Consider the following 71784-nt stretch of genomic DNA (forward strand, 5'->3'; position numbering starts at 1 on the left):
AAAGCATGCACAGGGCTGGGGCAGTAGCTTAGTGGCAGAGAATTTGCCATGCATGTGTGAGGCAATGGGTCTGATCCTTAACACCACAAAAATTAAAACAAACAAAATAAAGGCATTCTGTCTCTCTACTACAAAAAAATATTTAAAAAACGGATGTACAGGGGCTGGGGTTGCAGCTCTGCAGTAGGGTGCTCACGGAGCACATGCAAAGCACTGGGTTCGATCCTCCACAGCACATAAAAATAAATAAATAAAATTTATTTTTTGTGTGTCCAACTACAACAAAAATATTTATAAACTCATGTACATATAAAAGGAAAATAAGCAAAGTTGTCAGTGTGATTATCTTCATGTAAAACTCAAGAGGACCTACATAAGATTAAAATTAAAATAGAGATCAAGCTTGTTGGATATAAGACTAGTATACACAAAAACTTTACAACAAATAGAAAATGCCTCTTTGGTTATGAATAAATGATTTACGTAGCAGACACTGTCATGTTTTGCAAAATGCACAATACATTTGTCCCACATGGTGGCTCTTTGGACACTCAAGCCATTCTTAGAAGCTTTGAAGCCATATGGAGACTTAAGAGTGAAAAGAAGCACACATGAACACACATGAGCATGCAGGCATGCCAGAGAACTCTCCCCCCTCTCATTCTCTCACTCAGTTACCAGAGCCCCTTGCAATCAGTGTCTCCAAAGAGACCACAGTTCTATCAAATATATGCATCAACATAAAACTCGGAGGGAGCACTGAAGAATGTGGGAACCACATGCAGGGTCCCCACCTTCTTCAGTCATGGGTGATGGTACAAGTCACTCAGTCTCTGTTGTATGTGTGGGAAAGCAGGCAGCAGTGGTGTATGGGGATATGGCCAGCATCTCATCATGGCATTGTTCTTCCTACTGAGGAAGGTGTAAGCCAGCTGAGAAATTAAAGTCTAGAGTAATTAATAAAGGCCAAAAGACAAAGAGTCAGAAATTTATTTTCAAAAGCAGAGCTCCAGGGGCTGGGGTTGTGGCTCAGTGGTAGAGCGCTCGCCTAGCACACATGAGGCACTGGGTTCGATCTTCAGCACCACATAAAAATAAAATAAAGGAATTGTGCCCACCTGCAACTAAAAAATATATTTTTTAAAAAAGCAGAGCTCCTGATAGATCCAGTCCACAAAGGACCTGGAGCCAGGCAAAAGAAAATGTCTCCAGTGGTTTATTTAAGGGCAGGGATCAGGTTTGAACTGTGGAGTCTTGCTTTGTGATGTCTTGCAGTCAGCAGGATGATTGGCATCTTGGCAGGTCACACCCATCTCAGCTGCTGTGTGGGACATGGCAGAGAAGAAGATGAATTCACAAGGTCTCTGGGCAGTGTTACACAGAAGAAATAGCCACCTGAAGTTCCCAGACAACAGATGTTCCTATTCACTTGGCTGGGATACTGACAAAGCCCACACACAGCCCACGAACGGCTTGCGACAGTGGTCTTTCACCTGAAGCAGTCCTATAGATGAGTGGGCCTTGCTTGGCTCTGCATGATCCAGGCCTGCTTTTCTGGTCCTCACAGAGCTTCTGTAAGCTAGGTAATTTATTTTTTATAGTATTTTTAAAAGTGAAAAATAGGCAAAGGTGAGTTAGGACCTTGGATAATACAGGAGTTGACATGAAAATTGATTGCAAGCAAAAGACCCTGCAAGAAATGGGGATTTGGAAAGATGATTTCCCCCCAGTCAGTGCAAAGACGATGAGAGTCCAATTCACATTAGAGGAAGAAATAGTGGAGTTCTGTGACATGCCATGGTGACACAGGTGCAGAAGCTGTCAGCTGTGATCACTTGAAAGAAAGTATTGATGATGCCAGTGCATTGGTGAGCATGACAGATGCTTTTTAGTGATTATGAAGGCACTCCTGCCCCTGTGCCATTTAAAAAGGCTTAGGTGAGGAGAGCGTTGTCATCTTTGAAGTGCTTTGGAGCAGCTGATATCTATAAGCCACAGATGCCATTCTAGATCCTGCCATTGTCACGTTCATCTGATGGGACCCTGAGCCAGAGGTCAAATAGAAGTGTGCAACATTCCAGGTGAAGTGACGGGTAGCAAGGCTAGAAGGGTAGTCATAATGGTTTGACCTACAATGATCTTTGAAGGTGGTTGATTGATCTGAAGATTTCCTGGCTCTTGAAGCATCTGAACATGATCTACATTCTGTTTGATTCATATACAGATAAATGCAAGATAAGGAGGATTTCTTTAGGATACAAGCCCACTTACAAATCTGTGAAATTATTAAAAATGAAACTCTACTTCTCTTACTGCCCTTGTCCTAGGGTCTGCCATGCAAGACCCAAAAGTGAAGTCACAGGGTACTCCAGCACATCTGTGTTGGCTTAGCCAAAGGGACACATGGACATTTACCAGAGTTCCTGTGAGCTTGCTCTAAAGATGCTTCTCTAAGCCAGAGATCCAGAAACTTGTCCTGCAAAGGGCTGGATTGTGAATATTGGGGCTTTACAGGCCATTTTGTCCCTGCTGCAATAATTCAACTCCGCCATGCGAAAAGGAAAAGTAGCTGTAGGAACAACACAAATGTGGCTTGAATGTAGTCCACCTTTTTGAATATGAAGGTGAATTCAAATCACTTTCACATGTCTGGAAATAATAATCATCTTGTTATTTTTTAACCAACCACTCAAATATGTAAAAGTCATCCACAGCTTGCAGCCACAGAAAAAGAGGTTGTGGGCCAGATGTTGCCTTAGGCCATTCTTTGCTGACCCCTACTCTAAACTACTGGACTCATTAGGCCACTGAAACAGCATCGAGTTGGAAGTCAGAAAAACAAGGCTGTGGCCATTCCCAGGATCTCCAGGCAAATGTAAGTAAAAATGTGGAGGCTTCCACATGGTCTTTTGCAATGCTGGCTGCACAACACAGTGGCTAATGTGAAGAGTTTAAAAACTGTGCTTGCCTGGACTGATCCCATTCTACTCTAAGGATTCTGGGTGTAGCCTTTCTCTGATTTCTTTCAACTTCCCCAAGTGTCCCTAACATATAATCAAGGTTACATCTACCTGAACAGTTTAAATGGGGAGACTCCAATCTAGTATGGCATTTAATGTAGCATTTTTATAATTGTGTTTTGGAATAATAATGTTCCAATCCTAATAAATGTGCAATAGGCTGGAACACGTGAAGTGTGAATTCTCATGTAGGAGGTATGGACGAATGTCTTTTTAAAGGAGACAGAAAATAGAAAATCACTGTGGTAAGGCATGGACCACTACAGGTGGAGCTCAACCACTGGCAAGGCCAGGGGAAGGACTGGATTAAAACCAAGCATCCAGGGACCCAACACTTACCCAGCAGTGAGGCCACCACCATAGGAGATAGACACAAACCAGGGTCAGTAAGGAAGAGATGGCAAAAACTCATCCTATCCAATGATTGGCCCTGAGGAATAGGAAAAATGACAAAGGCTGAAATTGGCCTTGAGATAACATCTCCCCAGCACAATAGAGGAGTGCAAAAGGATGAAGGTTTATCTATTATAAAAGAGTACAGAATGTCCCAAGAAGGATGGCTTGCTGAACCTAAGGATCTACTTTCTCTCCTTCAACTTCAGAAAAACATCATCAAAGGTAAACAAGGGCCAGGGTTGTGTTTCAGTGGTATAGTGCTTGCCTAGCTCATGTGAGGCATTGGGTTCCATCTGCACCACCACATCAGGATGAACAAATAAAATAACAGTATTGTGTCCATCTACAACTAAAACAAGGTAAACAAATTCTGGTCTCTCCATATGATGGACTATATTTCAGCAGTAACAAGTCAAGGGCACAAAAGGATCCTAAGCTGAGTTAAGGAAGCCAGACACGAACAGGAGATTGTGTGTGATTCTGTTTATACAGAACTCTATAATAGGTAAATGAATATACAGGAATCTAAAGCAGGTCTAGGTCTGCATGGAGCCAGGGGACAAAGAGGTGACTAGCTAGAATCTTGTGGGTTGTGGTGTATGTTTTTACCACGATTGAGGTGGTTGCTATCCCTATCCCCTGAGTTTCACATTAGGCACCAAGGATCAGAAGAAGTTGGGTGAATTATCTAAAGTGATGCAGCGTATTTCTCAGAAGGTACTCATGCCTGATTGCCAACTCTTATGCAGTATGTTGCTTGATAGGAATAGTATTGCTCCCCAAACACCTGAAAAAACCCTGACATGGCCATGAACAAGCTTTGATACAAATAATGCATAGACCTGAAAGCATAACTAGTCTGCATTATAGCCATGACTTCATACACACAGTTGACAATCCACACATTCCTTTTGCTGATTTGAGGTTCACGTTCACACAAATGCCAAAAGGCTATTTTATCAATGTTTTCTTGTGAGGAATCATACCATCTCATACGGTGGCATAATCCAACATTTGTCTCTGCACTTAGCATCATGTGGCTTGATGAACATTCCTTCCTACTTCTTGGAGTCTACTACTTACACCTGAGAGCTTCCTTGAATTACAATACTTTTTTTTTTGCCCAAAGATTGGAAATCGGAAAGTAAGACCTCACCGAGTCCTTCCACATACCTGTTTCAGATTCCAAGCATTTCATTTTCACGCCTGTTAGCACAAAATGATCAGGACAGTTGCCAACTTCACAGATCAGCACAGCCTTTATTGAAACGTGGAGTCATGCCTCTGGTGGATCCACTTTCTGGATGGAAAATGAGCCATTGGCCAAAGCGGGAGTCTGTGATTATATAAGTTGCATTCAGAGGTGATTTAATTATTGAGAGAGCATTTCAGTTTGTGCACTCAGGAAACGAGTTTTATGAGAATTTGATATTTGTTTTTTTACTGGGAAATACTTTTACTTGGAGAAGAATGGAGGGTCTTGGTTCAGTGTTCAATATTTCTCTCTTTCCTTCCAGGGTCCCATTGAACTGTTACTGGGAAAGGATTTATTTTGGGAAGGATCAATGCTATGGCTTCCTCCCAGAGACTGCCATTCTAGGCTTGATGGACCTTTCCTTCCCAGGGATTGTCTTGACACTGGATGTTTGCTTTCTTTCTAGCGATTACCTGTCAATGGGAAAGAATGATTTGGGAAAGGATCATTGTTATCAATGTGTTGCCTTCCTCACTCCTTCTTCCAGGCCACATTATTTTTGGAGTTTGTCATTTTCTATGTCTTAAATGCCCTTAATTGAAATGTCAGAATCTTTCCCACAGGGGCCAATGTAGTCTAGAACTCTCAGTTTGTAAAGTACATTAATGGCCGACATGGCAACCTGCACCATTCCCTATCTGCTTTCCTTCTCATTGCCAGGAGGACTAAATACAAATGCAGGGAGCACATATGCATCTCCCACTTAACACCAGATGTTATACCAAGTACTAGATCTAGTAATAGCCGACTGAACTAGAGTGCTTATTAGATTAAAGGCATTTCTCCATTTTTAGAATAAGCCATGAGGATGATGACAAAAAAATCCTCAAACCAACCAAACAAAACCAATCAACCAAACAAAAAACAACCTTGAGAGGTAGAGAGGTATTAAATCCAAAGTTATCTGCCCAAGACCATAGAATTCAGCACCAGGGTTCAAATCCTGATCCATGGGACCTCAGACCCTAAGCCTGTAACCAATAATATGTTATTCTGTATTGAGACTGAAATGAATGCTGGGATATAGAGAGAACTCTGAGTCCTGAGGCCAGAGATGGGTTGGTGGCTGGAATCTATGTCTGAGGCCCTCAGACTTCTGTCTTCTGAATGTTGTTTCCTTGTAGTGACTCTCCTTTCTCAGACTGTGTGGGAACTCCTTTCTCTGGGGTTCAGCCTCAAGTCACAGAGCCAGACATGATATGCATGGAAACAGAGGAATGTTTTCAGAGGGTGCATATCTCCAGGAGGAATTTGCTTCCTCAGAGACTGTTTCATTGTGTGTTCCATACTCTTGCCAACTCACCCTCATCTTCCTGACACATATCATCCCTTGGCCTTTTCACACCCTATGTCAGGTATTTTTTTTTTAGAGAGAGTGAGAGAGGAGAGAGAGAGATAGAATTTTTTTTAATATTTATTTTTTAGTTATCGGCGGACACAACATCTTTGTATGTGGTGCTGAGAATCGAACCCGGGCCGCACGCATGCCAGGCGAGCGTGCTACCACTTAAGCCACATCCCCAGCCCTATGTCAGGTATTTATATCCCTTCTTCCCTAACTATTCTTGAGTCCAAGGGCAGTTGTTCTCTACCCCTCTCAACAATACCTGACACTCTGAGGACCCATCACCCTTCCATGCCAAAGAGCCTGAAGAGGGGGGCCAAAATTTGGGCATATTTAGGCAGATAATATTTTACATGTTAAATTGAAAAACTGAAATATGCAGGTCAAAGGATAAAAAATGACTACTGGATGGCAAAGCTTATTGTAGAAAATTAGAGTCACACAAGAGGAGAAGGAATGTGTAGGAATGTAAGTTTCATATAAAAATCTTAGGGAAACATCTCTTATGCTTAAAAATATCCACATGCTTCTCCTAGGAAACTGTAGAGCAGGGTCCCAAATCGTGGACCTACTGTGAAGCCCATGCTGTTCTCCAGTGCATCCTATGTCCTCCTTCATTGGGGATGTGCTCTAACCCTGGACAAGTCATGGACTTGTATTTGAAAGAATTCTTTCTACTTTAATTAGAAGCCATCCAGTCAAGTATTAAAACACCAATATCAAAGATAAAAGCACTGACAAGAACAATGGGAAAAAGGAACAAAATTTGGCCATATATAATACATAACACGTGGAAAGAAAATACGAGTGAGTTCCAGCTCTGCGTGACAGTGCAGATACCACCATGATTTGGAACATATGTATCCAAAACCTTGTATAGAAGGACATCATATGATCATGTGGACCCGTGTGCCCACATGCCCACACATTCACACCCGTACCATGACACACACATGTGCATTTCTTCCTCTGTAACAAGGGCAGTCTTTTGAGTCAGTCACAAAAATGAGTGACCACAGACATGCCTACAACTCCAGGACATTCTTCCTGCATACACCATGTGTCCAGAAAGCTGTGTGCTGAACTCAGTAGGTAAGCCTTTCTTCCTTTCTATCAGCACTATTAGCCAAAGCCGCCATCTCTGACGTCAAATCAGTTTTAGCATAGTCTACAGGGAGCTACATGACACACATGGATAAAATAAATATTAGTTGGGTCCTACGTATGCCAGACACTCCCAGCCAAAAGTGACTCCTAATTTGCAAACCCCAAGGCCAAACAGATTCCTCCCATCTGGTCCAAGACCACTGTCTCCAAGTGGCCCAAGAAACTTGGTTCCCATCCCAACAGGAGCAACTAGCGTAACACCTAATCCCTAGCCAGCACCTAGAATTTTTTCCTTGAGACTTGGAAGTTCACCATTAAGGGAGAAACAATGCAGCTGTTGGAGGAGCTGTCAGGCTGTGGAAGCACACCAATTGATCCTGAGGACACAATACGAGTTCTGCCTCTTGTTGGGCTCAGAAATCCTGGGAAATGTTCCCTATGTTTGTGAGCTTAACATTCATGATCCAAAAGGGACTGTGTATATAATTCTCATGGGATGTCTGTGAGGAGGTCAAGGAAAGGCAATGAGTCTGCCCAACACTGAGAAAATGTTGGTTGGCACTGGGCAAGTGCTATTTTCCTTCTTGCACCAGTTTTCCCTACCACAGCAGGATGAAGTTCCTGTGTTCCTGGGAGTGGGGGTGGGGGTGATGGGGGAGGGCTAGGGGGTATTGGCAGGGAGGAGGAAGTATGGGAACAATTCAAGCAGAATTCCAAAATGACACAGGACGTAGCATAAGATTATACATGATGTTATAAAGGAGACTCACTAGTGCTTTCTCTGTTGGAGGCTCTGGTATTATGAGGTGGAGCCTGAGGAGGATCTGGTCAGAGAGGCTGTACCTCATTTCTCATACTCTCATATGGCAGGGCCATGAGCCAGGGACTGGGCTGAGATATGGGGGTTCAGTAATTGAATGTGAACATATGTGTGTTTGTCTTCAATATCTCTGACTGTCAGGGGCCCATGGTGGCTTTTTATCCCATGCTCTCTGTCCACTGTGATTCACAGCACAGAGCCTTGCCTGAGATTGTAGCTGTAAGCATGTTCAAGCTCACTTTTATACATTCCCCTCGGTGCTGTTATTGATGAAGTCAATCAAAGTGACTCAGACACTGCCTGAATTCTATATCTGGACGACGTTCCCCATTAACCTTCAGTTTAATATGTAATGTTTACTTTTTCATTATGAACTTTCATGAAAATGAGCTGGACCCCTGGCATTCTCCAAATGCCACCCGTCAGGTTGCTTTTTGTCATTATTTCGAGTATCATCATGGACTTGTGGTTCTTTATCATATTAATGGTCTCCAAACCCCTATTGCAGGATTTGAGCAGAAGAATGCCATGATTTGAGATGTGCTTAAAAAAAAAAAAACTCACTCTGTCTGCTGTGTAGGTAACATATGATAATTGAGCAGGCATGAAATCAGAGGTACCAGATGGAATGGAAGGCAGTCTAATTTAGGAGATAGATGGTGACCAATGGAGGGAGTGAGAAGTAACTAGATGCTAGGGGGTGTGTTTGTATGTTATATGTATATATTTTTAAAATACACACACACACACACACACACACACACACACACACTTACATACATACAAACACACAGAGGCTGGGATTGTGGCTCAGCAGTAGTGCACTTGCCTGGTATGTGTGAGACACTGGGTTCGATTCTCAGTACCACATATAAATAAATAAATAAAGGTTGATCAACAACTAAAACCAAAAAAATTTAAAAATAAAATATATATACATGTGGTATGATGTTTTCTTTGCTTTATTTTTGTGTTTTCTTTTTTTCAATATTGGGGATTGAACCCAGGGCTGCTCTACCATGGGGCAGCATTCACAGCCCTTTTTTAAATTTTGAGACAGGATCTCCCTAAGATACTGAGGTTGCTCTGGAATTTGTAGTCCTCCTGCCTCATCCTCCCAAGTCACTGGGATTATAGGCATCCAGCAACATACCTGACTCTGGGTTATTTTAAACATAAAGCCAAGGGAATTTCTTGATCTGTTTGCTGTCCAGTGGGAGAGAAAAAGAATATTCCATGATACATGCAAATTTCTGCAGCTGGGCAAGTGGAACATCTGTGTCAAATGGTCTACTAACATGGAATTTCACCTCCAGTGCCTTACCCCCAACAGGGAGAGTCTGAAAAGTTGAACAGGACTGTGGTGAGAGTAGGTCACTCAGTGGATTTCACTGTGTGAAAGCAATGATCGCCCCTCCCTCCTGCCCCTAGGAGGTGTTCACCGAGGCCTGGCCCTCATCAGGATGTCGCAGAGTGCTAGGAATGGACCAGTTTCTATCCATAACTGTGTCCTGAGGCAATGGGAATCATTAAATCATGAAATGTATAACTCACACACCTAGGGAATCTTCATGGTTAGAGCCTAAGAGGAAGTTGTTTTCTGACGTTCTGGCTACCTTAATCCCCATCTCCACCAAAACACTAATATTGCCTTCTGCTGGTACATGTTTTCAGTCAACTCTGGCATCAGTAAAATAAGCCCAGTGAGTCTACCTGTGGGAGAGGGAATTGAGAGTATCTTATTTCTTTTCGGTTTTTTTTATGTTTATATATATATATATATATATATATATATATATATATATATATATATATATATATATATATATTATTGGTTGTTCAAAACATTACAAAGCTCATGACATATCATCTTTCATACATTTGACTCAAGTGGGTTATGAACTCCCATTTTTACCCCAAATACAAATTGCACAATCACATCGGTTACACATTCACATTTTTACATAATGGCCTATTAGTGACTGTTGCATTCTGCTGCCTTTCCTATCCCCTAGTATCCCCCCTCCCCTCCCCTCCCATCTTCCCTCTCTACCTCATCTGCTATTGTTCAATTCTCTCCCTTGTTTCCGCCCCCCCTTTCCCCTCACAACCTCTTATATGTAATTTTGTGTACCATTGAGGGAGGCATCAACAAGTACATGAAAAAATGCTCACCATCTCTAGCAGTCAGAGAAATGCAAATCAAAACCACCCTAAGATACCATCTCACTCCAGTAAGATTGGCAGCCATTAGGAAGTCAAACAACAATAAGTGCTGGCCGAGGATGTGGGGAAAAGGGTACTCTTGTACATTGCTGGTGGGACTGCAAATTGGTGAGGCCAATTTGGAAAGCAGTATGGAGATTCCTGGGAAAGCTGGGAATGGATCCACCATTTGACCCAGCTATCGCCCTTCTCGAACTATTCCCTGAGGATCTTAAAAGAGCGTACTATAGGGATACTGCCACATCAATGATCATAGCAGCAGAATTGACAATAGCTAGACTGTGGAACCAACCTAGATGCCCTTCAATAGATGAACGGATTAAAAAAAAATATGTGGCATTTATACACAATGGAGTATTACGCAGCACTAAAAATGACAAAATCATGGAATTTGCAGGGAAATGGATGGCATTAGAGCAGATTATGCTAAGCGAAGCTAGCCAATCCTTAAAAAACAAATGCCAAATGTCTTCTTTGATATAAAGAGAGCAACTAAGAACAGAACAGGGAGGAAGAGCATGAGGAAAAGATTAACATTAAACAGAGACGAGTGGGGGGAGAGAAAGGGAGAGAGAAGGGAAATCGTATGGAAATGGTAGGAGACCCTCAATGTTACACAAAATGACATATAAGAGTATCTTATTTCTGTAGATGTCATCCCTGCCCCCAAACAAAGAAGAAAAGAACGTTTCAAGTCTTGCCACCTGATGAATTCATTATCTGGGTGGGGAATGTGGGTATTGAAAAGTAACAACAATTCCTAGGAGAAAATCCAGGGTCAGATACAATCCAAATGATATGAGTGTATACACACACACACACACACACACACACACACACCTTGAGGCTCAGGCTGCATTGTCCAACACACTCAAAATCAGATCAAAGACAAGTAAGAAGAGACAGAGAGGGGTATTACATAGTGATAAAAGGGCCAATCTACCGGGAAGAGGTAATGATGCTAGGTATGTAGGTACCGAGACACAGAGCCTCAAAGTACCTGAAACAGCAAAAGCAACAACAACAAAAACAACACTGATGGACTTGAATGGAGAAATAGCTACATCTACAGCGAGAGTTGGGGCCTTCAGTACTCCATACTCTGGCATTCCTGGGCAGCAAAGCAGGTATGAGATACAAGACCTGCGTGATATGATACAGTAACAGGATCTAAGTAATCAACATCAGGAGAGTACCCTTTTGAAATATCTTCATTGATGCATTGGTGCAAATATCACCCGATGCCAGGATTCAGAATGCCATATTTGGACATGCACATAATTTGATCTGTCTCATTCCCCAGTACCTTCCTTTTCCCTTTCCTCCTCCCTCCCTCTGATCTGCTCGCTCTGCTCTACTGATCTCCTTTCTGCCATGATTACAATTTTAATTGGCAAATTGGGATCTTTTTCAAGTGCCTGAACCATCTGCACAGATAGAGCATCTTCTCTGCCACCAAACACACCTCAACAAATCTACATCAACTGAAGTCATACAGAGGACATTCCCTGCCCATTTGGAATCAAACTGGGAATCAATAACAGAGGGAGAACAGGAAAGTCCCCACACATTTGGGAATTGTATTTGAAGCCGCTCATTCCAGTTTGTCATTCAGACCCTTGTTACAGAAGCATAGAGTTTAGGAAGAGTCCTGTCCTGGGCTGAAAGCATTGCAGGCTGTGCAGAAGGAAAGCTTGCTCTGAATATTTCAAGCAGAGTATTGTTGAGGGCGAGGGTGGATTCCTCCCAACTCTCATTAAAGCTTTTATTACACCAGCAAAGGAAGCTCACTCAGCTAGCTGATTGTTCACAGTTAGTTCTGGGGGCTGATTGGATCTGGGCATGTGACAGAAGTTGCCTCCCAGCCATTGGTGGCAATCAGAGAAGCCTCAGAGAAGGCAGGGGTAGGACTGCTGCCTGATGTGTGTGAAGCCTAACCCAAGGGCAGATGTGCCCCTGATCCTTTTCAGTCCTGCTCCATGTAGTAAAAGGTCCAACAGAGTTGCTTCCTCTTCCACAGTGTCTCCTCTAATTGCATCACCTGTGAGATAAAGCGCTCTTATCTGGACAGACAGAGGAGTTTGCTTTGGGGGGTGTGTGTGATTGTTTCTTGGGGCAGGCTGACACTTTGCTTGTCCTTCCTCTGTGTTAGCCCAAGATGCGGTACATCGTAAGTGGACCATTGATGTGTCTTTATACCTGTGTTTTTGTTCCCAGTTTCAGAATACAGGGACAAATGCAGTGCCCTTCAAGGAAGGAAGAGATGTGGGAGTGTGTCCTGGAGCAACTCTGGCAGGAGGAAGCTTCATTATGAGCATACTGGGTATGAGCTTCCACCTTCATCCCTCCAGGAGGATAATGGGAACATGGGGATGAGGGATGTCCATGGTGAATCCCAAGTCAGGTAGTAAGTGACCAGGCAGCCTGGGTTGTGGGCAGCAGCCCCTGGACCACTCTGTGTGGCCTTCCTTTTCTTCTCTCACTGGAAAACTGAAGAACAGTGGATGAGGCATATCCTGGTAGAGCAGTCCTCATTCTCACCCTGGCATCAGGGAGGAGGGGCGGGGGTGTAGAAGCCTTCCTAAGCATTGATGGAAACCTTCTTCTCCCCCTTCACCAGCACACCTTATTCAGCCCACCATGACCACAGGAGAGGGAAATGGCATGATGAAGAGCCTACCCATGTGACTCTGTGGAGAGAGAAAAAGACTCGAGGGAGAGAAATGGGGAAGGAGATACGAGATGGAGTGAAGAGGAGATGGTTCAAAGTGACAGTGAGTGTCTTGGAAAGGTCTGCATTAAGTAGGCTCTTCTGGAACCTGCAAGAAGGAAAATGACATTAAACAGCATCCGTTAAACGCACACCTCCACTTGCAGGAGAGCTTCTGAATGGAAAGAAAGGGGATTCTGGAAATCAGTATTGAGTGCAGAAACATGGACTCATGCTTTAGAAGTCTTTTAATGCTAGGCAAGAAAATAGCACTTGGCTGGGTCTGTCCTCCATCCTAATTCCTTGCTGTCTCCTCCGCTCTGACTCTTTCTTTTTATCCTTAGATTCCATATGGGAGAAAGTATGACAAGGCATGGCTAATGAATTCAATCCAGGGCCATTGCAGTGTCCCCTTCACCCCGGTCGATGTAAGAGAGGATGGTGAAGCCAGCTGAGTGGGCACAGGGGAGGGGGAGAGGCCTGGCTCAGCAGAGGCCATTGTCATGTGATACCATTGCTTCTGCCCTCACTGCCTGTGTAGTTCCACTACATCAGAAATCGGGCCCGGTTCTTTGTCCAGGATGCAGGCACGGCCTCTGCATTGAAGGATGTCAGCTACAAGATTTGCGATGACAATGATGTAAAGGTGTGTGCTAGGGGCTGTCCCTGTACCGTGTCTTGGAGAGGGAGGATGGACTAGGGGCTGGTTGTCATCTTTGGGATTACTGGGCCTGTTGTTGACCTTAGCTCTCCTTCCCACAGATATTGGTCTTAGTCAGCCCTTCTGCTGTACCCTACTCTGTGCAGAATAAGTTCTCAGCAGAACAAGTGGAGCAGCTAAAGGTAGTGCAGATTCAAGGCATGCTGTGTGCCCACTCCCCGGATCCTACCTGCTCTCACCTCCTGACACGATGGCTCTTGTCACCACGCCCCAACACAGCCTCAGAGCCACTTTCTCCATCTCTGCCTCTGCAGTTGACCATGAGAAAACGATATGATGTCTCCCAGCAAGCTCTCGACCTCCAGAAGCTCCGATTTGATCCAGGTATTACTGACCACGGTAATTCTAGGGCAGGTGAGGGCAGAGGGGTTTTCCTGGGACGAGGAGGTAGGGATTCAGCTTGGGGAGGGTTTTTCTTATTTGCTCTTTTAAATTATACATATGAGAGTAGAACGCATTTTAGCAGATTATACGTACATAGAGTATAACTTATTCTACTTAGGATGCCACTCTTGTGGTCATACAGGATGTGGAGTTATCTTGGTTATGTATACGAATACAAGGCTAGGGAAGTTATGTCCTATTAATTCTACTGTCTTTCCTTTTCCGCTCCCCACTCCCTTCCCTTTGTTTCCCTTGGTCTAATCCAGGGGATTTCTATTGTTCCCCTTCCAACCTCCCTTATTTGCGGTTAGCATCCAGAAATCAAAGATGACATTCGGCCTTTGTTTTTGGAGGGGGATTGGCTTACTTCACTTAGCATCATATTCTTCAGTTCCATCCATTCACGGGCAAATGCCATAATTTCATTCTGTATGGCTGAGTAATATTCCATTGTGTATATATACCATGTTTAATTCTTTATCCGTTCATCCGTTGAAGGACACCTAGGTTCCTTCCATAGCTTAGCTGTTGTGAGTTGAGCTGCTATAAACATGGATGTGGCTTTGTCGCTGTAGTATGCTATTAACAATTTTAAGAACTTCAGGTATAAATCAAGGAGTGTGATAACTGAGTCACATGGTGGTTCCATTCCAAGGTTTCTAAGGACTCTCCGTACCACTTTCCATAGTGGTTGCGCGAATCTGCGGTCCCACCAGCAATGTATGAGAGTACATTTCTCCCCACATCCTCGCTAACATTTATAGTTACTTGCATTCTTGATAATTGCCATTCTGACTGGAGGGAGATAGAATCTCGGTGCAGTTTTGATTTGCATTTCTCTAATTGCTATAGATGTTGGACGCGTTTTCATATACCTTTTGAGCATTCATATTTCTTCTTCTGTAAAGTGTTTGTTCAGTTCCTTTGCCCATTTATGCATTGGTTTATTTATTTTTCGTGTGGTAATGTTGTAGGGACAAACGAGGCAAGGCACCGAAGATAGCAGGAAACAGTTTTATTTGGCTGCAGCCAGGTTCAGAGGGCACAGCTTTTGCTGTAATCAATCAATCCCCTGAACCCTGAGTTCAGGGAGTTTCAGAGTTTTATACCCAGTGTGTAAGGGGAGGAGCTCAGAAGTTCACAGTCTGCAGAAGTTCACATAATAGCAGCTTTTTTCTTTCACTGTTCTGGGCAAGTTAACTCTTCAAGGACAACACTTGAGAAGAGGAGAGCTTCATCTCCCCTTTCTTTCCTCCCTCTGCCAGCTGTTACCATGGAGCCCAATTGTAACTTACCTTAAAAATGTAGTCATCTCTGTGAAGCCCAGCTCAAGGCCAGAGGCCTTGTTTGCACATTTCTTCAAAGTACTATACTGGATACGTTTGTGAAAACTAGTAAGGGGGTGCCCAGCACCTGGAGTGCTGGTATCTTCTCGGCCAGTGGCCAAGTAAACAGGGCGACACGAAAATAGGAAGTTTATCTACACTGGACTCTTTCTCAGAGACTCTTTTGCTGACAGTCCTAAAATCAGCCATGGTGAAGAGGGCTTTTCTGTGGAGAAAGGGGGTGCCACTTCAGTAAGTTTTCTGAGTTGTTTGTATACTGTGGAAATTAACGCCTTACCTGAGGTACTGGTGGTGAAGATTTTCTCCCCGTCTGTAGGATCTCTGTACAACACGTTCTTGATTGTTTCCTGTGCTGTGAAAAAGCTTTTCCACTCGATACTATCCCATTTGTTGATTCTTGATTTTACTCCTTGCGCTTTTGGAGTCTTCTTGAGGACTGACATGTTGAAATGTTGGAGACTTGGGCTTACTTTTTCCATTTGTAAGTGCAGGGTCTCTGGTCTAACGCCTATGTCCTCGATCCACTTAGAGTTGAGTCTTTTGCACGGTGAGAGAGAGGGGTTCAATTTCGTTCTATTACATATGGATTTCTCATTTTCTCAGCACCACTCCTTAAAGAGGCTATCCTTTCTCCAATGTAAGTTAATGGTGCCTTTGTCTAGGATGAGATAACTATATTATGTGGGTGTGTCTCTGTGTCTTCTATTCTGTTCCATTGGTCTTCATGTCTGTTTTGATGACAATACCATACTGTTTTTATTACTATAACTCCTTGGTATTATTTAATGTCTGCTACTGTGATGCCTCCTGTGTCACTTTTCATGCTAAGGATTGCTTTGGCTATTCTGGGCCTCTTGTTTTTCCAAATGAATTTCATGATTGTTTTTCTATTTCTGTGAAGAACGTCATTGAGATCTTTATAGGAATTGCATTAAAACTGGATAATGCTTTTGGCCGTTTTGATAATATTGATTCTGCCTATCCAGGAACATGGGAGATCTTCCCATTTTCTGAGGTCTAATTCAATTTCTTTCATTAGCAAATTCTGTAGTTTTCGTTATAGGGATCTTTCGCCGCTTTTATTAGGTTGATTCCCACACATTTTATTTATTTATTTTTTCTGAGGCTGTTGTAACGGGGATAGTATGCATGATTTCTCTTTCAGCCAATATCCTTGGTGTATAGAATATGATTGATTTATTGGTGTTGATTTTAAACACTGCTACTTTGCTGAATTTGTTTATGAGTTCCAGGAGCCTACCAGTAGAGTTTTGGGGGTCTTCTAAATATAGAATCATGTCGTCAACAAATTGGGATAGTTTGAGCTCTTCTTCTTCTTCTTCTTCTTCTTCTTTCTTTCTTCTTCATTCGTATGTGGGGAGGGTTTGTGCTGGCACTGATCCAGCTGGACCCCTCTTACCCTTCTGATTCCCTTGTCTTGGCTTCCCAAAGACCTGGTGGGCCGTGACATTGACATGATCCTGAATCGAAGAAACTGCATGTTTGCTACCCTGCAGATCATTGAAAGGAATTTCCCAGAGGTGAGACCTTAGGCCCAGGGCCGGTATTTAGATAGAGGGGTGGAAGGGATGGCATTTAGGGCAGATGTGCCCACCAGGTGCTAGAAAGTCCCCATCACTCTTATGCTTCCTCCCCCAAGATGCTGTCCCTGAACTTACGAAACAACAAACTGTACCGGCTGGATGGCCTGTCTGACATTGTAGAGAAAGCCCCCCATGTCAGGATCCTGAACCTCTCCAAAAATGAGGTGAGAAGAGAGAGCCAGATGAAAAAAAAAAATTGCATTGAGGGTGGCTGGTAGTGCACAGCAGGGTGCTGGCAGGAGGCAGACAAAGGCAACTGGAGTGAGGGTCCCAGAGTCTGGGTGCAGGTTCCCAGGTGTCCCTCTCTCCCTGGGTCTCCTTAACCGGTTCCCCCCCCCATCTTTCTCAGCTGAGGACCTCCAAGGAGTTGGAGAAGCTGAAAGGGATGGAGCTGGAAGAGCTGTGGCTAGAAGGGAACCCTCTGTGCAGTGACTTCCCAGACCAGTCTGCTTATGTAAGGTAGATAATGCCTGGTAACACCTGTCACCCTTCCTGGGGACCTTTGCCTCCTGGGAGCCTGAGCTCCCCCTGAAGTCCACCTCTGCAGGAGGATGCAACCTTGGCCCTCTGGAAGGATCACAGGCCACGCCCTCTCCTCTGTCTGTGTCCCTCAGCTGTGCCCACAGGTCTGCTTTCCTTCTTGCGACCTGCTCCCCTTTTTCAGCTGGACTGGGGTGTGTTTCCCGCCCCTCTGCACTGGCCTCCTCCAGCAAGCCCTCCGAAGATGGGGCTGGGCTTCCCTCCCTGTCCTATGAGTGGCCCTTCTTCTCATGTTCCAAAAAGGCCCCCCTTCCTATCCCAGGCTGACAAGGAGAGATTTCACGCCCCGTGCTGAGGGCCCGGGCCCTGGGTGGCTACCATCTCAACATCTGTTCCTCTAGGCCATTGGTGGAAACTGTTTCCTCCTTGGGGAGAAACTTGGGTTCCCTGAGTCAAGGAGCCAGAGGTGGGCCACTGCCAGCGAGCAGAGGCCTTCCCAAGACAGGAGGGGAAGGCAGAGAGCAAAGGAGGGGCAGGAGGAGGAGGAGGCGGCGGGAGCACAGGCCGCTCAGGGGCACTGCTGCTCCCTCCCCCACTCCACATCCCACATCCAACCTGGTCCCTCAGAGCAGCCCTGGGTAGCCCAAGTCAAGATGCTTCCTTGGGCAAGACACTGGTTCAGACAGGCACAGGTACTCAGGGACCACCATGAGGGAACCTGGTGCTCATTAGAGGGGACCACAGACCCTCTGTCACATGCTGAGCTGGTGCCTGATTCCTCACTACTGGTGCTGGGAATGACACCTCCCCTGGGGGCAGCTCCTTTTCCCATACCTGGCCCCCTCTGGGCCCACAGAGGAGACAGAGGCTGAACCTGCATCCTGTGGGCCCCAGCCCAGCAGGTACATGTTTGCATTCCTGCCTGGGGCCGCAGGGTCAGCCAGGGGCAGGTGAAGGAATGGGCTGCAGTAGGGCAGCTGGTTTCTTCTCACTTCCACCTTGACCTCCAGCACCAGGGGGCAGCATCTTCCCCTTCCCTTTGCTTTGCTTCCTCTTTCCCCATCTCTCCCTCCCCTACCTTCACTCCCTTTCTGTGGCCATACCCCTGCCTTCCCCTGCCTGCCTCACTCACCAAACCCCCACCCCACCCAGCATCCTATCCTGGGAGGCGAGAGTATGATCTGGTCTTGGTGTGGCCAGGCCATGCCCCACGGAAGGCTGGACACCCGGCACAGTAGCAGAGCCCTGGTCTCCCACCCCATTCCCTGCTCCCTTCAGAGCCTTCCATGGGGGGACCTGGAAGAAGGTAAGGGAGGCAGGGTGGGCCCTGGAGGAGGGGGTCAGGCCAGTGTAGATGGGAGGTACCTAGGGGGAAGGAGAGGGAGGAGAGCAAGAGGGAGAGAGTGTGCACAACCCTCCACTGTCACCTCACTTCATTAGATTTTTCATTTGCACAGTGCTGTCCAGGATTGTTTCCCCAATTTGTTACGCCTGGTAAGTACGCACTTCCGGTCTTGTCTCCTTACTCACATACCTGACCTCCCCGCTGGCCCCAGGCCTTGTGGGCCTTGCCTAGATTACATGTGCACCAGACCCTCATCTTTCTTAAAGGGCATGGATTCTCCATGGCATGGACATTTTCCCTAGGGAGAACACACGTGCACACACCCATACACACCCACTCACAGGGTGCGTATACTGGTAGAGATTTCCAAGAGCTCATGATGCAGACACCAAGTGTGATCTCACCCATGGATTTTCCAGGGCCTATTTATTTTATACGTGGCCTCTGGCCCCTTGGGCCTGTTCAACTCCTTGCTCTTGCAGTGCCACCACCCTGAGCTGCACTGCTGACTTCCTCTTCCCTTCTCAAGGATGGCCAGGAGTTACCCACACCAATTGTCGTCGACCTTGATGCCCCCAAGTTAATAAAACCCTGCACGGTGAGAAAGAAGCACCAAAAGAGATGGGGGTGTTGCAGGGTAGGCTTTAGCCACCACAGAGACTAAAATGACCTTTTAATTCCAGGAAGACTCTAAAGGAACTGAGACCCTAAAGAATCTAGTTCTGCAATTCCTGCAAGAGTAAGTTCCCCTGAGACCTTGAGGAAGGGGAGGCCTGGGACAGTGTGGACTACCGTAGCACAGGTCTGCACATAGGAGTTTTCTGGTCTCCTCTGGGCCCTCAGCCACAGAGTTAGCCTGTCCTCTTTGCTCCCTCACAGGTATTACTTGATCTATGACCACGGAGATCGAGAGGGTCTCCTCAGTGCTTACCACAGCAAGGCATGCTTCTCTCTGACCATTCCCTTCCATCCTAAGGACTCAGCCCAGTGAGTATCTGTGATCAGCTCTGACCCTGGTCTGGGGCACTGTGACTTCCCCCACATCCCCGCAGACACAGGCCAGCTCCTTGCCACACCGGCACTGACTGGACCACGATCCTTTGCTCCTCTTTTTCTCCTAGGAACAGCTTGTGCAAATTCGTCAAGGATAGCAAGAATATGAGGAAGCTCAGGAATTCCTGTAAGTGTGCGATGGGGAAGACTGGGCAGCGGCAGCATAAGGGGGTGTCAAAGGGTGAGTCACGGGGGTCAAGGGCAAGGGTGTGGCAGCCCCCCCCCCCATCTTTGCTTCTCCTGTCCTCTACAGACCAGTGGAAGCAACAGAAGCACACAAAACGCGACATCTTGGATACCCTCTGCGTACTGCCCAAGACTCGGCATGACCTCAGCTCCTTTGTGGTGGACATGTGGTTCCAGACGGTGAGCACCTGCTTCCTCCCTGGGGTGGGACCAGAAAGCTGGAGGTGGGGAGGAGGTTAAGCAGATCCTGAGTTCCTGCATTGCCCCCTTTCAGGAAACAATGCTCTGCTTCTCTGTGAATGGTTTGTTCAAGGAAGGTGAGTGTCTATACAACCCCCTCAGATCGCCTGCTGCTCCCTCCCCTGGGTAGGCACCCTCTCAGAACTCCCCCAGCTTCCCTGATTCTGGGCCTTTCCTTCCTGTTCTTCCCTGGGGGCTCTTCCCTCGGTGCTCCCACTCTGCCCACAAAGCATCCTGGTCTGAACGTGGTCCGTGCCTGTCTGCCCCACAGCTCCGGTGTGTGTTAGGGACATAGGCTGTGGGGTTCCATGGCTCTCCTCCCAGGTCCTTACTCTGTGGCCTTGGACCAACTACTTGACCTCTCTTTTTTGCCATTTTTAAAATGGGGCTAGTAGAACCCATCTCTTGGGCAGATGTGAGATGAACATCAAGTGAACTTTTGAAGTGGTTTTCACAGGGCCCAACATGTGGTAGGGGCCCTATCGCTGGGAGTGGATTGTTCCAGTTGTCTTCCCCATTCCTGGCATGCCCTCCTGACTCCAAGTGAACAATTGTCTGGGTCTGGCCTCCTCCAGTGGAAGAGCCCGACTGGGGGATGCTGTTTGATCATGTGTAAAGCATGTGCAACTCCAAGGGAGTGTTGTTTGTTGTCCTTGAAGTGGAAGGAAAGTCTCAGGGATGTGTTCATGCCTTTACCCGGACCTTCGTTGCTACTCCTGGCAGCAATTCCAGGTGAGTGCTATGGGGTGGGTGAGAGCACCATTCTCAGCCTGGGACCAGTGGTATAGGAATGTGGTGGCAGAGTCGTCAGGATATTCTCCACATAGTGGAAGACCAACAGGTAGATCCAATGAGCAGCCCAGCCTAGTGGTTAAGACTAAGGGCTTTTAACTGGGAATGACAGTTCTCTTCCTGATCCCAACACTCACTATGTCCTTGGTCCAAGTTACTTGACCTTTCGGTAAGTCTGTCTTCCTCTGAAAATGGGGACAAGAGTACCCAGGCTCTGGGGCTGCTGTGTAGGAGAAAATGCATTGGGGTTAAATCTACAAGTCCACTGGGCGTGGCGGCACATGCCTGTAATCCCAGCAGCTTGGGAGGCTGAGGCAAGAAGATCACGAGTTCAAAGCCAACCTCAGCAAAAGCGAGGTGCTAAGTAACTCAGTGAGACCCTGTGTCTAACAAAAACAATACAAAATAGGGCTGGGGATGTGGCTCAGTGGTTGAGTACCCCTGAGTTCAATTCCCAGTACCACCCCCCCACCCCGCAAAAAAATCTACAAAACCAGTGAAGCTGGTACAGAATCTCTCCAAAGGTGGGCACTATGGGTAGGAGCCTAGGAATCTGGGAGGCAGCTATAGTAGGGATATTGGAGGAATCCAGATGCTGCGTGGCAGTGGTTAAGGAGGTAGGCAGTGTGGGGTTATCTGCCTGGCCAGTTGTTTCAGGGAGTGTTTGTTATTTTTTTCTCTCTCCAGCCTGTGCATCGTAAACGACCAGCTGCTTGTGAGGGATGCCAGCCCTGGTGAGATCCAAAGTGCCTTCTCCATCCCCATGCCCACACACGGCTCCAGCTTCATGTCCACCCTCTCCCAAGAGCAGCAAGAAACTGTGCAGGCTTTCTCCATCCAGTCTGGGATGAAACTTGAGTGGTCTCAGAAGTGAGTGTTGGGTATAAATGTGAGTGGGGCAGGGGAGTGAATAATGGAAACTCCCAGGATATTTTGGGGAAAAACCTGTGGGTATTTGTTGCACAGTAAAAGTGGGCCCATGAAAAAGGTAGCACACTTTTTTTACTGATGTATGTAAAGTATATCAAAAATAGTATAATGCTCAAATGTCATCACCTTCCATATGAAGAGTCCAAAAGAACCCATCATGACAAGCCACTAGAACAAATATACAAGTTCAGCAAGTATTCAACATCAATGCACAAATTTTATGGGTATTTCTATGTACTTGCAGTAAACAATCCAAAATGAAATTAAGAAAACAAGCCCATTTACAATAGCATCAAAAAGGGTAAAACAAGGCTGGGGCTGTAGCTCAGTGGTAGAGTGCTTGCCTAGCACGGGTGAGACACTGGGTTCAACCCTTGGCACCACATACAAGAAAGAAAGAAAGAGAGAGAGAGAGAGAGAGAGAGAGAGAGAGAGAGAGAGAGAAATTGTGATCATATACAACTAACTAAAAAATATTTTTAAAAGGGGTAAAACACTTAGGAGCAAATGTAATCAAAGAAAGTAAAATCACATGTGCTGAAATCTTTGGCAAGGCATGGCTGAAGACAAAAGTAAAGAAGATGTAAGTAAGGGGAAAGACACCTCATGTTCCCACGGTGGAAGACGTAATGTCAGTAAGGTGCCAGTGCTGTCCAGAGGAATCTTCAGATTCAACACAACCCCTACCAAAATCCCCGATGGCTCCTTTGTAGGAGTTGACAAGGTGATCCTAGTGTTTATATGGAAATGCAGCAGATGCAGGATAGCCAGAATAGTTTCAAAGGAAAAGAACAATGTTAGGAGACTCACACTTACCAACTTCAAAACCTGCTACAAAGCTGTAGCAATCAAGACCTTGTGGTACCAGCATACAGACAAACATGACTCTATGGAAAAGAACTGAGAGTCTACCTAATGCACCTTTACATTTATGGTCCAATTGTCTATCATCTGGGCTGTTGGAAAAAGTGCCATGGGGGTATAAAATCAAAAAGTCTTGAACAAGGGGCACCAGGATGACTGGATGTCCACTTGCAAAGCCATGAATTTTGACCCACACACCCAAGTCACACTGTAAGCAAACAGTGGCTGAAAGTGATGAAGGACTTAAAGAGCCACAGATATACAACCCAAAGAAGAAAACATGGGTATAAATCATCATGACCTTGAATTAGGAAACTATTTCTTAGGTACACAGCAGAAGCTCAAGGAACCAAAGAAGACTAGGTAAATTGGACTTCCTAGAGTTCATAGAATCTAAAAGCTTTTGTACATCATTGGATTCTTTCAAGAAAGTGCAAAGACAACTGACAGAATGAGAATGAGAGACAGTTTTGCAGTCCACACATCTGGCAACACATGAACGTTTCTTAAAACTCCACCATAAAAAGACAAACATCCCAGGGAAAATGGGGAGAGGACTTTACGAGGCATTTCTCCAAAGAAGATGCACACATGGCCACAGAGCCCTTGAAGAATCTCTCATCATCATTAGTCAGTAGGGAAATGCCAAGCAAAGCCATAATGAGTTGGCTCTTCACATCCACTAGGATGGCTTTAATTAATAAAATGAAAGTGAACAAGTGTGGCTGAAGATGTGGGGAAATTGGAAATCTCCCATTATACTGGTGGGAATATAAAATGGAACAGTCTCTGGGGGAAACATTTTGGCAGTTCCTCAGATAGTTAAACACGGAGTTACTGTATAGCCTGGTAATCCCACTCCTAAGTATATATACCATGAGCAATAAAAACGTGAACTCAAAAAAATTTTACTCAAATGTTTGTAGCAGAATTGTTTGTATTGGCCAGAAAGTAGAAACAGCTCAGATGCCTTCTTGCTGATGAACGCATAGGTAAATGAGGTACATTCATCTAGCGGAATATCATTCAATCGTTAAGAAGGACATAATGCTGATACATGCTATGTCAAAGATGAATCCTGACAACATCATGCTATGTGAAGAAAACAGTCACAAAAGGCCACATATTGTATAGTTCCGCTTATATGAAATGTCCAGGATAGGCAAAGCCATAGAGACAAAAAGCAGAATAGTGGTCGCCAGGGAAAATGGGGAGTGATATAAAGCTCTTGGAATCGGGTAGGTGGCATGGCTGCACAATCTTATGACTGTGCTACATGACCACTGAAATTGTGTACCTTAAAAAAGTAAGTGCTGCAGTGTATATCTGATATCTCAATTCAGACACAATTGGCCAGTCTTCCTCTTTGAATTTCAATTTGTTATTTTCTTGAGCATCTTTTCTTTATCAGTATGATCGAGCTCCTTTATGCTTTTGAACACCCCTATTTTTCTGCTTTGAATTTGGGTGAGCATGAATGTTCATGACAGACATTTTCATTTTCACAACATCTTTCTTCATCATTACAGTGGTCCTCATTCTGGCACGTGCATCCCAGAAAAAGAGCAGCGTAGGTTAAGAGGTGGCATTTTGTGGCCAGCGTTTCTGTCCTGTAGTAGTAATGGAGACCACCTGTTCTTGTCCCACTGCAGGTGCCTGGAGGACAACCAATGGAACTACATCAGAGCTGGTCAGGTCTTCACTATGCTCCAGGTGAGGCCTGGGGATCAAGTGGGTGAAAGATGATGTCTCTAGGCCATTGGGAAGGTAGAGACCATGTGGCCTAGGAATGGAACATGGGGCACCTGCCTCTTCTGACATCCTGACCCCTTCCCTCCAGAACCAGGGAAAGATACCAGGGGAGGCCTTCAAACAGATGTCCTGAAAGGAGCCCTTGGATGCCATCTTCCTCTTCATGTACATCGTAGTTTTCTGTCACCAACTTAAGTCCACGCTCATCGCTGGGGTTGCAGGTCTGGCTGACTAAGAGGTCAGAGTTAACTTGTAGGCCAGGTAACATAACCTCCCAAATGGCTAGTTGTTATGTGTGTTTTCCCCACCAAAAATGGCTGTTTATCTTTACAATAAAGCGTGATATTGCATGTTGTGTGCTGTGTGTCCTGGGTTTCTTCTCTCCTGATGCAGGCTTGAGCCAACAGGGCCAGGACTGAAAGGCCCTGTGCACCTCCGCTCCCATCCCGTAGACCCTGGCTGTTCTTAAGCAGATCCATCAGGCTTGCTCCAAGACAGTTTGTGACTAAATCCTCATGAGAAAAGACACATGCTACTTCTAGTGATTGGCATTTGGAGATTGTGAGACTGTGAGATGCTCTCCCCGGAGGCCTGCAGAAGCAGCCATGTGACCTGACACAATGGGGGCTTCTCAAGGGATGCTTTCTGGTATTGGGGGCTGTGGAAACAAGGAATGATTGAGGCATGGAACTGCCGCAGTCTGGCTGGGCACAATTCAGGAGCCACTTGTCAAAAGAAACTAACTTTATTTTTAGAACCACACAAGATAAACAAAACAGCTCCTCAGGAATAAAACCCTCAGAGCCCAACTGCCACCACCGGCTTCCCACAAGCCACACACCCCAACAACCTCTTCCTCCCACAATCCTCCTGCTCTTGAGGCCGATTGGCTGGGTCGCATGGGCGGAGCCAAAAAAGTCCCCCAATGAGCAGCTCCGTGGTCTGAAAGGGCAGGGAAACAGCCCAATGAGCATCACCGCAGAGGAGCCAATCAGCTAGATGTTGCTAGATGTTGCTGGGGCTGCTGTGAGCCAATCATCAGCTGGTAGTCTGAAAGGGCAGGGAAACAGCTCAATGAGCATCTCCACAGAGGAGCCAATCAGTTAGGTGTTGCTGGGGCTGCTGTGAGCCAATCATCAGCTGGTAGTCTGAAAGGGCAGGGAAACAGCTCAATGAGCATCTCCACAGAGGAGCCAATCAGCTAGGTGTTGCTGGGGCCGCTGTGAGCCTATCATCAGCTGGCAGTCTGAAAGTTTGCTGGAGCCCCTTCGGCTGTGGCTCTCAACATCTCCCCCTCTCTGTTTAAACAAGAAGCATGTGGCTTAGGGACCGTGTCTGCCTTAGGTTGTCCAATAGTACATATGGTCCTTACCCGTTATTGGATGAGCTGACCTCAAGGCATCAGCCTCCTGTCTTAGGTTGGTACCATAGTAATTGGATCTTACCCGTCATTGACTACCAGTCCAGTATACAGCCACACCTGTGTAGAGGTCTTCGTACCAGCGGGGGGGTGAGGTTCTTTGCCTCACCTCTGTTGGCCCCCAAATTTTAGCTGAACGATCATGACAAACAGAAGGGAGGAAGATACACCAAGCCAGCTGACTGCTCCTTTTGGAAAAATTGTACCACCGATGACACCATCAGCATAAATACCCCAACACTACCAGAAGTTGCTGCACCAACAGATAGTTCACAATGCATACAAGTGAGTTCACAATGCATATAAGTGATACATAGTCCAGGCAAGTTCTGCAAGCAGTTCAGTGATGGCTATTGCAGAAGCTGTAGATTGGTTTTATCTTTGTCTTCATGCACTGGGATGAAGATAGGAATTCTGACAATAATGGCTAAAGAAAAATTATATAACATTATATAACATTCCAGAAGGCACTAAAAGAAAACAATTTTCTTAACAATTTACATTGTCTTCACTGAAGATAGGAATTCTGGCAATAATGGCTAAAGAAAAAATTATGTAACATTCCAGAAGGCACTAAAAGAAAACAATTTTCTTAACAATTTACATTGTCTTCACCAGCACTGGGATGAAGATAGGAATTCTGGCAATAATGGCTAAAGAAAAAATTATGTAGCGTCACAGAAGGCATTAAAAGAAAACAATTTTCTTAACAATTTACATTATCTTTAAGAGAATTATTAAATATAATGAAAAGGAAAGGTGAAAGTAAACAAACAGATCTGTTAACCTCGTATTTTGTTCACATTTTAAAACAATCTTCAACAGCTGTTTACCCAATTTAAATTAAACCATTTAAATCACGTGAATAAAAAAAAGAAATTATTTGGATCCATTTTTTCATGAGCGCTCATCATATATGACATATGGACATACGTACATTCAAACACAAAACACAAGTGTGCACACATAATACATACGACACATAACATAATAGTAAAGGCCTTATAACTTTTTACAGGTGAAATCTCCATTGCAATGTTTAAAAACTCTATAGTCAAAAAATAGAACTGATCACCAAAACATTAACCTAGGTCTGTATGAGCTCAAAAAAAAAATATGGGAAAGGGCAATAATAAAATACATATTGAAAAAAGCATTCTGGTTCTGTCACAGATGTAAGAATAACCAAACTGGAGTTCTGGATATCACATCTTCTTTTTGGTCTGTAGAAATCGCTTTAGTTAATCTGTCTGGAATCCAAATCAGCTGCTGTTCTCCCTGTGGAAACACATAAACAGACCCCCGATTCCAGGCAATCACTGGGTCAGGACCTTAGTTAATCTCTCTGGAATCCAAATCGGCTGCTGTTCTCCCTGTGGAAACACACAAACAGACCCCCGACTCCAGACAATTACTGGGTCAGGACCTTTCCATTGTCCTGTTAGAATATCCTTCCAAAGTACCTTGGGCTTATATACATTTTTTGGACACATATGCCTTTCCGCAGCACTAAGCCCTGATGAATCCAAATTTAAAAAGTTTAGAGTAAAAAGGGTTATTTTAAGTTTATCTTTGGGGAATATATACCCCTTCCCAATTCCTTCTTTTTGCTTTAATAAGTATATTTTAATAGTTTGATGAGCTCTTTCAACTATGCCTTGTCCCTGTGGATTGTATGGGATTCCTGTTATATGAGTAATGCCAAATGATGAGCAAAATTGTTTAAAAGAGGTAGAAGTATAACCAGGGGCATTATCTGTTTTTAACTGTTTTGGAACTCCCACAGTGGCAAAATTTTGTAAGCAATGAGCTATAACATCTTTAGTTTTTTCTCCGGCATGAAGGGAGCCCATCAAAAATCCAGAAGAAGTATCAACTGTAACATGCAAATATTTTAATTTTCCAAATTCTGGCAAATGTGTGACGTCCATCTGCCAAATATGGTTAGGTATCAATCCTTTAGGATTGACTCCAAGATTAACTTGTGGTAAAAAGGTCACACAATTTTGACATTGTTTTATTATTTGTCTAGCTTGTTCCTTAGTTATCTTAAAACGCTTTTGTAAAGTATTAGCATTGACATGGAACTTTTTATGAAAATGTATAGCTTCTTCTAGTGTAGAGAAAATATGTATGTCATGTGTAGTTTTATCTGCTAAATCATTGCCCAAACTAAGGGCTCCAGGCAATCCTGTATGTGCCCTGATATGTCCTATAAAGAATGGATCTTTTCTGTCCCAGATTAGACTTTGTATAGTGGAAAGCAAAAAGAAAATAGTAGAGGAAGGGGAAATCCTACCAGCATCTTCAAGGGATACTATAGCATTAACTATATACTGACTATCGGAAAATAAATTAAATACAGAATTTTTAAACATCACAAAAGCCTGTAATACTGCCTTAAGCTCTACCTTTTGAGCTGATTGTTTGGGTACTAAAAATGTAAAAGTTCGATCAGGTGTAACTATTGCTGCTGTACCATTATTTGATCCATCAGTGAATATATTTGGAGCATTCCCGATAGGTGTTTTTCTTGTCATTTTTGGAAAAATTACAGGATGCGATGACCAAAAAGACAATAAAGGATTAGATGGTAAGTGGTTATCAAATGAAACATTAGATTTGCACATGATTATTGCCCAAGTATTTAACTCATTAGCTAACTCATCAATTTGATTCATAGTATATGGAGTAATAATTTTATTGGGAGAAATTCCAAACACTCCCTTTGCTGCTTTTATTCCTTTGAGTATTAATTGTCCTACAGCCTCAGGATACCTAGTAAGAATAGTGTTAGGAGAATAAGATAAATGTATCCATAATAATGGACCTTCTTGCCAAAATACTCCTGTAGGAATATTTTTTGTTGGTAGTACAATAAATAATAAAGGCAAACTTATATCAATTCTATCCAAATGCATATTTTCCATATATGTTTCAATGATTTTTAATGCCTTTCTTGCTTCAGGCGTTAACATACAGGGTGAATTTGGATCTGATGGACCTTTTAGGATATCAAATAAAGGTCCCAACTCTCCTGTTGGTATACCTAGATAAGGCCTTATCCAATTTATGTCTCCTAATAACTTTTGAAAGTCATTAAGTGATTTGAGTTGATCTACTCGTATTTGAATTTTTGGTGGACGGACCATGGTTGAGGATAATAGAACTCCTAAATAATTAATTGGAAAATTTAATTGTACTTTATCTATTGCTATCTCTAGATTATAATTTTTTAATAAGTTTGTAAGTGTGGCATAACAGTCTAGCAATGTGTTTTTAGCTTTGTGTGCTAATAATACATCATCCATATAGTGAAATATTTGTAGTTCAGGATTTTGATTTCTAAGTGGCTGGATTGCTTTGTTAACATAAATTTGACACATAGTTGGGCTGTTAGCCATCCCTTGAGGGAGTACTTTCCATTCATATCTCTGATCAGGACCTTCATGATTCAGTGCAGGGATAGTAAATGCAAAACGTGGACTATCCTCAGGATGAATTGGAATTGAAAAAAAAAATCTTTAATATCTATAACTAAAACATACCAAGTTTTTGGCAAAGCAGACAATTGAGGAATCCCCGATTGAGCAGGTCCCATAATAACCATCTCATTATTAATGGCTCTTAAATCTTGCAATAATCTCCATTTACCAGATTTCTTTTTGATGACAAAAATGGGAGTATTATGGGGAGATACAGAAGGTTGTATATGTCCTTCTGCTAATTGTTGTTTGACTAGATCATGGGCTGCTAGTATCTTTTCTTTAGTCAGGGGCCACTGAGGAACCCATACTGGTCTTTCTGATTTCCAAGTAATTTTTATTGTCTCAGTGGCCCTTTCTGAAAATCCAACCCATGTCTGTCTGTTCCTTGATCTATTTGTATTGGTGCTGCTATACCTTGTTCTTGTTTTCCTAATCTTTTTCCTTTCCTAAAACCTTGTCTAGTCATAATAGTGGGTGCATTTTGGTTGATGTTATTTGTTAATGTCAAACCTAATTGATCTAGGACATCTCGTCCCCATAAATTTATAGGAAGATGATCCAATACATATGGCTGTATAGTTCCTTCACATCCTTCAGGATCCTTCCAATCTAATACCATTGCACTTCTATGGGGATTAGTTGCCACTCCTAGGCCTCGAAGCGTTTGAGTGGCTTGTTGTAATGGCCAATGTTTTGGCCATTCTTGACGAGAGATGATGCTAAGTTCTGCACCTGTATCCAGTAGCCCATTAAATTCATGTCCTTGAATATTTAGTTTTAGCATGGGGCGAGAATCTAAATTTAAAGACAGCATAGCCCAATCTACACCTGTGGAGCCTAATCCCTTGGAACCTCTTTCTATAGCACGACTGGAAAATTTATCATGTAGGCTTGGTATTATTAGTAACTGTGCTATTCTATCTCCTGGTGAAATTACTGATATACCATTTAGAGAACTGGCTATAATTTTTATTTCACCTTCATAATCGGGATCAATTACCCCAGGACTTATCATAAGTCCTTTTAGAGTAGAAGAGCTGCGTCCCAATAATAAGCCTACTGTTCCTTTGGGAAGAGGTCCTTTCACCCCTGTGGGAATGATTTGAACTCCCATCTCTGGAGTTAGTACTGATCTGGCGGAGGCACAGATGTCCAACCCTGCGCTCCCTCTGGTTTGTCTGATGAGGGATCTGATGGACAATGTGTCCTGGGCACTACCCTGACCACGGAGCTGCTCTTGAGGCCGATTGGCTGGGTCGCATGGGCGGAGCCAAAAAAGTCCCCCAATGAGCAGCTCCGTGGTCTGAAAGGGCAGGGAAACAGCCCAATGAGCATCACCGCAGAGGAGCCAATCAGCTAGATGTTGCTAGATGTTGCTGGGGCTGCTGTGAGCCAATCATCAGCTGGTAGTCTGAAAGGGCAGGGAAACAGCTCAATGAGCATCTCCACAGAGGAGCCAATCAGTTAGGTGTTGCTGGGGCTGCTGTGAGCCAATCATCAGCTGGTAGTCTGAAAGGGCAGGGAAACAGCTCAATGAGCATCTCCACAGAGGAGCCAATCAGCTAGGTGTTGCTGGGGCCGCTGTGAGCCAATCATCAGCTGGCAGTCTGAAAGTTTGCTGGAGCCCCTTCGGCTGTGGCTCTCAACATGGAACAAAGCAAAATAGGGAGGTTAAGGTTTTTTTGTTGGGAGCTCACACCCAGGAAACAGATCTGCAGGTGGAATAACATGTCAGGCAAATTTACGCTAGCAGACATGTCTTATTTTATTTATTTATTCATTTTTAAAATTTTTTCATTTTCAGTTTTATTTATTTCAGCTCAAATTTTAATTATTTCTTGCCTCCTACTGCTTTTGGTGTTGATTTGTTCTCTTTTTTTCTAGGGATTTGAGATGTAGTATTAGGTCACTTATTTGTTGAATTTTTCTTCTTTTAAGGAGTGAACTCCATGCAATGAAGTACATTTTGCTATATTATATCAGTGTTCTCATTTACCTCTAAGAATTTTTAATCTTCTCCTTGATAACTTTTGCAATCCTTTATTCATTAAGTAGCATATTATTTAGTCTTCAGGTGTTGGAGTACTTTTTATTTTTTATTTTATCATTGATTTCTGATTTCATCCCATTGCGATCTGATAGAATGCAGGGTTGTATCTTTACTTTTTTTGTATTTGTTAAGAGTTGCTTTGTGGCATAATATATAGTCTATTTTAGAGAAGGATCCATGTACTGCTGAAAAGAAAGTATATTCACTTATTAAAAATGAATTATTCTGTATATGTCAGTTAAGTCTAAGGTATTGATTGTATTATTGTGTTCTATAGTTTGTTAACTTTTGTTTGGAAGATCTATCAAATGGTGAAAGAGGTGTGTTAAAGCCACCCAGAATTATTGTGTTGTGGTCTATTTGACTCTTAAACTTTGTTTGATGAAGATAAATGCTCCATTGTTTGGGGCATATATATTTATAATTGTAATATCTTGTTGGTGTATGGTTCCCTTGAGCCATATGAAATGTCCTTTTTGTCCCTTTTGATTAACTTTAGTTTAAAGTCTACTTTATTTGATATGAGGATGGAAACCCCTGCTTACTCTGCAGTCCATGTGAGTGGTATGATTTTTCCCAAACTTTCACCTTCAGTCTGTGTATGTCTTTTCTTATATGAAGAATCTCTTGGAGGTAACATGTTGTTGGGTCTTTTTTTTTTTTTTTTTTTTTTTTTATCAAATGAGCTAGCCTAACTCTTTTAATTGGTGAGTTTAGGCCATTAACATTCAGGGTTGTTATTGAGACAGGATTTGTATTCCCAGCCATTTTTGTTTATTTTTTTATTTAACTTGACTTGGTTTCTCCTTTGATTAGCTTTTCCTTTAGTGTAATACCTCCGTCTGCTTATTTTCATTGTTGTTTTTCATTTCCTCTTCATAGAATATTTTGCCAAGGATGTTCTGTGGTGCTGGTTTTTTAGCTGTAAATTCTTTTAACTTTTGATTATCATGGAAAGTTTTCATTTCATCATCAAATAATGCTTAATTTTGCTGGATACAAGATTTTTGGTTGGCATCCATTTTCTTTCAGAGCTTGATATATGTTGTTCCTGCTTCTTCTAGCTTTCAGGGTCTGTGTTGAAAAATCTGCACATAACCTAATTGGTTTCCCCATATATGTGATCTGATTCCTTTCTCTTGTAGCTTTTAATATTCCCTCCTTATTCTATTTGTTAGGCATTTTCATTATAATGTGGCTTGGTGTGGATCTGTTGTAATTTTGTACATTTTGTATCCTGTAAGCCTCTTGAATTTGGTTTTCCAATTTATTCTTCATGCTTGAAATTTTTTTCTGATATTATTTTGCTGAATAGATTGTTCATTCCTTTGGTTTGGAACTCTATGCCTTCCTCTATCCCAATAACTGTTTTTTTAAATTTTTTTTATTGGTTGTTCAAAACATTACAAAGCTCTTGACGTATCATATTTCATACATTTGATTCAAGTGAGTTGTGAACTCCCATTTTTACCCCAAATACAGATTGCAGAATCACATTGGTTACACATCCATGTTTTTACATAATGCCATATTAGTGTCTGTTGTATTCTGCTGCCCTTCCTATCCTCTACTATCCCCCCTCCCCTCCCCTCCCCTCCCATCTTCTCTTAGAGCAGATTATGCTTAGTGAAGCTAGCCAATCCCTAAAAAACAAATGTCAAATGTCTTCTTTGATATAAGGAGAGCAACTAAGAACAGAGCAGGGAGGAAGAGCAGGAGGAAAAGATTAACATTAAACAGAGACGAGAGGTGGGAGGGAAAGGGAGAGAGAAGGGAAATTGCATGGAAATGGAAGGAGACCCTCGTTGTTATACAAAATTACATATAAGAGGTTGTGAGGGGAAAGGGAAAAAAAAACAAGGGAGAGAATTGAATTATCCCAATAACTCTTAAATTTGGTCTTTTTATGCTTTTCCATATTTCTTGAATGTTCTGCTCATAGTTTCTTACCATTTTCATTGTGTGGTATACATTCTTTTCAAGATTATATATTTTTGTCTTCATTGTCTGAGGTCCTGTATTCCAAGTGGTCTACTCTGTTGGTGATGCTTTCAATTGATCTTTTAATTTGTTTCTTTCATTTCATAGATTTCTGTTTGGTTTTTCTTTAGAACCTCTATCTCCCTATTGAAGTACTCTTTTGCTTCCTGTATTTGTTTATGTAGCTCTTTTTAAAATGATCTTTTGATGCCTGTATTTGCTTTATTATATCATCCTTTAATTCACAAAACATATTAATCATGTACATCCTGAACTCCTTCTCTGTAATTTCATATGCTGTGCTGCCCATGGATTCTAATAATGTGGTATCTTGATTTGTTTGGGGCACATTCTTCCCTTGTCTTTTCATGTTGCTTGTGTGCCTTCCTTTCTTGCTCTGGGGATCCGAGGTGTTACCGCTTTTTGCCCTATGGGCTTATAGTGCCCCTGTAGGGTTCCAGTACCTCTCATTTGAAAGGAAAGACAATGTTAACAGATCCCAATATAAATAAAATACCACCTAAAAACAAATAGTTGTTATTAATACACAGTTTGGTCACAATGGACAGAAATGGTGAATTTAATTATTATTTTCAACAAAATCAGTAGGTTTATAAAAGGGTTCACAGTTTCTGATGATGGACAAAGAACAGGGAGTGAGGTGTAGGAAGATGTGCTGAGGAGGTATGAGATGATGATATAGAGTTACGATATCTTAGGAAGTATGAAAGAGAAATCTAAAGAAAGTTAGTAGCAGGAGAATAGAGGGGTAGTAATTTTGGATAGACAAGTAAGAGGAAAGACAGTAGAGTACATAAAACAAACACAGTTATATATTAAAAAATAATATAGTAAAAATTGGAGGGAAAAAAGAGTATACAATACAACTGCAATATACTATTCAGTCATCTCCATCCTCAATATCCTGATTCATGCAAAGTACTTGGTTTCACATCAGTTGGAGATGTGAGGGTGGGAAAATAAAGATGGAGAAAAAGAAAAAAAATCTTGAAGGAGGAAACAAGGATTGTTTTGGTTGGAGATCAGTATCTTTCCTTCTTCCCTTCTCATGCAATAGGTGAGATTGTCCTTAGTTGGTATCTCTGCCCTCAGGATGGTGTGGGTTACCAGGGTGTGAGGGTTGGTCTTGGGTTCAGGGCACCTGGAAGTGGGGTATGGCACCTGCTGGTCTCGTTGGGAGACTGCACTTCAGTGATCTCCTTGGGGTTCTGATCCTGTGACTGGGATTATCTCCTCATCTCGCCTATAGACCTCACAGTTTCTGCCCTCTAGATTAGTCTCTAAAGCCTGTTTCCCTCACCCTCTTCCTTTCTACTTCCTAGTCAGGAACCTTTCTCTCCAGGGGTCTTGTGTGTTGCACTCTGGTGGCTGCACACCTGTTGTGGAAGGCTGTTTTGTACTGGGCAGTCACTCTGATAAGTTAGTGGCTTCTGGGGATGGGGGTAATTAGAAAACTATGGGTACCTGGCTATGCAGTGTTCCACACTGGTAGTTGTCCCAACTAAAGATAGTGGTGGAGATGACCCAAAATGGAGGCAGCTGCTTTCAGTGATGGGGTGTCGTATCGGTTGGGGATAGCCGGGTGATGGCATTGTGCAATGTGTTCAGAGTTGAGATCTGTGGCGTGCAGTGTTATGGCTGTCAGCTTTCTTCAGAGCCTGTGATGTCCCCAGATGCAGGTAGGCTACAATGAGTAGGGGACTATGGCAGTAGCTGCCGAGTCCCAAGATGGAGGTGACCAGGGGAGCCCCTCGTTGGTAGATGGGGGTCCACACAGGAGTGATGGCTGGAGGTCCTGTGCATGGGTAGTGGCTGGGTGTCCTTCACGGGAACAACTTCTGGTAATACTGCACCGGTGCTGATGTTGGTAGTTCCACTGAGGCACCTGTGAGACCTGCACGGGGAAGTAGTTGGGAGTTGGGAGTCCTTTTCTAATGCTGAGGACCAGGGCCCCTCACAGAATGGGGACTGTGATTCCTGCATGGGACCAGCTGTGGAGCGGTTCTCTATCACTCTCAGCAAAGCAGTATTCCCACTAGTTGAGATCCAGGTCACGGAGCCACACAGAATGCTGCCTCCCTCTGGCCGGCCATCTTGGATCCCTCAGTTACTATCTTCTTGATGTGACTTTGCTAATATTTTATTAAGGATTTTTGCATTTATATTTCTTCATAAATCCTGAAAGAAATCTTTACTGGATGTAACAAATTTGATCAACAATTGTTTTCTTTTAGAGCTTGGAATATCTAAGTGCAAGTTCTTCTAGCTTTTAGAGTCTGGGTAGAGAAATCAGAAGTGAGCCTTATTGGTTTGTTTCTAAATATAAACTGACATTTTTCTCTTATAGCTTTTAATATTCTTTCCTTATGTTCTATTAGATATTTTGATTATAATGTGTCTTGGAGAGTTTCTTTTCTGATATTATCTATTGGTAGCCCTAGATGTGTGTCCTGTATATTGATGTCCATCTCCTTTCTAAGCTTGGGAATATTTCCTGCTATTATTTCACTAAAGAGGTTCTTAATTCTTTAGTCTGTGTCTCCATGTTCTCTTCTATCCCATTGTCTCTCAGGTTTATTTTTTAAATGTTGTCCCAGAGTTCTTATATATTCTGATCATGGTCTATTATTTCCTTATTCCATATTTCCTTATTCAAGTTCATATGCTATGTCTTCAAGGCTGGAAGTTCTAGTTTCCATGCAATCTAATGTTTTGGTAATACTTTCAAGTGAATTTTTAATCTGATTCTTTGTGTCTTTTCTTTCTAGGAAATCTTATTTTTCTCTTTTCAGTATCTCTGTTTTTTTATTGAAATGATCTTTCAACTGCTGCATTTGCTTTCTTAATTCATTTCTTATGTCTTCTTTTAGTCCATTGAACATTTTAATAATAAGCTTTTTAGTAGTCTTTCTCTGAAAATTTATCTACTTTCATATCTTTGTGTTCCTTCTTTGGGGAACTGTGAGTTTGGAGTGAGGATTTGATTACCTGTTTCCTATTGTTTTCTGAGGTCTTGGACTTGTGCTTCAGTTGAAATGGATTTCCCTTCCTATTTTATGCATGTGTCATTTGGTGAGAAGTTATATTTTTGGTCTAGGAACATCTCTGTTTTTTTCTATAATCATAGATATCCAAGTGTGGGGGCTGAAGTCCCCCTTTAGTTGATCCTACTTGGTATTTGGTCATTTTTTTTTTGTCTCCTCTATTTTATATATTGATGTATTATTGATGTTCAAGTGGGGCTAGTTTGTGTATGGAGTGTGGTTCACTGTTACTTGACTGACTTTTGTTATTCAGCAGCAGGATCTCTACTCTTTGAACTTCAAGTGTCCCAATTCTTTCCATCCCCTCTCAGAGGAAAGGAGGAACAAGGAATAGCAATTCTCAGTTACTATCAGCCCAGTGAGAATCACACACACACACACACACACACACACACACACACACACACAAGGACACCCACAAAGACACAATCACACAGAATGGGAAAAAAGTAAAAAACTAAAACTAAGTTAACAAATAAAAATTTAAATAAAAGGAAAATGGGAGGAATAGCTTCTTTTAAAAATATATATTTTAATTGTAGATGAACACAATATCTTTATATTTATGTGGTGCTGAGGATTAAACCCAGTGCCTCAAACATGTGAGACAAGTGCTGTACCACTGAGCTACAACCCCAGACCAAGAATAGGTTCTTCATGAGAAATAAAAGGCTTGTTTCCACTGAGATGGCCAAAACTGTTGGTAAGGATGGATATTCATTGCTTATGCTGTTGTGCCATTCTTTGTATTTATTTTTGAACTCTGTAACCCCTGTGTCAGTGGCTGAGGTTGTTAAGTCCCACTTGTTTGTATTTCTCACTGAGCTGCCAACCATTGTGACCTGAATCCAAAGCTGATTGTAGTAGCTCTCAGCTTCCATCTCACAGTGTCATGGTGAAAAACCAGCCTCTATCTCAGAGCAAAGCCTGTCCAAGGAAGGGACATGACCTTTGTCCTTGGAAAAACCCACAGAGTGCTCCTAGGCACATTCCCACCCTGCTAAGTTATTTATCTACAGGAGAGATCTGCTGCGCCAGGTGTCCCTGACTCAGGCTAGGTGGGGACCCATAGCAGCCCCCTAGCAGCCACCAATCAGCATGAGACAGGGAAATACCTGGGATGCCAGATGACCCTCCCAGTAGTTTATGATGTTGGGAAACCATGTAGTTCAGCACGTACACCCCTCTTGGCTTAAACTAATCAGTTCAAAGGAATACCCCCTTTGTACTGACCAATCACCCCTAGACAACGTGTTCCCGCCAGTAAATGTGCTAATCATGTTTTAGAGTTGTTATTTGATTTTCCCACGGTGTGTGATGATTTGCTATGATGTATGTGAAGTCCCTGCCCTCTCCAAAAAATGTATAAAAATGCTGCAAACTCTGGGTTCAGGGCCTCTCAGCGTCACCAGTTGCTGTGTGTGCGTGCGGAGGACCGAGCTAGCTCACAATAAACACCTCTTTGTTGCTTACATCGATCTTGGGTCTCTGGTGGTCTTTTGGGGGTCCCGAATTCGAGCTTAACAATGGGATAAGAGATGTCTCTAGAGAAGGGTCCAAGGAGTTCCCAGAGGAGAGGAGGAACTTAATTCACAACTTGTGGGGTTCTTGGCATATGTGACAGAAAATAATTTCAGTGAAACAAAGGCATAGACAAAGGTTTATTTAGAAAGGTAGATACACATTCAAGGGAGAATGTGGGCTGTCTCAAGAGTGTGAAGTAACCCTGATTTGGGCTGAGGGGGATTAGTTATTTATAGAAGGTCTGTGTCAGGGACCAGACTGGAGGCAAATCCAGGGTGCAGCTCACAATTTCATGCCAGTTTTCCTGGGCTTGTGTATTTCCCTCATTTTAAAAGGGCATGGACCAAGGTTTGCAACTGTGTTTTCTGTATCTCAATGGCTTAATTTTGCATTTCAATGGATTGAGGGTGTTTCCCTAAAGATTCCACATTTTTCTCTCCTTATCCTAAATTCCTATCTCAACAGTATAGGATGGGATACACTGGGGAGTGCTGAAAATTTATTCTTCCAATGCTTTTTTGATATCAGCTGAGTTCTAAGGTGGAAGTTTCAGCAGCTGGGGTTAATCTTGGCTGACCTTTGGAATTATGTCAGTGGCTATTTGAGATTTGATCCACATTCCTTATTGCTGGACAGAGACCAATCTTTGTTGGATATTTGGGTCTCGGGGGCCTCTTGAAAATTCCACTTTTAGAATGAGGAGTCTAAACTTCTACAGGCCTCACAGTGTTCCATAGCCACTGATGTGAATTACCTAAGAGCAGACTTGGAGTTCAGATGCACCAATCTGGTTACTGGCATCTTCCCAGTTGCTCCTATGGGATACCAGCAACAAAGGAAGCTCTCTCTCCTCAGTATTCCCAGTCTGGGTTCCCCTAGGCACAATATATTCTCTGGACCAGGTGCACTCTGGACCCCACAATAGATGAATACCATGTCAGGCTGGAAACTTCCTTTGTGAGATACTAGTCTGTCTCCTGCCTCTGTTCACCTTCACGTGGCCTCTTGAAAATCTAGTTTGTATTCTTTGACCTGTATTACCTCATTCCTCCTACCCTATCTCTGATAACCACTCTTTATTATTTTAAGATTCTATATATAAGTGATAACATGCATTAGTATTTTTCTTTCTTTGGCATATTTCCTTTAGCACAATATATTCCAGGTCCATTAAAATTATGGGAAATGGCAGGATTTCCCTCTTGTTTTGAAATAGCAATACCAGACCTGGTTGTAAAATGAAATTACAAGAACGTTATTTTGAGAAACAATGCGTGGGGAAAGGATCAGTTCCCCTCCCCTTCTGTCAGCCTTTCTCCAGGAAGTCTAATTAACCATGGGTTCCTACTCTGACATTTTGGTGTTGTAAATAACTGACTCTAAGAGTCTGACTTCACCCTTTTGAAATGTAAATACCCCTGTAAGAGACTACTGCTATAGAAAACTTTAGTTTGGAGAACACCTGCTTGATAAAGTGCTATTCTAAACCTTATATTTTAATGATTTGAAACTTTAGAGGACATAAATACATCTAATATACAAAAAAACCCAGTAACATTAAGCATCGCAATCACACTGATGCTTTATATTAACCAAGTTTAACATTTAATACAAATTTAGAATCTATAGTGTAGTGTAATAATCTAAAATGACAGTTTTTTTAAACTGGAGTTGTATAAACCTTAATCCCTTTAAGATTAGTTCCCCTAAATAATAAAACCTAAAAGATAAAAGAAATTATCTTGATAGATAAGAGCAGATTAATGTTTTAAGAAATCCTTGTTACTTCAACACATAAGAATTAAATTCTGGTATATATCAGTGCATTAATATTTGACATTAGGAAAAAACCTTAAGTAGCTTTAACAGATTGTGCTAATTATATCCAACAGAATCACACAATCTTTTTATATTTACCATTCACAAACCTTCTGTAACTTACTTAGACATTCTACAACTTGTTTATATACTTAATTTTCACCTCTCTTTCATCTTGGACTTTAGCACAAGAATATTACTTACCAGACACTACTTTCTCATCTTTGCTCCCATTGGGGATAAGGGGGAATTAAGCCTTTACTTAGAAATAAGACTACACTCAAGAGAGCAGGATGGGAAAGAGTGCAAGAAACCACTTGTTGGGGGGAAGTTGAACCTCTAAATTAAAAACAAAACAAAACAAAACAGAAACAAAACATAGAAAGAGAATGCTGGCAGGGGAAAAGACACCAAAATTATCAGATGGCCCTCTGGGCCTTATGTTAATATTTGGGACAGGTGCATGGAGTACTGCATACATGGAATATATTAAAGGTGTCTGAGTTGCAAACCACTCCCTTCATGCTAGGCACATGAGTGGCAAACCGCTTACCCTGTAGGCACAGCCCTGAGCATGAGGCCATGTATTGCAGTTCCAATGTTTGAACCACAGTCCGCTCCTCAGTTGGTCTCCACAAGGACAGTTGGCCAGAAATTGCATTGGTGGCTTCCTATAATCTGCTCAGCTACTGCCTGAGTATATACATGGTAACTGCACAATAAAATCAGACCTGCTTCCTGCTTGTTCTCCGGAGGTCTTCATTAGTGATTCTGCAGACACACTCTCCTCTACCCTGTTTTGTGGATCTCCTCACAGTTGAGAGCAAGCCCACACATTAATATATTAGAGTCCTAGGATAAAAGAAAAAGAAATCAAAAGATGATAAAATATGGTTGTTTTATTTGGACTCAGGACTCCTAAGGCCTTGAGTATTCTGACTCAAACTTCAGGCCTCCTCAAGGCTCTGTTTAAAGTTTCCTGTCTGTCAGCCCTGGTTTCAGTGATTCTCTCCTGTCTATTTTTTATATCTGTTCCTGGCCCTTTAACACATGGGGCATTCTACATTGATCTTACTGTTAGTCTCTTGGAAAGAAAGATCTTGGCTGAATGAGTCATTTATAGGTATAAACCTATCTAAGAGAAATATGTTTTACTGTACCACAATCTTTTCTGGATTATTACACAATTTTGTAGTTGGAGTTGGTCTGTCAGGGTATAAAGTATATGGAAGATTCTGTATGTACAGGCATTTTTATGCAATTGCATGACAAAGAGTCTGAAAAGTTAGGAACTAAGTGGAAAGTGTCAAAAGGTACTGCCTCTGTTATGAAGGACATCAAAAGGAAGGGTTACAAAAGATTTAAAATCATTTCAACCTAGTGCTGGCAGTCTCAGTGCTGTTTCTCAGCCTGGCCCCAGGCAGTTGCAGATCAACAGATAACCTTGCTGTGGGTCAGGGACACCAGACATGGGCTGGAAAAAAAAAAAAAACAGGAAAGATTCCTGGGCTATAAAAGATGTACAAAGAGACCCTAGTCTCCACCCTGACTTCCAGCCCCTTTTTCCCATGGGTGTTGGAGGCTGCTGACCATAAAGGATATTAGTTTATGACCTGAGGATACAAAGAGTCTCCCTTTTAAAGATCATAGGAAACCCCATTTAGCCAGGGGATATCTGTCACTGGGGCAAAGCAATCCTTGCTGTAACAGTATCTCATCAAACCAAATATGTGAGGAAACTGGCAGGATAAACAACTACACCCAGAAAAGAAAAAGACAGAAACTAAGGTCAAACTGTATTTTGTTGGAAGCTTCTACAAAGGAATCTTCAAGAAGCCTAAAGGAAAGGGCCTCCTCCATAGTTGAGAGCCACAATCAAGTCAAGATGGCGCCTGGCATTTTGCCAGAAGGAGTGGTTGAGACGTAACACCAATGAGCCTTTAAGATGATGATAATTAAGTTAAGCTGTGTATAATTAAGATAATGACTGATTGCTGTAACTGGATGATGCTAAAGTGAAACAAGCTGTGTATTCAGTTGTGTATATAGACCTCTGCTGTCCGGCAATAAGGCGGCTCCTGCTACCTCGGGTGCCCGCTACTTTTGAGTTCTCGCGGAGTTCCCGTTGAGTTCCCATTGAGTTCTCGCGGAGTTCCCATTGAGTTCTCGCGGAGTTCCCGTTGAGTTACCGTTGGTTCTCGCGGGGTTTCCGGAGAGTTCTGGAGAGTTCCCTTGGGGTTCTTGCAATAAAGTAGTTCCTGTTTGAACCTACAAGTGGCTCGTGACCTCCCGGTTATTTTTGTGCCCAGCTAGACTGTGGCACTCCATTGAATACCTATATGCCTCATGCAAGGAAAGGAACCTAAAAGAGACTCTGGGTACAATTGACAGTGGGGAACTCACTGAATGTTGATGGCATTGGATAATTATAAGGGAGAGAGGTCAGGCTCAAAAACTATCCTGTGTTCTCTGGGTGTGATGGTGCATGCCTGTAATCCCAGCAGCTCAGGAGGCTGAGGCAGGAGGATCGCGAGTTCAAAGCCGGCCTCAGCAAAAGCGAGATGCTTATCAACTCAGTGAGACCCTGTCTCTAAATAAAATACAAAAGAGGACTGGGGATAGGCTCAGTGGCCAAGTGCCCCTGAGTTCAATCTTCAATAACCACGCCCCTCACCAAAAAAAAAAAAAAATCCTGTGTTTCAACCCATTGAATGCAACCTGGGAGAAAAAAGATTCAGGCACAGTTTTGGTATATGCTGGATTGTCCAACCCTCTCCTGGGATGAAATTTGTTTTGTAATTTAAATGACTAGATAATATTCAAAAGGATTGTTTTAGAATATAAATTTTAAAAGGGTTCAAAACTTAAAAAAGAAAGTTATAGGTATGGACATATATTTTAGTGTGGAAAATTAGAAAGTAAAGGAAATATTTCTTGATGAGAAAGTAGTGTCTGGTAAGTAATATTCTTGTGCTAAAGTCCAAGATGAAAGAGAGGTGAAAATTAAGTATATAAACAAGTTGTAGAATGTCTAAGTAAGTTACAGAAGGTTTGTGAATGGTAAATATAAAAAAGATTGTGTGATTCTGTTGGATATAATTAGCACAATCTGTTAAAGCTACTTAAGGTTTTTTCCTAATGTCAAATATTAATGCACTGATATATACCAGAATTTAATTCTTATGTGTTGAAGTAACAAGGATTTCTTAAAACATTAATCTGCTCTTATCTATCAAGATAATTTCTTTTATCTTTTAGGTTTTATTATTTAGGGGAACTAATCTTAAAGGGATTAAGGTTTATACAACTCCAGTTTAAAAAAACTGTCATTTTAGATTATTACACTACACTATAGATTCTAAATTTGTATTAAATGTTAAACTTGGTTAATATAAAGCATCAGTGTGATTGCGATGCTTAATGTTACTGGGTTTTTTTGTATATTAGATGTATTTATGTCCTCTAAAGTTTCAAATCATTAAAATATAAGGTTTAGAATAGCACTTTATCAAGCAGGTGTTCTCCAAACTAAAGTTTTCTATAGCAGTAGTCTCTTACAGACTTATAGAAAAATAACAAGTTTAGTTGGAAAATTATCTATGTCATTTAATATTTTGAAATTGAATAAAAATAACCTGTCATCAATAAGTTATAAATAAAATTTTGTGTTACTCTATACTGGGATGGAAACTTGGATGCATTTCTGGAAGTTAAAAATGAGAGCCTGGTTTATTTAAAGGTTGACAATATGGGATATAAAGACATGTTGCCACTTTCCCACAAAAGGCATTATACGCTCTCTTAGTTTGTTTGATTCATGATTCAGATGTAATGTTGGATAATGTTAATTTAATGTTCATACATACTTAGAAACAATATATGAAAACTTTATAAAATAATATTTTAAAAGGAGGAAGAGATCAGCTTCAGAAATTAAACAACTTACCAAAGATTTGTCTAGAGGCCACCTCACTTGAGTTAAGGCTCTGACTCTCACCTTATTCCTTGTTAAGATAACAGCTCAAGTTCATTTGAAGTTAAGCTCAAGAAATAGATTTTTAAAATAAGGATTACTGTGATCTTAAAATAAACTGAATATAATATATAGCTAAGTATAGGTTTAGGATTATGAAAATTGCATTTCTTAGTTTATAGATATTATACAAATCAAATATATATATATTACTCTTGTTAATTTCATTTTGTATTTTCCTTGTAAATTTTATAACTGTTGTCTTTCAGTGCTTTCCAGAAATGCAACTTCTAATTTAATAACCTGAGTTAATTTGAGATAATGAGCAATCAGCTATAGGTTAGATAAAATATAAGGCTGACTTCAGGTATAATAATTACCTCAATTAAATGGAAGAGATAAATAACTGTAAAATTTTAGACATTAAATTTAAAACCCAGTACTCCTGAACCTGGCCTGCCAGTTGAATAAAACCAAAACATGGAGACTAACGTTAAAAAAAATAAAAAGGGGCCTGTGGTTGTGGCTCAGCAGTAGAGTGCTCACCTAGCACGTGTGAGGCCCTGGGTTTGAACCTTAGCACCACATATAAATAAATAAAATAAAGGTATTATGTCCAACTACAACCAAAAAATAAATATTAAAAAAAAAAAAAAGAAAAAGGGCCAAGGAAAATAGCCAATATTTGGTCCTTGCCCTCTGAAGTCAGCTCGGGCCCAGAGAAAGATAGGACTTCTCTAAGGGCTTTACAATTCTGGGCCACATGACTCCCGCATCAGGGGGATCAATGGGACCCTAGAAAATAGGAAGGCAACCAGTGTACATTCTGCAAAGAGGAGGATCATTGGAGAGGGAAATGTCCCTTAATGTTTCCAAAGAAAGCCACATATGATCAGCAAGACCTTGACCTATCCTAGCAGATAGCACTAGAGAAGTTAAGAGGCTTCTTCCAAGTTCCCATGAGTGGCCCCCTGAGGAATCTCAGCTGATTCTTTTTTTTTTTGCGGGGTGGGGGGGAGCGTTACTGGGGATTGAACTCACAGGCACTCAACCACTAAGCCACATCCCCAGCCTTATTTTGCGTTTTATTTAGATATAGGGTCTCACTGAGTTGCTTAGCTCCTCAGTTTTTTGCAGATGCTGGCTTTGAACTCATGATCCTCCTGCCTTAGCCTCCCAAGCCACTGGGATTACAGGTGTGCATGACTGCACCTGGCTCAGCAGATTCTCAACAGTAGATAGGGACAAAGTCAATTTTAACCAACTTGTTCTTGAACACTTGCAAAGAGTTATAACCAAAGTACAGAGGCACATGGCTGGCATTCATGAATACTGTGGTGCAATTGATGTAGAAGGGTTAAATATCACCTAAAAGTTTCAACTTCTATATCAGGAAAACCACCTAACTCTATCAGAAAAACCACCTACACTGGATCATATGTTGCCAACTGCTTTGTTAATAATTAGTTCTAGCCCTATTATACAGACAGGATTCTCCACTTATAAGATTCTTTATGGGTGCCCTTCTTCCATAATAAGAGTTATATGAGAAGATCTAAAAATTGAAAATCATTTTCCCATCCCTTTAACCAAGAGATGCTATTTTGGTAAAAGCATGGAATGTCGAACCCCTAAACCTCCTCTGGAGGGGTCTATTCACTGTCATTTTATCTACCCCTACTTTTGGCCCCTTGGAGTCATTGCTGCTGGGTAAGACCAGCCCCATATGTTTGGGAGTGCATTCCCAATCCAGCTGCACCAGGAAAGTTGACAATTCAAAATAAACAAGCTGCACCCTAAGGGGCCCCGAGGAAAAAAGGGGCCCTACTTTAGTCACTCTGGAAGCTGACTAATCTACACACTGCGAAAACTGGAATACTCTTATTTTCTGTATAGGTCTGTTTTCTGTCATGTACCTCCTGGCATTCCTGTTTTGTCCCTGAATCCTTAACATACTGACCTGATTTATCTCCTACCACCTGGAGGCCATAAAGTTACAAATGGTCCTCCAGAGTTACCAGTGGCTTAACTTAGAGGACAATGGACAGAAATGATGCCTCCTAAAAACATTAAAAACTCATCAAAGGAGAGAATGAGATGGCAAAACAAGACCTGGTTGTAAAATGAAATTACAAGAATGTTATTGTGAGAAACATTGTGTGGGGAAAGGGTCAGTTCTCCTCCCCTTTTGTGAGCTTTTCTCCAGGAAGCCTAATTAACCATGGGTTCCTATTCTGACTTTAGGTTGTAAATAACTGACTATAAGAGTCTGACTTTACCCTTTTTAAATGTAAACACCCCTGTGAGATACTTTAGACAAAAAGCTAGAGATTCATCCATGCCTATGACAGCTGGTTTCTCATTGCTTTTTGCTTTTGTAAACACACTTCCCACTAGAAACCCTGAGCAAGGCCTTCTGTAATGTAGACTAGAAATTTTATGGCACAAAGTAACCTATAAATATTGTGAGAAACTGGATAAGAGTTCAGGATTCGGGGTTTGTTCTCCTCTGTGACAACTGGCATAAAATAAAGTTCGATTTCTCCTCTCTGAGTGCTGCTTGCTGCTTCTCAACTGGTCTGTTTCCCACAATAGTTTAAGGCTGAAAAATGTGTGTGTGTGTGTGTGTGTGTGTGTGTTTGTGTCCACATGCACATGCCTGTGCATATGTGTTTGTATCCATATATACACATTCTTATTTTTTTAGGTGCTGGGGATACAGGCTTTATGCATGCTCCTCAAGGGCTTTACCACTGAGCAATATTTTTAGCTCTATGTGTTACAAATTCTGTGCTTTCTTGTGTTGAGTATTAGAAGAATCAGGCAGATGCACCAGTGCAACAGGGACAAGACTATTCTTACAATTGAGCACAGTGAGGGAGTATGTGGGGTACAGAAATCCTAGGCTACCTCAAGCAAAAGACAAAGGTGTATAGCTTTTATGGCATTTGTGGTTTATGCAGCGACCTAGTCTCCTGATATCATTGCATAAAAAATAGAATTTTTAGTTGTGTCTGTGCTCTCCTTCATCATGCCTCTCCATACAATGAATGTTTCATTACCAACTTAAATCTCTGCCTTTGGTTGTGATTGTTCTATGCTAATAAAATAAAGTGAACTGTAGGTTACTTTAGTGGCTTCTCTATGCATGGGCTTGTCCCTCACCATCTGGCATCTGCTCCTTATCATCTGAGCGAGTCCTTAATATGATTTTCACAACAGAACAGAGTATTTTCTGTTCTCAGTGAGTTTTAGTGACCTTCCATTATCTGTCTTTGGCTTCTTGGTATCTCTTCTGATCACATAGTCTTAGAAGGCTGAGCTGACTTCTCAACTTCCTGTCTCCAGGTAATTATCTTAAGTATATAGACTTGAAGACGGGTCACTTTTTAACTCTCAATTTTCTGGAATGCCTATTAAACCCATAAGACTGAGATCAGACTGAGGTCTGGCCTTACACACACACACACACACACACACACACACACACACACTCTCATAGAGGCATTTTTTCATTATCCATTCATCTGTTGATGGACATGCAAATTATTACCATATCAGTTATTGTGAATAATGCTGCAGTGAACATGGGTTTGCTGATGTCTTTATAAAATGATAATTTAATTTCCTTTGGGTGTATATTCTAAAAGGGGTATATGAGTCATATTGTAGGTATTTTCAATGTGACATCAGAATGCATTACAATTCTTATTACACATATACAGCACAATTTTTCATATCTCTGGTTGTATACAAAGTATTTTCATACCAATTTGTGTCTTCATACCTGTATTTTGGATAATAATGATCATCACATTCCACCATCATTAATAACCCCATGCCCCCTCCCTTCCCCTCCCACCTCTTTGCCCTACCTAGAGTTCATCTATTCCTTCCATGCTCCCTCTCCCTATCCCACTATGAATCAGCCTCCTTATATCAAAGAAAACATTCAGCATTTGGTTTTTTGGGGGATTGGCTAACTTCACTTAGCATTATCTTCTCCAATGCCATCCATTTACCTGCAAATGCCAGGATTTTATTATCTTTTATTGCTGAATAATGTTCCATTGTGTGTGTATGTGTGTGTGTATATAGGCATCTAGGTTGGTTCCACAGTTTAACTATTGTGAATTGTGCTGCTATAAACATTGATGTGGCTGTGTCCCTGTAGTATGCTGTTTTTAAGTCCTTTGGGTATATATAGACTGAGGAATGGGATAGCTGGGTCAAATGGTGGTTCCATTCTCAATTTTCCAAGAAATCTCCATGCTGATTTCCATATTGGCTGTACCAATTTGCAGTCCCACCAGCAGTGTATGAGTATGCCATTCTGACTGGAGTGAGATGAAACCTCAAAGTGGTTTTGATTTGCATTTCTCTAATTGCTAGGGATGATGAACATTTTTTCTGTATTTGTTGATTGATTGTACATCATCTTCTGAGAAGTGTCTGTTCAGGTCCTTGGCCCATTTGTTGATTGGGTTATTTCTTTTTTTGGTGCTTAGCTTTTTGAGTTCTTTTATATACCCTAGAGATTAGAGCTCTATCTGATTGTGAGGGGTAAAGATTTGCTCCCAAGATATAACCTCTCTATTCACCTAACATATTGTTTCCTTTTCCTGAGAAGAAACTTTTTAGTTTGAGTCATATGGTAGTTTTGTTTTAATTTTTTAAAGAAAACTCAATAGTATTTTCCATTATGGCTGGAAGAATTTATATTCCAACCAGCAGGGTAAGTGTTCCCTTTTATCCACATTGTCTTGTTATTTTCATAAAAGCCATCAAAATAAGTATATATCTCATAATAGTTTTAAATTGTATTTCCCTAACAATTAGTGATGTTGTGCACATTAACCATGAAATGAGATTTTGGGCTACTGCTGTTGTCATATGGAAGTAAAAATGAGTGTCTGAAACGACTAAAGAACATGGACATATCCCCGTGGCTCAGGGGGTTGAGGCAGGAGGATCACAAGTTCAAAACCAGCCTCAGTAATTTGGCGAGGATTAGAGCAACTTAGTGATAACTTGTATCAAAATAAAAATGAAAATAAATATAATAGGATATAAAAAAATACTGGGGATGTAGATAAGTGGCAAAGTGTCCATGGGTTCAATCAATGGTAGAAAAAAGAGGTCATAGATATGGAGGAACTTCTTCCAATTCTGTGAAGGATGTGCTGGGCATCCTGAATGGACTACTCCTTCCACACCAACTGTAGGTGCTAACAGATGATTCCTAGGAGAGCTAGCCTAAGAGGAGAGGGTGGGATAGGCATGTGGGGTAGACAAACAGAAGCTAGGGCAGAGATGCAGAGAGGCCCGATTCCTATTCAGCTGTGCAAAAACAAAAAACAAACAAAAAAAAAACAAAGCTGAACCTGGTATGGTGTATGAAAATCTAAAAATATTAGGAAAGAGAAGTAAAATACGTCAGCCTTCAAGTACCTCCCTATTTTGCTTTGTTCCATGCCTCAATCACTCCTTGTTTCCACAGCCCCCAATACCAGAAAGCATCCCTTGAGAAGCCCCCATTGTGTCAGGTCACATGGCTGCTTCTGCAGGCCTCCGGGGAGAGCATCTCACAGTCTCACAATCTCCAAATGCCAATCACTAGAAGTAGCATGTGTCTTTTCTCATGAGGATTTAGTCACAAACTGTCTTGGAGCAAGCCTGATGGATCTGCTTAAGAACAGCCAGGGTCTACGGGATGGGAGCGGAGGTGCACAGGGCCTTTCAGTCCTGGCCCTGTTGGCTCAAGCCTGCATCAGGAGAGAAGAAACCCAGGACACACAGCACACAACATGCAATATCACGCTTTATTGTAAAGATAAACAGCCATTTTTGGTGGGGAAAACACACATAACAACTAGCCATTTGGGAGGTTATGTTACCTGGCCTACAAGTTAACTCTGACCTCTTAGTCAGCCAGACCTGCAACCCCAGCGATGAGCGTGGACTTAAGTTGGTGACAGAAAACTACGATGTACATGAAGAGGAAGATGGCATCCAAGGGCTCCTTTCAGGACATCTGTTTGAAGGCCTCCCCTGGTATCTTTCCCTGGTTCTGGAGGGAAGGGGTCAGGATGTCAGAAGAGGCAGGTGCCCCATGTTCCATTCCTAGGCCACATGGTCTCTACCTTCCCAATGGCCTAGAGACATCATCTTTCACCCACTTGATCCCCAGGCCTCACCTGGAGCATAGTGAAGACCTGACCAGCTCTGATGTAGTTCCATTGGTTGTCCTCCAGGCACCTGCAGTGGGACAAGAACAGGTGGTCTCCATTACTACTACAGGACAGAAACGCTGGCCACAAAATGCCACCTCTTAACCTACGCTGCTCTTTTTCTGGGATGCACGTGCCAGAATGAGGACCACTGTAATGATGAAGAAAGATGTTGTGAAAATGAAAATGTCTGTCATGAACATTCATGCTCACCCAAATTCAAAGCAGAAAAATAGGGGTGTTCAAAAGCATAAAGGAGCTCGATCATACTGATAAAGAAAAGATGCTCAAGAAAATAACAAATTGAAATTCAAAGAGGAAGACTGGCCAATTGTGTCTGAATTGAGATATCAGATATACACTGCAGCACTTACTTTTTTAAGGTACACAATTTCAGTGGTCATGTAGCACAGTCATAAGATTGTGCAGCCATGCCACCTACCCGATTCCAAGAGCTTTATATCACTCCCCATTTTCCCTGGCGACCACTATTCTGCTTTTTGTCTCTATGGCTTTGCCTATCCTGGACATTTCATATAAGCGGAACTATACAATATGTGGCCTTTTGTGACTGTTTTCTTCACATAGCATGATGTTGTCAGGATTCATCTTTGACATAGCATGTATCAGCATTATGTCCTTCTTAACGATTGAATGATATTCCGCTAGATGAATGTACCTCATTTACCTATGCGTTCATCAGCAAGAAGGCATCTGAGCTGTTTCTACTTTCTGGCCAATACAAACAATTCTGCTACAAACATTTGAGTAAAATTTTTTTGAGTTCACGTTTTTATTGCTCATGGTATATATACTTAGGAGTGGGATTACCAGGCTATACAGTAACTCCGTGTTTAACTATCTGAGGAACTGCCAAAATGTTTCCCCCAGAGACTGTTCCATTTTATATTCCCACCAGTATAATGGGAGATTTCCAATTTCCCCACATCTTCAGCCACACTTGTTCACTTTCATTTTATTAATTAAAGCCATCCTAGTGGATGTGAAGAGCCAACTCATTATGGCTTTGCTTGGCATTTCCCTACTGACTAATGATGATGAGAGATTCTTCAAGGGCTCTGTGGCCATGTGTGCATCTTCTTTGGAGAAATGCCTCGTAAAGTCCTCTCCCCATTTTCCCTGGGATGTTTGTCTTTTTATGGTGGAGTTTTAAGAAACGTTCATGTGTTGCCAGATGTGTGGACTGCAAAACTGTCTCTCATTCTCATTCTGTCAGTTGTCTTTGCACTTTCTTGAAAGAATCCAATGATGTACAAAAGCTTTTAGATTCTATGAACTCTAGGAAGTCCAATTTACCTAGTCTTCTTTGGTTCCTTGAGCTTCTGCTGTGTACCTAAGAAATAGTTTCCTAATTCAAGGTCATGATGATTTATACCCATGTTTTCTTCTTTGGGTTGTATATCTGTGGCTCTTTAAGTCCTTCATCACTTTCAGCCACTGTTTGCTTACAGTGTGACTTGGGTGTGTGGGTCAAAATTCATGGCTTTGCAAGTGGACATCCAGTCATCCTGGTGCCCCTTGTTCAAGACTTTTTGATTTTATACCCCCATGGCACTTTTTCCAACAGCCCAGATGATAGACAATTGGACCATAAATGTAAAGGTGCATTAGGTAGACTCTCAGTTCTTTTCCATAGAGTCATGTTTGTCTGTATGCTGGTACCACAAGGTCTTGATTGCTACAGCTTTGTAGCAGGTTTTGAAGTTGGTAAGTGTGAGTCTCCTAACATTGTTCTTTTCCTTTGAAACTATTCTGGCTATCCTGCATCTGCTGCATTTCCATATAAACACTAGGATCACCTTGTCAACTCCTACAAAGGAGCCATCGGGGATTTTGGTAGGGGTTGTGTTGAATCTGAAGATTCCTCTGGACAGCACTGGCACCTTACTGACATTACGTCTTCCACCGTGGGAACATGAGGTGTCTTTCCCCTTACTTACATCTTCTTTACTTTTGTCTTCAGCCATGCCTTGCCAAAGATTTCAGCACATGTGATTTTACTTTCTTTGATTACATTTGCTCCTAAGTGTTTTACCCCTTTTAAAAATATTTTTTAGTTAGTTGTATATGATCACAATTTCTCTCTCTCTCTCTCTCTCTCTCTCTCTCTCTCTCTCTCTCTTTCTTTCTTTCTTGTATGTGGTGCCAAGGGTTGAACCCAGTGTCTCACCCGTGCTAGGCAAGCACTCTACCACTGAGCTACAGCCCCAGCCTTGTTTTACCCTTTTTGATGCTATTGTAAATGGGCTTGTTTTCTTAATTTCATTTTGGATTGTTTACTGCAAGTACATAGAAATACCCATAAAATTTGTGCATTGATGTTGAATACTTGCTGAACTTGTATATTTGTTCTAGTGGCTTGTCATGATGGGTTCTTTTGGACTCTTCATATGGAAGGTGATGACATTTGAGCATTATACTATTTTTGATATACTTTACATACATCAGTAAAAAAAGTGTGCTACCTTTTTCATGGGCCCACTTTTACTGTGCAACAAATACCCACAGGTTTTTCCCCAAAATATCCTGGGAGTTTCCATTATTCACTCCCCTGCCCCACTCACATTTATACCCAACACTCACTTCTGAGACCACTCAAGTTTCATCCCAGACTGGATGGAGAAAGCCTGCACAGTTTCTTGCTGCTCTTGGGAGAGGGTGGACATGAAGCTGGAGCAGTGTGTGGGCATGGGGATGGAGAAGGCACTTTGGATCTCACCAGGGCTGGCATCCCTCACAAGCAGCTGGTCGTTTACGATGCACAGGCTGGAGAGAGAAAAAAATAACAAACACTCCCTGAAACAACTGGCCAGGCAGATAACCCCACACTGCCTACCTCCTTAACCACTGCCACGCAGCATCTGGATTCCTCCAATATCCCTACTATAGCTGCCTCCCAGATTCCTAGGCTCCTACCCATAGTGCCCACCTTTGGAGAGATTCTGTACCAGCTTCACTGGTTTTGTAGATTTTTTTGCGGGGTGGGGGGGTGGTACTGGGAATTGAACTCAGGGGTACTCAACCACTGAGCCACATCCCCAGCCCTATTTTGTATTGTTTTTGTTAGACACAGGGTCTCACTGAGTTACTTAGCACCTCGCTTTTGCTGAGGTTGGCTTTGAACTCGTGATCTTCTTGCCTCAGCCTCCCAAGCTGCTGGGATTACAGGCATGTGCCGCCACGCCCAGTGGACTTGTAGATTTAACCCCAATGCATTTTCTCCTACACAGCAGCCCCAGAGCCTGGGTACTCTTGTCCCCATTTTCAGAGGAAGACAGACTTACCGAAAGGTCAAGTAACTTGGACCAAGGACATAGTGAGTGTTGGGATCAGGAAGAGAACTGTCATTCCCAGTTAAAAGCCCTTAGTCTTAACCACTAGGCTGGGCTGCTCATTGGATCTACCTGTTGGTCTTCCACTATGTGGAGAATATCCTGACGACTCTGCCACCACATTCCTATACCACTGGTCCCAGGCTGAGAATGGTGCTCTCACCCACCCCATAGCACTCACCTGGAATTGCTGCCAGGAGTAGCAACGAAGGTCCGGGTAAAGGCATGAACACATCCCTGAGACTTTCCTTCCACTTCAAGGACAACAAACAACACTCCCTTGGAGTTGCACATGCTTTACACATGATCAAACAGCATCCCCCAGTCGGGCTCTTCCACTGGAGGAGGCCAGACCCAGACAATTGTTCACTTGGAGTCAGGAGGGCATGCCAGGAATGGGGAAGACAACTGGAACAATCCACTCCCAGCGATAGGGCCCCTACCACATGTTGGGCCCTGTGAAAACCACTTCAAAAGTTCACTTGATGTTCATCTCACATCTGCCCAAGAGATGGGTTCTACTAGCCCCATTTTAAAAATGGCAAAAAAGAGAGGTCAAGTAGTTGGTCCAAGGCCACAGAGTAAGGACCTGGGAGGAGAGCCATGGAACCCCACAGCCTATGTCCCTAACACACACCGGAGCTGTGGGGCAGACAGGCACGGACCACGTTCAGACCAGGATGCTTTGTGGGCAGAGTGGGAGCACCGAGGGAAGAGCCCCCAGGGAAGAACAGGAAGGAAAGGCCCAGAATCAGGGAAGCTGGGGGAGTTCTGAGAGGGTGCCTACCCAGGGGAGGGAGCAGCAGGCGATCTGAGGGGGTTGTATAGACACTCACCTTCCTTGAACAAACCATTCACAGAGAAGCAGAGCATTGTTTCCTGAAAGGGGGCAATGCAGGAACTCAGGATCTGCTTAACCTCCTCCCCACCTCCAGCTTTCTGGTCCCACCCCAGGGAGGAAGCAGGTGCTCACCGTCTGGAACCACATGTCCACCACAAAGGAGCTGAGGTCATGCCGAGTCTTGGGCAGTACGCAGAGGGTATCCAAGATGTCGCGTTTTGTGTGCTTCTGTTGCTTCCACTGGTCTGTAGAGGACAGGAGAAGCAAAGATGGGGGGGGGGGCTGCCACACCCTTGCCCTTGACCCCCGTGACTCACCCTTTGACACCCCCTTATGCTGCCGCTGCCCAGTCTTCCCCATCGCACACTTACAGGAATTCCTGAGCTTCCTCATATTCTTGCTATCCTTGACGAATTTGCACAAGCTGTTCCTAGGAGAAAAAGAGGAGCAAAGGATCGTGGTCCAGTCAGTGCCGGTGTGGCAAGGAGCTGGCCTGTGTCTGCGGGGATGTGGGGGAAGTCACAGTGCCCCAGACCAGGGTCAGAGCTGATCACAGATACTCACTGGGCTGAGTCCTTAGGATGGAAGGGAATGGTCAGAGAGAAGCATGCCTTGCTGTGGTAAGCACTGAGGAGACCCTCTCGATCTCCGTGGTCATAGATCAAGTAATACCTGTGAGGGAGCAAAGAGGACAGGCTAACTCTGTGGCTGAGGGCCCAGAGGAGACCAGAAAACTCCTATGTGCAGACCTGTGCTACGGTAGTCCACACTGTCCCAGGCCTCCCCTTCCTCAAGGTCTCAGGGGAACTTACTCTTGCAGGAATTGCAGAACTAGATTCTTTAGGGTCTCAGTTCCTTTAGAGTCTTCCTGGAATTAAAAGGTCATTTTAGTCTCTGTGGTGGCTAAAGCCTACCCTGCAACACCCCCATCTCTTTTGGTGCTTCTTTCTCACCGTGCAGGGTTTTATTAACTTGGGGGCATCAAGGTCGACGACAATTGGTGTGGGTAACTCCTGGCCATCCTTGAGAAGGGAAGAGGAAGTCAGCAGTGCAGCTCAGGGTGGTGGCACTGCAAGAGCAAGGAGTTGAACAGGCCCAAGGGGCCAGAGGCCACGTATAAAATAAATAGGCCCTGGAAAATCCATGGGTGAGATCACACTTGGTGTCTGCATCATGAGCTCTTGGAAATCTCTACCAGTATACGCACCCTGTGAGTGGGTGTGTATGGGTGTGTGCACGTGTGTTCTCCCTAGGGAAAATGTCCATGCCATGGAGAATCCATGCCCTTTAAGAAAGATGAGGGTCTGGTGCACATGTAATCTAGGCAAGGCCCACAAGGCCTGGGGCCAGCGGGGAGGTCAGGTATGTGAGTAAGGAGACAAGACCGGAAGTGCGTACTTACCAGGCGTAACAAATTGGGGAAACAATCCTGGACAGCACTGTGCAAATGAAAAATCTAATGAAGTGAGGTGACAGTGGAGGGTTGTGCACACTCTCTCCCTCTTGCTCTCCTCCCTCTCCTTCCCCCTAGGTACCTCCCATCTACACTGGCCTGACCCCCTCCTCCAGGGCCCACCCTGCCTCCCTTACCTTCTTCCAGGTCCCCCCATGGAAGGCTCTGAAGGGAGCAGGGAATGGGGTGGGAGACCAGGGCTCTGCTACTGTGCCGGGTGTCCAGCCTTCCGTGGGGCATGGCCTGGCCACACCAAGACCAGATCATACTCTCGCCTCCCAGGATAGGATGCTGGGTGGGGTGGGGGTTTGGTGAGTGAGGCAGGCAGGGGAAGGCAGGGGTATGGCCACAGAAAGGGAGTGAAGGTAGGGGAGGGAGAGATGGGGAAAGAGGAAGCAAAGCAAAGGGAAGGGGAAGATGCTGCCCCCTGGTGCTGGAGGTCAAGGTGGAAGTGAGAAGAAACCAGCTGCCCTACTGCAGCCCATTCCTTCACCTGCCCCTGGCTGACCCTGCGGCCCCAGGCAGGAATGCAAACATGTACCTGCTGGGCTGGGGCCCACAGGATGCAGGTTCAGCCTCTGTCTCCTCTGTGGGCCCAGAGGGGGCCAGGTATGGGAAAAGGAGCTGCCCCCAGGGGAGGTGTCATTCCCAGCACCAGTAGTGAGGAATCAGGCACCAGCTCAGCATGTGACAGAGGGTCTGTGGTCCCCTCTAATGAGCACCAGGTTCCCTCATGGTGGTCCCTGAGTACCTGTGCCTGTCTGAACCAGTGTCTTGCCCAAGGAAGCATCTTGACTTGGGCTACCCAGGGCTGCTCTGAGGGACCAGGTTGGATGTGGGATGTGGAGTGGGGGAGGGAGCAGCAGTGCCCCTGAGCGGCCTGTGCTCCCGCCGCCTCCTCCTCCTCCTGCCCCTCCTTTGCTCTCTGCCTTCCCCTCCTGTCTTGGGAAGGCCTCTGCTCGCTGGCAGTGGCCCACCTCTGGCTCCTTGACTCAGGGAACCCAAGTTTCTCCCCAAGGAGGAAACAGTTTCCACCAATGGCCTAGAGGAACAGATGTTGAGATGGTAGCCACCCAGGGCCCGGGCCCTCAGCACGGGGCGTGAAATCTCTCCTTGTCAGCCTGGGATAGGAAGGGGGGCCTTTTTGGAACATGAGAAGAAGGGCCACTCATAGGACAGGGAGGGAAGCCCAGCCCCATCTTCGGAGGGCTTGCTGGAGGAGGCCAGTGCAGAGGGGCGGGAAACACACCCCAGTCCAGCTGAAAAAGGGGAGCAGGTCGCAAGAAGGAAAGCAGACCTGTGGGCACAGCTGAGGGACACAGACAGAGGAGAGGGCGTGGCCTGTGATCCTTCCAGAGGGCCAAGGTTGCATCCTCCTGCAGAGGTGGACTTCAGGGGGAGCTCAGGCTCCCAGGAGGCAAAGGTCCCCAGGAAGGGTGACAGGTGTTACCAGGCATTATCTACCTTACATAAGCAGACTGGTCTGGGAAGTCACTGCACAGAGGGTTCCCTTCTAGCCACAGCTCTTCCAGCTCCATCCCTTTCAGCTTCTCCAACTCCTTGGAGGTCCTCAGCTGAGAAAGATGGGGGGGGGAACCGGTTAAGGAGACCCAGGGAGAGAGGGACACCTGGGAACCTGCACCCAGACTCTGGGACCCTCACTCCAGTTGCCTTTGTCTGCCTCCTGCCAGCACCCTGCTGTGCACTACCAGCCACCCTCAATGCAATTTTTTTTTTTCATCTGGCTCTCTCTTCTCACCTCATTTTTGGAGAGGTTCAGGATCCTGACATGGGGGGCTTTCTCTACAATGTCAGACAGGCCATCCAGCCGGTACAGTTTGTTGTTTCGTAAGTTCAGGGACAGCATCTTGGGGGAGGAAGCATAAGAGTGATGGGGACTTTCTAGCACCTGGTGGGCACATCTGCCCTAAATGCCATCCCTTCCACCCCTCTATCTAAATACCGGCCCTGGGCCTAAGGTCTCACCTCTGGGAAATTCCTTTCAATGATCTGCAGGGTAGCAAACATGCAGTTTCTTCGATTCAGGATCATGTCAATGTCACGGCCCACCAGGTCTTTGGGAAGCCAAGACAAGGGAATCAGAAGGGTAAGAGGGGTCCAGCTGGATCAGTGCCAGCACAAACCCTCCCCACATACGAATGAAGAAGAAAGAAAGAAGAAGAAGAAGAAGAAGAAGAAGAGCTCAAACTATCCCAATTTGTTGACGACATGATTCTATATTTAGAAGACCCCCAAAACTCTACTGGTAGGCTCCTGGAACTCATAAACAAATTCAGCAAAGTAGCAGTGTTTAAAATCAACACCAATAAATCAATCATATTCTATACACCAAGGATATTGGCTGAAAGAGAAATCATGCATACTATCCCCGTTACAACAGCCTCAGAAAAAATAAATAAATAAAATGTGTGGGAATCAACCTAATAAAAGCGGCGAAAGATCCCTATAACGAAAACTACAGAATTTGCTAATGAAAGAAATTGAATTAGACCTCAGAAAATGGGAAGATCTCCCATGTTCCTGGATAGGCAGAATCAATATTATCAAAACGGCCAAAAGCATTATCCAGTTTTAATGCAATTCCTATAAAGATCTCAATGACGTTCTTCACAGAAATAGAAAAACAATCATGAAATTCATTTGGAAAAACAAGAGGCCCAGAATAGCCAAAGCAATCCTTAGCATGAAAAGTGACACAGGAGGCATCACAGTAGCAGACATTAAATAATACCAAGGAGTTATAGTAATAAAAACAGTATGGTATTGTCATCAAAACAGACATGAAGACCAATGGAACAGAATAGAAGACACAGAGACACACCCACATAATATAGTTATCTCATCCTAGACAAAGGCACCATTAACTTACATTGGAGAAAGGATAGCCTCTTTAAGGAGTGGTGCTGAGAAAATGAGAAATCCATATGTAATAGAACGAAATTGAACCCCTCTCTCTCACCGTGCAAAAGACTCAACTCTAAGTGGATCGAGGACATAGGCGTTAGACCAGAGACCCTGCACTTACAAATGGAAAAAGTAAGCCCAAGTCTCCAACATTTCAACATGTCAGTCCTCAAGAAGACTCCAAAAGCGCAAGGAGTAAAATCAAGAATCAACAAATGGGATAGTATCGAGTGGAAAAGCTTTTTCACAGCACAGGAAACAATCAAGAACGTGTTGTACAGAGATCCTACAGACGGGGAGAAAATCTTCACCACCAGTACCTCAGGTAAGGCGTTAATTTCCACAGTATACAAACAACTCAGAAAACTTACTGAAGTGGCACCCCCTTTCTCCACAGAAAAGCCCTCTTCACCATGGCTGATTTTAGGACTGTCAGCAAAAGAGTCTCTGAGAAAGAGTCCAGTGTAGATAAACTTCCTATTTTCGTGTCGCCCTGTTTACTTGGCCACTGGCCGAGAAGATACCAGCACTCCAGGTGCTGGGCACCCCCTTACTAGTTTTCACAAACGTATCCAGTATAGTACTTTGAAGAAATGTGCAAACAAGGCCTCTGGCCTTGAGCTGGGCTTCACAGAGATGACTACATTTTTAAGGTAAGTTACAATTGGGCTCCATGGTAACAGCTGGCAGAGGGAGGAAAGAAAGGGGAGATGAAGCTCTCCTCTTCTCAAGTGTTGTCCTTGAAGAGTTAACTTGCCCAGAACAGTGAAAGAAAAAAGCTGCTATTATGTGAACTTCTGCAGACTGTGAACTTCTGAGCTCCTCCCCTTACACACTGGGTATAAAACTCTGAAACTCCCTGAACTCAGGGTTCAGGGGATTGATTGATTACAGCAAAAGCTGTGCCCTCTGAACCTGGCTGCAGCCAAATAAAACTGTTTCCTGCTATCTTCGGTGCCTTGCCTCGTTTGTCCCTACAACATTACCACACGAAAAATAAATAAACCAATGCATAAATGGGCAAAGGAACTGAACAAACACTTTACAGAAGAAGAAATATGAATGCTCAAAAGGTATATGAAAACGCGTCCAACATCTATAGCAATTAGAGAAATGCAAATCAAAACTGCACCGAGATTCTATCTCCCTCCAGTCAGAATGGCAATTATCAAGAATGCAAGTAACTATAAATGTTAGCGAGGATGTGGGGAGAAATGTACTCTCATACATTGCTGGTGGGACCGCAGATTCGCGCAACCACTATGGAAAGTGGTACGGAGAGTCCTTAGAAACCTTGGAATGGAACCACCATGTGACTCAGTTATCACACTCCTTGATTTATACCTGAAGTTCTTAAAATTGTTAATAGCATACTACAGCGACAAAGCCACATCCATGTTTATAGCAGCTCAACTCACAACAGCTAAGCTATGGAAGGAACCTAGGTGTCCTTCAACGGATGAACGGATAAAGAATTAAACATGGTATATATACACAATGGAATATTACTCAGCCATACAGAATGAAATTATGGCATTTGCCCGTGAATGGATGGAACTGAAGAATATGATGCTAAGTGAAGTAAGCCAATCCCCCTCCAAAAACAAAGGCCGAATGTCATCTTTGATTTCTGGATGCTAACCGCAAATAAGGGAGGTTGGAAGGGGAACAATAGAAATCCCCTGGATTAGACCAAGGGAAACAAAGGGAAGGGAGTGGGGAGCGGAAAAGGAAAGACAGTAGAATTAATAGGACATAACTTCCCTAGCCTTGTATTCGTATACATAACCAAGATAACTCCACATCCTGTATGACCACAAGAGTGGCATCCTAAGTAGAATAAGTTATACTCTATGTACGTATAATCTGCTAAAATGCGTTCTACTCTCATATGTATAATTTAAAAGAGCAAATAAGAAAAACCCTCCCCAAGCTGAATCCCTACCTCCTCGTCCCAGGAAAACCCCTCTGCCCTCACCTGCCCTAGAATTACCGTGGTCAGTAATACCTGGATCAAATCGGAGCTTCTGGAGGTCGAGAGCTTGCTGGGAGACATCATATCGTTTTCTCATGGTCAACTGCAGAGGCAGAGATGGAGAAAGTGGCTCTGAGGCTGTGTTGGGGCGTGGTGACAAGAGCCATCGTGTCAGGAGGTGAGAGCAGGTAGGATCCGGGGAGTGGGCACACAGCATGCCTTGAATCTGCACTACCTTTAGCTGCTCCACTTGTTCTGCTGAGAACTTATTCTGCACAGAGTAGGGTACAGCAGAAGGGCTGACTAAGACCAATATCTGTGGGAAGGAGAGCTAAGGTCAACAACAGGCCCAGTAATCCCAAAGATGACAACCAGCCCCTAGTCCATCCTCCCTCTCCAAGACACGGTACAGGGACAGCCCCTAGCACACACCTTTACATCATTGTCATCGCAAATCTTGTAGCTGACATCCTTCAATGCAGAGGCCGTGCCTGCATCCTGGACAAAGAACCGGGCCCGATTTCTGATGTAGTGGAACTACACAGGCAGTGAGGGCAGAAGCAATGGTATCACATGACAATGGCCTCTGCTGAGCCAGGCCTCTCCCCCTCCCCTGTGCCCACTCAGCTGGCTTCACCATCCTCTCTTACATCGACCGGGGTGAAGGGGACACTGCAATGGCCCTGGATTGAATTCATTAGCCATGCCTTGTCATACTTTCTCCCATATGGAATCTAAGGATAAAAAGAAAGAGTCAGAGCGGAGGAGACAGCAAGGAATTAGGATGGAGGACAGACCCAGCCAAGTGCTATTTTCTTGCCTAGCATTAAAAGACTTCTAAAGCATGAGTCCATGTTTCTGCACTCAATACTGATTTCCAGAATCCCCTTTCTTTCCATTCAGAAGCTCTCCTGCAAGTGGAGGTGTGCGTTTAACGGATGCTGTTTAATGTCATTTTCCTTCTTGCAGGTTCCAGAAGAGCCTACTTAATGCAGACCTTTCCAAGACACTCACTGTCACTTTGAACCATCTCCTCTTCACTCCATCTCGTATCTCCTTCCCCATTTCTCTCCCTCGAGTCTTTTTCTCTCTCCACAGAGTCACATGGGTAGGCTCTTCATCATGCCATTTCCCTCTCCTGTGGTCATGGTGGGCTGAATAAGGTGTGCTGGTGAAGGGGGAGAAGAAGGTTTCCATCAATGCTTAGGAAGGCTTCTACACCCCCGCCCCTCCTCCCTGATGCCAGGGTGAGAATGAGGACTGCTCTACCAGGATATGCCTCATCCACTGTTCTTCAGTTTTCCAGTGAGAGAAGAAAAGGAAGGCCACACAGAGTGGTCCAGGGGCTGCTGCCCACAACCCAGGCTGCCTGGTCACTTACTACCTGACTTGGGATTCACCATGGACATCCCTCATCCCCATGTTCCCATTATCCTCCTGGAGGGATGAAGGTGGAAGCTCATACCCAGTATGCTCATAATGAAGCTTCCTCCTGCCAGAGTTGCTCCAGGACACACTCCCACATCTCTTCCTTCCTTGAAGGGCACTGCATTTGTCCCTGTATTCTGAAACTGGGAACAAAAACACAGGTATAAAGACACATCAATGGTCCACTTACGATGTACCGCATCTTGGGCTAACACAGAGGAAGGACAAGCAAAGTGTCAGCCTGCCCCAAGAAACAATCACACACACCCCCCAAAGCAAACTCCTCTGTCTGTCCAGATAAGAGCGCTTTATCTCACAGGTGATGCAATTAGAGGAGACACTGTGGAAGAGGAAGCAACTCTGTTGGACCTTTTACTACATGGAGCAGGACTGAAAAGGATCAGGGGCACATCTGCCCTTGGGTTAGGCTTCACACACATCAGGCAGCAGTCCTACCCCTGCCTTCTCTGAGGCTTCTCTGATTGCCACCAATGGCTGGGAGGCAACTTCTGTCACATGCCCAGATCCAATCAGCCCCCAGAACTAACTGTGAACAATCAGCTAGCTGAGTGAGCTTCCTTTGCTGGTGTAATAAAAGCTTTAATGAGAGTTGGGAGGAATCCACCCTCGCCCTCAACAATACTCTGCTTGAAATATTCAGAGCAAGCTTTCCTTCTGCACAGCCTGCAATGCTTTCAGCCCAGGACAGGACTCTTCCTAAACTCTATGCTTCTGTAACAAGGGTCTGAATGACAAACTGGAATGAGCGGCTTCAAATACAATTCCCAAATGTGTGGGGACTTTCCTGTTCTCCCTCTGTTATTGATTCCCAGTTTGATTCCAAATGGGCAGGGAATGTCCTCTGTATGACTTCAGTTGATGTAGATTTGTTGAGGTGTGTTTGGTGGCAGAGAAGATGCTCTATCTGTGCAGATGGTTCAGGCACTTGAAAAAGATCCCAATTTGCCAATTAAAATTGTAATCATGGCAGAAAGGAGATCAGTAGAGCAGAGCGAGCAGATCAGAGGGAGGGAGGAGGAAAGGGAAAAGGAAGGTACTGGGGAATGAGACAGATCAAATTATGTGCATGTCCAAATATGGCATTCTGAATCCTGGCATCGGGTGATATTTGCACCAATGCATCAATGAAGATATTTCAAAAGGGTACTCTCCTGATGTTGATTACTTAGATCCTGTTACTGTATCATATCACGCAGGTCTTGTATCTCATACCTGCTTTGCTGCCCAGGAATGCCAGAGTATGGAGTACTGAAGGCCCCAACTCTCGCTGTAGATGTAGCTATTTCTCCATTCAAGTCCATCAGTGTTGTTTTTGTTGTTGTTGCTTTTGCTGTTTCAGGTACTTTGAGGCTCTGTGTCTCGGTACCTACATACCTAGCATCATTACCTCTTCCCGGTAGATTGGCCCTTTTATCACTATGTAATACCCCTCTCTGTCTCTTCTTACTTGTCTTTGATCTGATTTTGAGTGTGTTGGACAATGCAGCCTGAGCCTCAAGGTGTGTGTGTGTGTGTGTGTGTGTGTGTGTGTATACACTCATATCATTTGGATTGTATCTGACCCTGGATTTTCTCCTAGGAATTGTTGTTACTTTTCAATACCCACATTCCCCACCCAGATAATGAATTCATCAGGTGGCAAGACTTGAAACGTTCTTTTCTTCTTTGTTTGGGGGCAGGGATGACATCTACAGAAATAAGATACTCTTATATGTCATTTTGTGTAACATTGAGGGTCTCCTACCATTTCCATACGATTTCCCTTCTCTCTCCCTTTCTCTCCCCCCACTCGTCTCTGTTTAATGTTAATCTTTTCCTCATGCTCTTCCTCCCTGTTCTGTTCTTAGTTGCTCTCTTTATATCAAAGAAGACATTTGGCATTTGTTTTTTAAGGATTGGCTAGCTTCGCTTAGCATAATCTGCTCTAATGCCATCCATTTCCCTGCAAATTCCATGATTTTGTCATTTTTAGTGCTGCGTAATACTCCATTGTGTATAAATGCCACATATTTTTTTTTAATCCGTTCATCTATTGAAGGGCATCTAGGTTGGTTCCACAGTCTAGCTATTGTCAATTCTGCTGCTATGATCATTGATGTGGCAGTATCCCTATAGTACGCTCTTTTAAGATCCTCAGGGAATAGTTCGAGAAGGGCGATAGCTGGGTCAAATGGTGGATCCATTCCCAGCTTTCCCAGGAATCTCCATACTGCTTTCCAAATTGGCCTCACCAATTTGCAGTCCCACCAGCAATGTACAAGAGTACCCTTTTCCCCACATCCTCGGCCAGCACTTATTGTTGTTTGACTTCCTAATGGCTGCCAATCTTACTGGAGTGAGATGGTATCTTAGGGTGGTTTTGATTTGCATTTCTCTGACTGCTAGAGATGGTGAGCATTTTTTCATGTACTTGTTGATGCCTCCCTCAATGGTACACAAAATTACATATAAGAGGTTGTGAGGGGAAAGGGGGGGCGGAAACAAGGGAGAGAATTGAACAATAGCAGATGAGGTAGAGAGGGAAGATGGGAGGGGAGGGGAGGGGGGATACTAGGGGATAGGAAAGGCAGCAGAATGCAACAGTCACTAATAGGCCATTATGTAAAAATGTGAATGTGTAACCGATGTGATTGTGCAATTTGTATTTGGGGTAAAAATGGGAGTTCATAACCCACTTGAGTCAAATGTATGAAAGATGATATGTCATGAGCTTTGTAATGTTTTGAACAACCAATAATATATATATATATATATATATATATATATATATATATATATATATATATATATATATATATAAACATAAAAAAAACCGAAAAGAAATAAGATACTCTCAATTCCCTCTCCCACAGGTAGACTCACTGGGCTTATTTTACTGATGCCAGAGTTGACTGAAAACATGTACCAGCAGAAGGCAATATTAGTGTTTTGGTGGAGATGGGGATTAAGGTAGCCAGAACGTCAGAAAACAACTTCCTCTTAGGCTCTAACCATGAAGATTCCCTAGGTGTGTGAGTTATACATTTCATGATTTAATGATTCCCATTGCCTCAGGACACAGTTATGGATAGAAACTGGTCCATTCCTAGCACTCTGCGACATCCTGATGAGGGCCAGGCCTCGGTGAACACCTCCTAGGGGCAGGAGGGAGGGGCGATCATTGCTTTCACACAGTGAAATCCACTGAGTGACCTACTCTCACCACAGTCCTGTTCAACTTTTCAGACTCTCCCTGTTGGGGGTAAGGCACTGGAGGTGAAATTCCATGTTAGTAGACCATTTGACACAGATGTTCCACTTGCCCAGCTGCAGAAATTTGCATGTATCATGGAATATTCTTTTTCTCTCCCACTGGACAGCAAACAGATCAAGAAATTCCCTTGGCTTTATGTTTAAAATAACCCAGAGTCAGGTATGTTGCTGGATGCCTATAATCCCAGTGACTTGGGAGGATGAGGCAGGAGGACTACAAATTCCAGAGCAACCTCAGTATCTTAGGGAGATCCTGTCTCAAAATTTAAAAAAGGGCTGTGAATGCTGCCCCATGGTAGAGCAGCCCTGGGTTCAATCCCCAATATTGAAAAAAAGAAAACACAAAAATAAAGCAAAGAAAACATCATACCACATGTATATATATTTTATTTTTAAATTTTTTTGGTTTTAGTTGTTGATCAACCTTTATTTATTTATTTATATGTGGTACTGAGAATCGAACCCAGTGTCTCACACATACCAGGCAAGTGCACTACTGCTGAGCCACAATCCCAGCCTCTGTGTGTTTGTATGTATGTAAGTGTGTGTGTGTGTGTGTGTGTGTGTGTGTGTGTGTATTTTAAAAATATATACATATAACATACAAACACACCCCCTAGCATCTAGTTACTTCTCACTCCCTCCATTGGTCACCATCTATCTCCTAAATTAGACTGCCTTCCATTCCATCTGGTACCTCTGATTTCATGCCTGCTCAATTATCATATGTTACCTACACAGCAGACAGAGTGAGTTTTTTTTTTTTTAAGCACATCTCAAATCATGGCATTCTTCTGCTCAAATCCTGCAATAGGGGTTTGGAGACCATTAATATGATAAAGAACCACAAGTCCATGATGATACTCGAAATAATGACAAAAAGCAACCTGACGGGTGGCATTTGGAGAATGCCAGGGGTCCAGCTCATTTTCATGAAAGTTCATAATGAAAAAGTAAACATTACATATTAAACTGAAGGTTAATGGGGAACGTCGTCCAGATATAGAATTCAGGCAGTGTCTGAGTCACTTTGATTGACTTCATCAATAACAGCACCGAGGGGAATGTATAAAAGTGAGCTTGAACATGCTTACAGCTACAATCTCAGGCAAGGCTCTGTGCTGTGAATCACAGTGGACAGAGAGCATGGGATAAAAAGCCACCATGGGCCCCTGACAGTCAGAGATATTGAAGACAAACACACATATGTTCACATTCAATTACTGAACCCCCATATCTCAGCCCAGTCCCTGGCTCATGGCCCTGCCATATGAGAGTATGAGAAATGAGGTACAGCCTCTCTGACCAGATCCTCCTCAGGCTCCACCTCATAATACCAGAGCCTCCAACAGAGAAAGCACTAGTGAGTCTCCTTTATAACATCATGTATAATCTTATGCTACGTCCTGTGTCATTTTGGAATTCTGCTTGAATTGTTCCCATACTTCCTCCTCCCTGCCAATACCCCCTAGCCCTCCCCCATCACCCCCACCCCCACTCCCAGGAACACAGGAACTTCATCCTGCTGTGGTAGGGAAAACTGGTGCAAGAAGGAAAATAGCACTTGCCCAGTGCCAACCAACATTTTCTCAGTGTTGGGCAGACTCATTGCCTTTCCTTGACCTCCTCACAGACATCCCATGAGAATTATATACACAGTCCCTTTTGGATCATGAATGTTAAGCTCACAAACATAGGGAACATTTCCCAGGATTTCTGAGCCCAACAAGAGGCAGAACTCGTATTGTGTCCTCAGGATCAATTGGTGTGCTTCCACAGCCTGACAGCTCCTCCAACAGCTGCATTGTTTCTCCCTTAATGGTGAACTTCCAAGTCTCAAGGAAAAAATTCTAGGTGCTGGCTAGGGATTAGGTGTTACGCTAGTTGCTCCTGTTGGGATGGGAACCAAGTTTCTTGGGCCACTTGGAGACAGTGGTCTTGGACCAGATGGGAGGAATCTGTTTGGCCTTGGGGTTTGCAAATTAGGAGTCACTTTTGGCTGGGAGTGTCTGGCATACGTAGGACCCAACTAATATTTATTTTATCCATGTGTGTCATGTAGCTCCCTGTAGACTATGCTAAAACTGATTTGACGTCAGAGATGGCGGCTTTGGCTAATAGTGCTGATAGAAAGGAAGAAAGGCTTACCTACTGAGTTCAGCACACAGCTTTCTGGACACATGGTGTATGCAGGAAGAATGTCCTGGAGTTGTAGGCATGTCTGTGGTCACTCATTTTTGTGACTGACTCAAAAGACTGCCCTTGTTACAGAGGAAGAAATGCACATGTGTGTGTCATGGTACGGGTGTGAATGTGTGGGCATGTGGGCACACGGGTCCACATGATCATATGATGTCCTTCTATACAAGGTTTTGGATACATATGTTCCAAATCATGGTGGTATCTGCACTGTCACGCAGAGCTGGAACTCACTCGTATTTTCTTTCCACGTGTTATGTATTATATATGGCCAAATTTTGTTCCTTTTTCCCATTGTTCTTGTCAGTGCTTTTATCTTTGATATTGGTGTTTTAATACTTGACTGGATGGCTTCTAATTAAAGTAGAAAGAATTCTTTCAAATACAAGTCCATGACTTGTCCAGGGTTAGAGCACATCCCCAATGAAGGAGGACATAGGATGCACTGGAGAACAGCATGGGCTTCACAGTAGGTCCACGATTTGGGACCCTGCTCTACAGTTTCCTAGGAGAAGCATGTGGATATTTTTAAGCATAAGAGATGTTTCCCTAAGATTTTTATATGAAACTTACATTCCTACACATTCCTTCTCCTCTTGTGTGACTCTAATTTTCTACAATAAGCTTTGCCATCCAGTAGTCATTTTTTATCCTTTGACCTGCATATTTCAGTTTTTCAATTTAACATGTAAAATATTATCTGCCTAAATATGCCCAAATTTTGGCCCCCCTCTTCAGGCTCTTTGGCATGGAAGGGTGATGGGTCCTCAGAGTGTCAGGTATTGTTGAGAGGGGTAGAGAACAACTGCCCTTGGACTCAAGAATAGTTAGGGAAGAAGGGATATAAATACCTGACATAGGGCTGGGGATGTGGCTTAAGTGGTAGCACGCTCGCCTGGCATGCGTGCGGCCCGGGTTCGATTCTCAGCACCACATACAAAGATGTTGTGTCCGCCGATAACTAAAAAATAAATATTAAAAAAAATTCTATCTCTCTCTCTCCTCTCTCACTCTCTCTAAAAAAAAAATACCTGACATAGGGTGTGAAAAGGCCAAGGGATGATATGTGTCAGGAAGATGAGGGTGAGTTGGCAAGAGTATGGAACACACAATGAAACAGTCTCTGAGGAAGCAAATTCCTCCTGGAGATATGCACCCTCTGAAAACATTCCTCTGTTTCCATGCATATCATGTCTGGCTCTGTGACTTGAGGCTGAACCCCAGAGAAAGGAGTTCCCACACAGTCTGAGAAAGGAGAGTCACTACAAGGAAACAACATTCAGAAGACAGAAGTCTGAGGGCCTCAGACATAGATTCCAGCCACCAACCCATCTCTGGCCTCAGGACTCAGAGTTCTCTCTATATCCCAGCATTCATTTCAGTCTCAATACAGAATAACATATTATTGGTTACAGGCTTAGGGTCTGAGGTCCCATGGATCAGGATTTGAACCCTGGTGCTGAATTCTATGGTCTTGGGCAGATAACTTTGGATTTAATACCTCTCTACCTCTCAAGGTTGTTTTTTGTTTGGTTGATTGGTTTTGTTTGGTTGGTTTGAGGATTTTTTTGTCATCATCCTCATGGCTTATTCTAAAAATGGAGAAATGCCTTTAATCTAATAAGCACTCTAGTTCAGTCGGCTATTACTAGATCTAGTACTTGGTATAACATCTGGTGTTAAGTGGGAGATGCATATGTGCTCCCTGCATTTGTATTTAGTCCTCCTGGCAATGAGAAGGAAAGCAGATAGGGAATGGTGCAGGTTGCCATGTCGGCCATTAATGTACTTTACAAACTGAGAGTTCTAGACTACATTGGCCCCTGTGGGAAAGATTCTGACATTTCAATTAAGGGCATTTAAGACATAGAAAATGACAAACTCCAAAAATAATGTGGCCTGGAAGAAGGAGTGAGGAAGGCAACACATTGATAACAATGATCCTTTCCCAAATCATTCTTTCCCATTGACAGGTAATCGCTAGAAAGAAAGCAAACATCCAGTGTCAAGACAATCCCTGGGAAGGAAAGGTCCATCAAGCCTAGAATGGCAGTCTCTGGGAGGAAGCCATAGCATTGATCCTTCCCAAAATAAATCCTTTCCCAGTAACAGTTCAATGGGACCCTGGAAGGAAAGAGAGAAATATTGAACACTGAACCAAGACCCTCCATTCTTCTCCAAGTAAAAGTATTTCCCAGTAAAAAAACAAATATCAAATTCTCATAAAACTCGTTTCCTGAGTGCACAAACTGAAATGCTCTCTCAATAATTAAATCACCTCTGAATGCAACTTATATAATCACAGACTCCCGCTTTGGCCAATGGCTCATTTTCCATCCAGAAAGTGGATCCACCAGAGGCATGACTCCACGTTTCAATAAAGGCTGTGCTGATCTGTGAAGTTGGCAACTGTCCTGATCATTTTGTGCTAACAGGCGTGAAAATGAAATGCTTGGAATCTGAAACAGGTATGTGGAAGGACTCGGTGAGGTCTTACTTTCCGATTTCCAATCTTTGGGCAAAAAAAAAAAGTATTGTAATTCAAGGAAGCTCTCAGGTGTAAGTAGTAGACTCCAAGAAGTAGGAAGGAATGTTCATCAAGCCACATGATGCTAAGTGCAGAGACAAATGTTGGATTATGCCACCGTATGAGATGGTATGATTCCTCACAAGAAAACATTGATAAAATAGCCTTTTGGCATTTGTGTGAACGTGAACCTCAAATCAGCAAAAGGAATGTGTGGATTGTCAACTGTGTGTATGAAGTCATGGCTATAATGCAGACTAGTTATGCTTTCAGGTCTATGCATTATTTGTATCAAAGCTTGTTCATGGCCATGTCAGGGTTTTTTCAGGTGTTTGGGGAGCAATACTATTCCTATCAAGCAACATACTGCATAAGAGTTGGCAATCAGGCATGAGTACCTTCTGAGAAATACGCTGCATCACTTTAGATAATTCACCCAACTTCTTCTGATCCTTGGTGCCTAATGTGAAACTCAGGGGATAGGGATAGCAACCACCTCAATCGTGGTAAAAACATACACCACAACCCACAAGATTCTAGCTAGTCACCTCTTTGTCCCCTGGCTCCATGCAGACCTAGACCTGCTTTAGATTCCTGTATATTCATTTACCTATTATAGAGTTCTGTATAAACAGAATCACACACAATCTCCTGTTCGTGTCTGGCTTCCTTAACTCAGCTTAGGATCCTTTTGTGCCCTTGACTTGTTACTGCTGAAATATAGTCCATCATATGGAGAGACCAGAATTTGTTTACCTTGTTTTAGTTGTAGATGGACACAATACTGTTATTTTATTTGTTCATCCTGATGTGGTGGTGCAGATGGAACCCAATGCCTCACATGAGCTAGGCAAGCGCTATACCACTGAAACACAACCCTGGCCCTTGTTTACCTTTGATGATGTTTTTCTGAAGTTGAAGGAGAGAAAGTAGATCCTTAGGTTCAGCAAGCCATCCTTCTTGGGACATTCTGTACTCTTTTATAATAGATAAACCTTCATCCTTTTGCACTCCTCTATTGTGCTGGGGAGATGTTATCTCAAGGCCAATTTCAGCCTTTGTCATTTTTCCTATTCCTCAGGGCCAATCATTGGATAGGATGAGTTTTTGCCATCTCTTCCTTACTGACCCTGGTTTGTGTCTATCTCCTATGGTGGTGGCCTCACTGCTGGGTAAGTGTTGGGTCCCTGGATGCTTGGCTTTAATCCAGTCCTTCCCCTGGCCTTGCCAGTGGTTGAGCTCCACCTGTAGTGGTCCATGCCTTACCACAGTGATTTTCTATTTTCTGTCTCCTTTAAAAAGACATTCGTCCATACCTCCTACATGAGAATTCACACTTCACGTGTTCCAGCCTATTGCACATTTATTAGGATTGGAACATTATTATTCCAAAACACAATTATAAAAATGCTACATTAAATGCCATACTAGATTGGAGTCTCCCCATTTAAACTGTTCAGGTAGATGTAACCTTGATTATATGTTAGGGACACTTGGGGAAGTTGAAAGAAATCAGAGAAAGGCTACTCCCAGAATCCTTAGAGTAGAATGGGATCAGTCCAGGCAAGCACAGTTTTTAAACTCTTCACATTAGCCACTGTGTTGTGCAGCCAGCATTGCAAAAGACCATGTGGAAGCCTCCACATTTTTACTTACATTTGCCTGGAGATCCTGGGAATGGCCACA

At 43.3% G+C, this 71784-nt stretch overlaps 2 protein-coding genes across 2 annotated transcripts; one reads left to right on the top strand and one right to left on the bottom strand.

Moving 5' to 3' along the window:
* Positions 1-12481: 12481 nt before the first annotated feature.
* On the top strand, positions 12482-24709 carry LOC143638835 (nuclear RNA export factor 2-like). Its single transcript, XM_077106761.1, has 20 exons — positions 12482-12576; positions 12790-12943; positions 13224-13307; positions 13421-13525; positions 13642-13722; positions 13855-13924; positions 16783-16871; positions 16991-17098; positions 17284-17393; positions 18872-18908; positions 19289-19357; positions 19443-19498; positions 19639-19746; positions 19881-19939; positions 20066-20178; positions 20273-20315; positions 20898-20970; positions 21718-21900; positions 24477-24537; positions 24665-24709. Exons 1-20 carry the CDS (start codon positions 12536-12538, stop codon positions 24707-24709), a joined length of 1689 nt encoding a protein of 562 aa, XP_076962876.1. The 5' UTR covers positions 12482-12535.
* Positions 24710-49919: 25210 nt separating this feature from the next.
* Positions 49920-62147, bottom strand: LOC143638833 (nuclear RNA export factor 2-like). Its single transcript, XM_077106759.1, has 20 exons — positions 62053-62147; positions 61686-61839; positions 61322-61405; positions 61104-61208; positions 60907-60987; positions 60705-60774; positions 57758-57846; positions 57531-57638; positions 57236-57345; positions 55721-55757; positions 55272-55340; positions 55131-55186; positions 54883-54990; positions 54690-54748; positions 54451-54563; positions 54314-54356; positions 53659-53731; positions 52729-52911; positions 50092-50152; positions 49920-49964 (listed from the first exon to the last, which is right to left on the bottom strand). The coding sequence occupies exons 1-20, from the start codon at positions 62091-62093 to the stop codon at positions 49920-49922; spliced, it is 1689 nt and encodes a 562-aa protein (XP_076962874.1). The 5' UTR covers positions 62094-62147.
* Positions 62148-71784: the final 9637 nt, after the last annotated feature.

Source organism: Callospermophilus lateralis, chromosome X, assembly GCF_048772815.1.
Source record: "Callospermophilus lateralis isolate mCalLat2 chromosome X, mCalLat2.hap1, whole genome shotgun sequence".
NCBI lineage: Eukaryota > Metazoa > Chordata > Mammalia > Rodentia > Sciuridae > Callospermophilus > Callospermophilus lateralis.

Bases quoted from the DNA above. Each gene is read 5' to 3' on its own strand.
- LOC143638835 (XM_077106761.1), top strand. From the start codon at position 12,536: ATGGGGATGAGGGATGTCCATGGTGAATCCCAAGTCAGGTA. The intron at 19,940-20,065 runs GTAAGTGTGCGA...TGTCCTCTACAG, and splicing joins GAGGAAGCTCAGGAATTCCT to ACCAGTGGAAGCAACAGAAG. The intron at 20,316-20,897 runs GTGAGTGTCTAT...TTGTCCTTGAAG, and splicing joins GAATGGTTTGTTCAAGGAAG to TGGAAGGAAAGTCTCAGGGA.
- LOC143638833 (XM_077106759.1), bottom strand. From the start codon at position 62,093: ATGGGGATGAGGGATGTCCATGGTGAATCCCAAGTCAGGTA. The intron at 57,639-57,757 runs GTGAGACCTTAG...TCCTCCCCCAAG, and splicing joins TTGAAAGGAATTTCCCAGAG to ATGCTGTCCCTGAACTTACG. The intron at 52,912-53,658 runs GTGAGTGCTATG...TTCTCTCTCCAG, and splicing joins ACTCCTGGCAGCAATTCCAG to CCTGTGCATCGTAAACGACC.